The sequence below is a fragment of the Patella vulgata genome, chromosome 9 (assembly GCF_932274485.2).
Source record: "Patella vulgata chromosome 9, xgPatVulg1.2, whole genome shotgun sequence".
NCBI classification, from domain to species: domain Eukaryota; kingdom Metazoa; phylum Mollusca; class Gastropoda; family Patellidae; genus Patella; species Patella vulgata.
Genome location: NC_065887.2, coordinates 41,342,598 through 41,414,686, shown reverse-complemented (window position 1 = coordinate 41,414,686; position 72,089 = coordinate 41,342,598). Strand labels below are relative to the sequence as shown.

At 36.7% G+C, this 72,089-nt stretch overlaps 1 protein-coding gene across 1 annotated transcript; it reads right to left on the bottom strand.

Moving 5' to 3' along the window:
- Positions 1–18,183: 18,183 nt before the first annotated feature.
- On the bottom strand, positions 18,184–48,511 carry LOC126832277 (uncharacterized). The gene is made up of 5 exons (XM_050562997.1): positions 48,377–48,511; positions 29,892–29,919; positions 25,288–25,637; positions 24,989–25,093; positions 18,184–22,513 (listed from the first exon to the last, which is right to left on the bottom strand). Exons 1-5 carry the CDS (start codon positions 48,467–48,469, stop codon positions 21,983–21,985), a joined length of 1,107 nt encoding a protein of 368 aa, XP_050418954.1. The 5' UTR covers positions 48,470–48,511; the 3' UTR covers positions 18,184–21,982.
- Between the last annotated feature and the right edge of the window lie 23,578 nt (positions 48,512–72,089).

Genomic DNA, 72,089 nt, shown 5'->3' with positions numbered 1-72,089 from the left:
ATATGGGTTTGGTGATTGTTGGGTTCAATCTCTATCTAAAAAAACTAATTAAGAATGGTCCAGATGGTGTAAATTTAAAACGACAACCAAAACTGAAACAAAAATAAGGATTTTAGGGTTACTGAATTCAATGTTGGGTTCAAAACTTACATCAAATAGGATTGCCACACACCAAATTTGTGAGTAAGTTAGAAACATCAGGACAAATTAGAGAAAATCTTTTATTATGGTCATTTTTATAAAAGCAAGGAGGGTACCCCACCGGACCTCCAATAGAGTGTGAATCCCTCGCGAGGCCAAAGTCAGGGACCCTTGGTCCCCTAGTGTCCCGTGCTTGTGATAAAATGTACTACTGTGGCAATTACAAGTGTCTGTCGTGAAATGAATAACTGTCGACCTTGTTGTTACAAGGGACGGACCGGGAGTCGAGTTTCTCAAACCACGATGTATCATGTAGTTCGGATAGAGAGTCTAAACAATCATGTACCCTGTAGTTCGGATAGAGTGTCTAAACCATGAAGTACCCTGTACTTCGGTGTACCCCGTAGTTCATATAGTCTCTAAATTATGATGTACCCTCTAGTATCTTAATCATGACGTACCCTGTAGTTCAGATAGAGTTTCTAAACCATGTTTATACTGTAGTTCGTAGTTTTGTAAATAGGAGGTCGATCGTCAAATCAATATGAATTGTACGATATGTTAATCTCGAAATAGCATAGTTTCTCTTAAATGAATATATTGTTAACACGCTTTAAATATCTGGATGTAATAGAGTTGGTATAGAGAGAGAGAGACAGAGAGAGAGAGAGAGAGAGAGAGAGAGATGGGGTATAACGTCCACTCGACACAAACTATGTCATTTCGGGACTAACACATGGTTCAATTTTATTTCAATACTTCGTTTGCGCGTAGCGGTCTTTAGCTGTGGGAGAAAACCGGAGAACCCGGAGAAAACCCACGAGGTTGGAAAGGCGACCCTACGTACAACCGGGGAATCGAAACCCCGCCAGTTGACTCAATCACAGACCGTATGATACAGCGCGCGCGTGCTAACCATTCGGCCATCCAACCCCCCGAGTTGGTGTAGAAAATTCTAGGTATTTCTTGCTATGTCTTGTTTGGAGTTTAGGACGGGATTTATTGGTTTGATTATAATCACAATGTTACACAATAAATTATACCCCTCCCCTACTGAGAATTGTAAGTAAAGAATGTTATGATATCGTAGTTTATATTATGTGCAATCGTATGACACCTTTAATTACGCATTGCTTAGCAGTTTTAATGCCAATAAATCATATAGTTTATACAGCTCGACGTAAGACTTAAAAAATATATAGACACAGTTGGTTTAACTTGAATGTAGATATTAATCATCTATATTGCATGTATATATGCCTGTACAGCGCTTAGAAATAACTATTGCTATAATGTAGCGCTTTAGAAATAAAATTATAATATACTCTTCAAAAAAGTAGGGGATATTCAGAAACAATACAAAACTGCGGAAATGCACTGCTGTTTTTATTAGAGGTAACCAGTGTATGATAATAACAGGCCAATTGCCTACACATGAACATAAACATTTCATATGGGTGGCTTATCTGACGGCCCCATTTCACTCGCAAAGAGATACACTGTCAAAAGTGAAAATGGAAGTTCTTGATTTTTGTCTTAATAATGAGTAATTGCTCCACCAATCCCAAAACATCCAGCAATTCGTTGTGGCATGCTCCTAATCAACCGTCCAATCACGATTTGGGGCAATTTGACCAACTCCTCTTGCAGTGCCACGGCCAATTCTTGCAGTGTTGTCGGTTGACGTTGACGTCGACGAACACGTCTCCCGATCAAATTAAACGTAACACACTAAAGCAATGATACACTACACAGTAAATCTTATGCAAGAACCGATAGGAAAGCAAACATGGATAGGATAAACTAGCACACGGCAGTTTTCATCAACCCTTCCTGCGTGTGCAGCTCAGTGTTTCTATAGGGGCGATAAGTTCTTCATCTGTCAACATACCCCCAAAGCAAGTCAAGTGTCCATGACTATTTATCATATCACAACTTGCAGTTGAATCATGTTATGTTCATATTGTCTTACGTATTTGCCAACGTTAAAGTGCGCTTGTTCTATTGTTCCATTAGCCTATTCAGATTTGCTCAAAAGAACTGAGTACTAAAATGGCATTTTACCAGCGATAATTTCGTAAGATTTGACTTTAACTATGTCCCTGTTTTCAAATTCTAAGTAGATAGACTATTCTTATCGGCTTTTATTAGATGGCTATAGATAAAAAGAAATGGGGTTTAACGTCCTACTGTTCTGTTCCGACTGGGATAATGAAGACTAGCTTACGCCAGTGCACTACGGCACACTCTTATATCGAATTCCAACTAGTCCAGGCAAGATAGCAAAAGTGCGGACAGTTGCTGCAATAGAAATGCCGATCACGATTTGTGGTCGGTTTAGACGTATATTATGACCTATAAAAAGTCCCAGTCCGAAATCCATGCCCAAATGGGTCAAATTGGCCAAAATCCAAAATAGCCACCTCTTTTGGCTTGTAAATTCCAATTTCCACCCAATTATCACAATATGATCGAGTTTGGTATCAAAATATACGTTTTCGGGGTAACTGAATCCATTTCCATACACATTTTTGTGATAAGTGTTACCGCTTAGTCAATATTAGGGGTAATTCAAGATGGTGGTCAGTTTTGGCGGGAAAATTCGAATTTTACATAAGGATCAAGTTTGGTGTCAAAATATATGTTTTCCAGGTAGCTGAACCTATTTTTGTACATATATTAGTGATTAAGTGATTCTCTGTGTCAATATAGGAGAAATTCCTATTTGGGATTTAGATTTCCGATTAGGGATTGGAGATTAATGATACTCCTACCTTAGACCTAATACAATGACTTTCATCCAGTATCATCCAGTATCAGTTAAACAAGATGGTGGCGTAAGACGGGTTGGTATGAAAGAGCTCTGAGATCTCAACTAAAATACGACAATAAATGATAAAGTCTACATCGGAAAACTATATCAAAAGTTCAGTTTGGGGTCATAGAAGCCATCAAAGAACACATATATGAGGTTTACTTGATAGATTCATAGAAATCAAAGAAACATTATAATAAACAATAGTACAGTATTCATCAGGGTGAGCATTTGTTTACATAGTCATTAGTGAACCGTGTTAACGACATAAACACCGTGTTTTGTTCAACTGCTTTTATTAAGACAGTAGATCAACATGTCATCTAAAGCAAGTGATAAAATAGAAAACCCGAAAGGCCCGCTAACAAGACGTTCCACATCTCAGTCAAAAGCAGTGTAGTAGTCAGAATCAGAAAAGAAGTTAATAAGGATATTTAGATATTAAACGAAAAGGTGGTGACACTACAAGAAAATTATGAGGCGGTTTTTGTTCAAAATGAGAATTTGAAAAGAGAAAATGAAAATCTGAAGACCGAAATAAAGGACGCCCATTCAAACACTGAGGTGAGCTATCAAAAGGCAAATGAAGCCATCAAAATGGCTAACTATAATGAACAATACTCTCGTAAGATGAATATTAGAGAACTGGGTCTCACATCAAACGTATCTCTAAACTTGGAAGATAATTTCATTGACACCGTACGGAAGATATCTAGTATAGATGTAACTAAGAGTGACATAATAGTCATTCATGAACTACCATCAAAATATGTTGATAGACCAAAACCGGTTATTGTAAAGATGAAAAATACAGAGTGCAAGTCTAAAATAATGAAAAACCGAAAATTATTTAAAGAACACAATTTTAAATTAGCTGATGATATCACAAAAAAGAACCTTAGTCTAATCAACAGGGCTTACGCTAAACCAATGGTGGACAAATCTTGGTATTTCAATGGTAGTGTATATGCAAAGGCAGCAGGTAGAAAAAGGGGTGAGAATAGACTTATTTGACGACCTAGAAACATTAGTGCTATCGGCAAAAGAAGAATCCCATAGATGAGATGACTCGATATATTGAAATACCATAAAAATTAAATTCAGTACTTTGTAATGTTTTGCACACTATTGCTCTGTATAATTTTATTATCTAAACAATATCAGTATTAAGAGTAAGCTTACGTTAAAATGTTCCCATTCGAAATATATAAACTGTAGCCACAAATGAATTCGCGTTTAACATTAAAACTCAGTAAAAACCCTATATACAACTGTTCCCTAGGCATAATTAGTTCTCCTAAAAATATGGCTTGTGGTCCGCTGTAAGAACATTAGTGTGTTAAACCCCCGTTCACTTCATTTAAGCGACCCTGAATCGCAGTGCATGTATATCGAAAAGCCAATCTGCCCTGAATTAATTTTCTTATATATCACGTAATTGTTGTACATATAAGATATAATATAGTTTATGATGGTGAACTTCTGTGAGTTATTTGCATAAATGAAAGTTAAGTTACAGCCAATATCACTTAACAACGAAGAACTACTTTATTTTATGTAATTGGTATAAATTGATATTTGTTATAAGGAATGTTACTTAGAAGGAAGAAATAGTCCAACATCAAGTCAGTCACTTTAAATCACGAATTAATGTTTAACATTGTATGTCACTTTAGATGTTGAACCCTTTTAAGTGATATGGATTATCACATGAATTTGTCTATGAATTTACTAATATTGCATTATAAGGAATGTCTTTTTAGGGTGTCTAAAACCCCCCAAAAAGCTATCAAATTATTTCTTATATATCACGTAATTGTTGTACATATAAGTTATAATATAGTTTATGATGGCGAACTTCTGTGAGTTATTTGCATAAATGAAAGTTAAGTTACAGCCAATATCACTTAACAACGAAGAACTACTTTATTTTATGTAATTGGTATAATTAATATTTGTTATAAGGAATGTTACTTAGAAGGAAGAAATAGTCCAACATCAAGTCAGTCACTTTAAATCACGAATTAATGTTTAACATGGAATGTCACTTTAGATGTTGAACCCTTTTAAGTGATATTGATTATCACATGAATTTGTCTATGAATTTACTAATATTGTATTATAAGGGATGTCTTTTTAAGGTGTCTAAAAACCCCCAAAAAGCTATCAAATTATTTTAGTTAGCCTATGCGAGCATATCCTTTACAGTCTGTTTCATACAGCAATTATTTGGCTAGTTAAATCAGTCATAATACAGGACATAGACCTTCTCTCTTTCGGCTCAAAAGAGAAACTCTTCAACGTTTTATAAATGGCAAATTTTAGAATGTAACCGTATTTGAAAAATCAATAAGACACTATACGAGTCAAAAACCCAAATGAATGTGAGAAGGTATTCGACTAATATTGGCCATTGATTACGTCACGTGAACAGACATTATGTGGGTCAATCAACTGACAACCAGTCGTGTTGTTATAGGCAAACTTATTTAACTTTTGACGACTGTCAATTAAGCAATCACTAAGCAATCACTGCCTAAGTAAAAACCGAATCAATATCGCCAAAAATGATCTACTTTGTCTACTTTTAATTATGCATAAGGGAATTGTGAGACTCAGAGCTCAACACGCTGTTTCCATTCAGTATTACACAGCTATCTATGAACACTAATTCCACATTTAAACGCATAGTACCAAATGACCTTGTTAGTTTAAACCAATATTTATATATATACAGTGATGTTACCGTTTTTAAAAATGTTTTTTATATCGTTAGAACAATCGTAAGTTTTACTTTATTTAGATTATGCTCATTATACGAATTATGCTTAAACATGAACAAAATTAATATAAATGCAACTATAATACACTGTATCTACATATATCAATGGAAGACTTAAAAATTATATCTTTAAATACTAGAGGTATGCGTAATAAAATCAAACGTAATAAAATATTTGTATGGTTAAAGGAACAAAAAGCAAAAGTTATATTTCTGCAAGAAACACATAGCACAAACTCAGATGAAATCACCTGGCAACTAGAATGGGGAGATCGCATAATATTTGCACACGGAAAGAGCACTGAAAAAACCCTTGTGTTGGATCTCAACACAAGAACTTGTGTTAAAAATATTTAACACATGTTTGTGTTGTATTGCATTGCAATGACACAAGTTTGTGTTCTTTTCAATGTCTTAACACAAACTTGTGTACATTTATAAAATCTTATGTGGTTTTTTTTTCCATATAATTAATTACGTCGACATTAAAGATAACATTTATTATGTTCCTTTATCACATTATGTTTTTTATTTATTGAGAAAATCTGAATGGGATTGGGGAACTAGATTAGGGATCTGGCCTAGCCTATTATGGAAGGGGATCGACGCCACATTAAAAGACATGTAAACACGAGTAGAAGTTACTATGTCAGCATATGAAAGTGTTGTTTTGATGATTTTTCCATGTTCGATTTTACAAAATAGAAAAGTATTGTCCACTAACGAAAAAACACATGTACAAATGTGTATTTTCTACATCTGATCTTTCAACTGTCGTAATTTCTACTAGTGCATAATCGACATATGTAACTTCGACATCGGTATTTTCTTCCAATGTAATTTCTCCACATGTCACATCCATCAAGGCGTGGTTCCGATTTTAGCCGAAGCTTGCGTCATAAAAACAAAACCTCCTTTCAAGTAGTCTCGGTCATCCAGACAATATGGCTCCTCCGCGATAGCTCCCTCGACTAACGGGCTTGGATGACCGAGGCTACCCTTCGAGGAAAGTCATTCCTACTACCAGAAAGTTGCATGGGGAGCATCAATAATTTTTAACGGAAGTTAACACTAACATATTGTTTTATGCTAAATTTTAATACAACTTTTAATAGTTTGCTTTCTTTGTTATTTTTATGTGTCTTGAATTCACCATTTCTGGTGTTCTTGGCGTTAACATAATTTTGAATGCATAGTTATAGTTTCGAATAAAGAACCGCCCCTGTCGGCCCTGTCGTCTGCTACCATCTGACAACCAAAAAAAGAAGAAAGACCTGTGTCACTTATGTAGTATATTTGTACGCTTATGTGCTCTAAGAACAAGTTTTTTGTGGAAGATATTCAAACATAAATATACCTGATTATTATTGTCCATGGCTACGATTGAACGATGTCACCAATGTGGAGCAGACGACAGGGCCGACAGGGGCGGTTCTTTATTCGAAACTATAACTATGCATTCAAAATTATGTTAACGACATGAACACCAGAAATGGTGAATTCAAGACACATAAAAATAACAAAGAAAGCAAACTATTAAAAGGTGTATTAAAATTTAGCATAAAACAATATGTTAGTGTTAACTTCCGTTAAAAATTATTGATGCTCCCCATGCAACTTTCTGGTAGTAGGAATGACTTTCCTCGAAGGGTAGCCTCGTTCATCCAAGCCCGTTAGTCGAGGGAGCTATCGCGGAGGAGCCATATTTTCTGGATGACCGAGACTACTTGAAGGGAGGTTTTGTTTTTATGACGCAAGCTTCGGCTAAAATCGGAACCACGCCTTGATGGATGTGACATGTGGAGAAATTACATTGGAAGAAAATACCGATGTCGAAGTTACATATGTCGATTATGCACTAGTAGAAATTACAACAGTTGAAAGATCAGATGTAGAAAATACAAACGTTACAAGGCGCATTTGTACATGTGTTTTTTCGTTAGTGGACAATACTTTTCTATTTTGTAAAATCGAACATGGAAAAATCATCAAAACAACACTTTCATATGCTGACATAGTAACTTCTACTCGTGTTTACATGTCTTTTAATGTGGCGTCGATCCCCTTCCATAGCCTATATGTAAAACCACTCTTCATGAATTTGAATGTCGAGTAATTCACTTGATTTATTTTTTAATATTTCTAATTATCTAAAAGGATATATTAATTATTACAAACATTAAGTAGAAATCGCAATGCTCTTTTAGCTCTTTTAAAACAACGTATTTTATAACAGTATACTGATATAAGAGATCAAAGTTTTAGTCAATTATTATCTAAATATAAACTATTTATTTAATTAGATATAATAAAAGATTATTCTGATTCTACTCTTTGTTTATTTTCACATCTTGTCTAAGACAATATACAGAGACAAGTTATTACAATGTCTGCATTTGGAAGTGTCTGATTGATATCGCCCCAATAAACTTGACACATCAAAGACAATAACAATTGTGTTATATCTACGTTTTAAAAAAAATGTTTGAATGGGCGTGGAAATAGTCGAGTTAATCTTTTTATTTAATTTAATTGGTTCATTAATCGAAATTGGAAATTTATTCTTACCTGTAAATGACCAATTAAAATGAATTACTCTTAAAACAAAGAAAGAAATATTTATTGAAGTAATTTTGCGGTATTAAACCCTGTGGTACTGCAAATGTTAACTGTATTATTAAGCATTGGTATCGAAAAAAGTGATATTGTTGTGAAAAAAGTTTGTTCAGAAAATAAGAATATCAGTTTTTGTGATTTTGGTATTTTTTAATACAATGTTTTTATAACGCAAATTTTTCGTTTCGGTTAAAACAAAATATACGTCCATTTTAATTGGCCGAAGGATGTGTGACTAATAGAAATGTGGCGGGCGGACAAACTGACCAAACAGTATATTTCGAGGTATTTGAGGTAAGCTAATCTAATATTATATCATAACTGCATGTGCATAATTGTGTTTCTGTTTGATAAAATATTCAAAAAATCATTCTTAGGATACAACCTCGACACCAGTCCGCCCTGAATTGCAATGTTTGTTTTGTGTTCTGGGCGCCATTTTGAATATAATACAATCCAGCGATAGTGTAGTCTAATTCCTTTAAAAGGGAATCCGAATTTGTTAATTTTCTGCAATATCACTTCGGTGGAAGCGGACGTTAAATAAAGCTATTTCACGTACAAAGACCTACAATAAAATCCAGGTGAGTTGGGAAAAATATTCATGTATTTTCTTGATGAAGAGTAGCTATTTCAATTTGTAAATGCCAAGTAATATTAGACAAATAATAATTCCAACTTCAAATCAGTTGTATTTATTCAAATCATACCATGAAGAATTGTATTTTTCCACTTGCATAATAATAAAAACTTGACTTTTATTATTTTATTTCTTCAGGCCAAGAGCATGGAAAATTGGTGATTGCCTTGTATCACTGCTAACGGACTTCAGGTATGTTACTTTTGAATTAATTGAGTATTTGAAAACGATATTATTATTTGATATTATTCACAACTGTCTGGTATTACTCACAATTAGTCTATGTTTTTTTTGTAGACTGCTTACAGCCAGAAAGATGCTGTATATAAGTTTTTTAGAAAAGTCCTTGCCTTGCCATTCCTACCCGCTGAACATATATTGCCAACATTCAATAAATTAGAAGAAAAGGCCACAACCGATCAAATTAAAGTGGTTATGAAATACATAATGGATAATTGGCTGACCAGTAATATATGGACCATCCCAACATGGAGCGTGTTTGGCAGGACAATCCGAACCAATAATGATGTCGAGGGATGGCATAATCGAATCAACCAAAAGGCCAGAAAAGGGAATTTACAGTTTTATCTACTGATATCTTTGTTGTATAAAGAAGCAGCGCAGCTACCGACACAAATGAAAATGGTCTCAGAAGGAAAATTAAGAAGACACCAGAAAAAACAATCACGAACTACACAAAGCAAGTTATTTCAACTTTGGAATTTATATACCAGTCAGGAAATAAGCACCAACCAGCTACTAAAAAGATGTGGGGGGATATATGGACCGAACTGAAGGACAGACTTACGTAATAAATGACTGACTGAACGACAAACTGACAGACTAAATTACTAAATGACTGGCCTAATAAAATGTATTAGTTGATGATATTGTTGAGGTTATAATAAAATGTATTATTTAATAAATTGTTGATGTAATAAATTCATACATAAATGTATTATTTAATAAATTGTTGATGTGATAAATTCATACATAAATGTATAATTTAATAAATTGTCGATGTAATAAATTCATACATAAATGTATAATTTAATAAATTGTTGATGTAATAAATTCATATATTAGTGATTATTTGTGGTATTTATTTGTAACTTGGAATGAGTCGGGTGTTTTAAAAGTTGGGATGAATTGTCTTTTGACTTGGGATGAGTTGTCTTTTGACTTGGGATGAGTTGTCTTTAAAAGTGGGATGAGTTGTCTTTTATTGGGATGAGTTGTCTGGGATGAGTTGTCTTTGGGATGAGTTGTCAGGGAATCCTATAAATCACAGGGAGCCTTGGGCAGAAATGATAATATGGTTCTCAGATATGTTAATGTTCACAGACTGAACAGAAAATATTTATACACTTGCTATTACAGTACTGGCCAAATTAATAGCAATTTTTTCTAAAAACGTTGCAGAAGTAACTCACTAAAATTGAAGTATGAATAAAATCATACACCGTGAATATTTTGAACTGAATATTCTTACACATAACCATAGGCGTACGGGGAAATTTTTGACTGGGGGGCGGTGGTGGTTGGTGCCCCAAAAATGTAGTTAGGTTCTTAATATGTTACATAATAATAATACATTCGCTGTTAAATTGGAAACATTCAAGAACACAATATTTTTTTATACAACTTTTACAAAGTACAATTGTGTGCCCAAATTTTCCCAGCATCTGGTTCCCAGCCCCCCCCCCAGCTCGTACGCCTATGCACATAACCATATTGACATCTACTTCACATTGCATGGTTGGTCGACGCAACGCCGTGTATAGATAAAGTTGCGACAACTGTGAAGCCAGGAATTTCATATGACGTCATGCAAACTTATTATCTATTTATATGACCTATTATATTGTTGGATGTCATAGATTTCAGCGAATAAGTGTATATAGGACATAAAACGTACATTTTTTAAACGAAAAGTATAGCTGAACATACTATTATTAGTATTATATGACAAGAAGCGCACATTATTGTTATATAGCCTTATTCTATAAGAAAAATCAAAATAAAAGATACACTAGATAAAAGTACTATTAAACCAGGGGCGGATCTAGGAATTTTGAAAAGGGGGGGGGGGGCGCTGCAAAATGAAGGCATTGACCGCGGAGACGGGGCTTGCCGCTGAGGGGGGGGGGGGGGGGTCCCCAAGAAAATTATCCGTCATTTCCTTGCATCTGTAGCCATTCCAAGAGCTATTTCCCAGACTGGTGTGTTTGAGTCGATGGTTCGAGTCATTTGGGATCCTTACAACGGGTTGGGAACGGACATATTTGAGTCTGGGAAAAGGCACTTTCAGCCGTAAAAAAGGGCACTGTTGAAAATTGGGGGGGGGGGGGGGCCTCGCGCCCCCCATTGAATCCGCCTCTGATTAAACATATTTAACTTGCATTCGCTTTTAAAGGAGCTAAATCGCTAATATTTGGGAACTAGAAATTGTCACAAATGGGTCGCACTAACCTTGATGTTGACAAATACGTAAGACGATATGAACATCAAGGTGATATATGCATATATGCAGCATAGATAATTAAAACTTCTATTCAAGTTAAACCAACTGTATCTATTTATGTCTTACGTCGAGCTGAATACATTTTATGATTTATTGTCATTAAAACATCTATTGGTGGTTAACAGTGTGTAACTAAAAACTAAAATTGGATCTTATTATTGCCAATGATATAATGTACCTTGAATTTTTTATCACGAAGTCTATCGTATCCAGATCTTTAAAGCGCGTTTACAATATATTCATTTTTTGTATCGTAAAATTCATCTTCATTTGACGAACTACACCCAAACTAAAGTCAGTGTAAACACGGTTTAGAGACTGCATCTGAACTACAGGGTACATCGAACTACAGTGTACATCATGCTTAAGAGACACTATCTAATATCCAACAGGAAAAATGACGATTAATTTAATATCCGCCAATTGGTATTGCTGCTATTTTGTATTTTCAAAATTTATCTTCAAATTTAGAGACATCGAAAACCATATAAAAGACATTGGAAAGGTCATATCTTATGTATCTTAAGAGATGCCCTTTTAGTCTACCAAATTTATGTTTTTTTTGTTAAATTGCCTTATACATGTATTACCAAATTCGGTAGCCCTTTTAAAAGAAATGCCCGGCACCACATGGAAAATACATTTCTTTAATTGATGTTTGTCAAATTCGATTTCCGCACATTTCGCGTACATAACCACGATATAATGGTCGAACATTACGTACATCAGATAAACTATTTTTAAAGCCCAAAACTGTTCAACTAGTCTCTTTTAGTTATCAAACACCTGTTTTATGGGATAATCTACCATTTAGTTTAAGATGTTGTACATCTCTATATTCTTTTAAAAAAACAACTTAAATCACATTTATTTAATGAGGCTTTTAACTGACTCTGTATACAATTGTTAACATGTCCATAATCTTGTTGTTTATTTCTGATTACATTGTCACTTTGTAAAGTGCCCCTGAACATGTTTTATGAAAGGGCGCGCTATAAATATGCTGTAATAATAATAATAATAATAATATTACCAAATTTGGCGGCCATTATGAAAGAAACGCCCGGCACCATATAACAAATACTTCTTTTTTTTAATTTGACGTTTGTCAAATTCGATTTTTCGGCACATTTCGCTTTCATAACCACTCTGTGTTTGAGGAATTTAAAAAGAAATCATTTATAATCCAACGAGTAAATAGTAAAACACACTGATTACGAGATATCGATCTCAGAAAATTCCCCGATTTTGGGTATGATTTTGTTTGATATATTTATCACTGAACCAAACTGCATTGGTTTCTTTTGCATTTTTTTTAGGGTAAAACGTTATATTATCCCTCAACGTCTAATACTGCAAGAAAAAAACAAATTTTGGTATGTAAACCTGTATGAAGCCATGACGTCATAGCTTTTATGGCGTCATAATTGGGACCCAAAATGGCGCCTGGAAATGAGTTGTCGTAACTTTCCCACAGTCTACTCACTCATGTGCTCATCGTTGTATACCAACTATCGTTGAAAAAATCAATTTACGTCGATTTTTGAACATTTTAAAAGCCGTAGTTCGATTCGGCGCCCAAGAAAAGATATAAATATAAACCAAAAACATGGCAATCAATCAAGTTGAAGCGTTTTGGCGTAAAACATCTGTTTAGGCGAGATGACGTGTTTTTGGTGTACATGAGTAAGCAATAATACTACCTGACTAAAATACCCCCCCCCCCCCTCTTTTCAACTCCCCCGCCCCCGCCGCCGCCCCCTGCTCAATGAGTTATTTTACTTTTATTCTGCCATCTAAATAACTCTATACCCATGACTGGTGTACCAAGTTAAATCCACATCAAAACCCCATTTGTCGATAAGTGTATTTATAATAATCACTTGAACATCCTTGGAGAATTATATCTATTTAGTGAATATTAATACCAAAGAAAGAAAACAACTCTAAATTCTGAATATAAAGTCATCAAATTCTCTTACAGATCTTATTGTGGAAACCCAAAAGTTATATGTCACCATTGCCTTTTTAATCACATTTTTGTTTTTAATGTCAAATACCAAACCATCTCTAAAATTGTTTCATTATATAGAATGCAGTGTAATCCTAAACACTAAAGATTTGGCCTGAAAACTTGAAATAATATAGAGGGATCATCAATAACTAATAGTTACATTCGATAATTATAAAAATGTATTATTGTAGGATGAAATCAACCTTTATTTTTAAACATTTAGTGAACATTTCGAATGTTAATGCCTCTTTTTTAATTTTCTCCATTTTGTTTGATTTTTATGCTATATTTATTTTATCTATCTATAATTATTTGCCTGTGCTTTATCTATTAGTTCCCATTCATATACTGTAGAAAATTTTGAATTCCTAATCTGTTAAGGGGACTATTTTTTTTTTTAAAGTATTTCAATTTAGTGCATTATTAATGTCTTTAGTGCTTGGTTTGGTTGATATTAAATTTAGATATATTTAAAATGTATGTTTTGGGACCATGGGGTAGGGATATTGTGAACATATATACTATTCAAAAAAAGTAGGGGATATTTGATTTTTAAGTGTTATTAAAGTCACCTAATGAAACTGACGAAGAAACAAATGACAAAATGAAATGAAGTTCACATTCATCGATTTATTCCAAATGATCGTTAGACTAAGTAAGGCACAGACTGACCATTATAAGGGTAAAATGATACCCGGGGTCAAACAGCAAAGTTACCACAGCATCACAACCAAGTCAGTAACGGGTAAATCCTCCTCTGTTTGCCAAACAATCATTGATCCGACGTGGCATACTCCTAATGAGATGTCTAAGGTCATTTTGGTCCAGATTGTCCCATTCCTGTTGCAACGCAGCAGCAAGTTCTTGGACATTGACAGGACGTTGTTGACGTTGACGTAACCTCTGTCCAAGCATGTCCCAGACATGCTCGATGGGGGAGAGGTCGGGACTCAGTGCTGGCCAAGGTAATGTGGTGATGTTCTGTTGTTGGAGGTAACCTGTAACGATCCTGGCCCTGTGACATCTTGCGTTGTCATCCTGGAAGATGAAACGGCGGCCATGACGTCGTGCGAACGGCACAACATGGACTGCCAAGATGTTGTCCCGGTAGTACTGGCCTGTAACACGCCCTGCAACAACATGTAAAGCCGTTCTTCCAGCAACAGTGATGCCTCCCCACACCATAACACAACCACCCCCAAATCGATCATGTCTGATGACGTTAACGTCTTGGAAGCGCTCGTTTCGACGACGCCACACCCTCCTACGTCTGTCCAAAAAATCAACAGTGAACCTTGACTCATCTGAAAACATCACATTGCTCCAGCGTCGATTATCCCAGTGTTGACGATCCCTACACCAACGACGTCTTGCCTGAATGTGATGATCTCTCAAACAAGGGATCACGCGAGGACGTCGGGCGCGAAGGTGACCCCTATGCAATCGATTCCGAATCGTCTGGCCACTCACTCTCACACCAGTGTCTGTTTGAAGACGAGCGCTGATCTGATTTGCTGTGATGACACGATTTCTCAAGGCCAAGGTACGGATAAATCGATCCTGGGCTTGAGTTGTCGCCCTTGGTCGACCTGAGCGTGGTCTGTCCTGTACAGATTGTGTATCACGGTATCTGAACCATAGCCTGCTTATGACAGACTGAGAAACATTCATCGTCCGCGCCACAACCGCCTGTGTTGTGCCGATCTGTAGCATGCCAAGGGCACGTAACCTTTCATTTTGGGTAAGCCGACGCATATCAAAATTTGTTTTTTGGTCACTAAAACAATTAAACTGATGTTTCCACCCTGGAATTCAATGCCACAATGACTGTAACATTCAAAGTCAGAGTCGTGCAAATCTTGGGTTGGACCCCCATGATGATCCCAAGCATCACCTGCATTCCATGCGGTAGCTATTGGTGCGTTTGGGCGTCACATGTAACTGGAAATGTTTCTTCTGTTAGGTTCTATAGTGACTTTTTTCGTAGTCATTTGCATATTTTAGTATTATGCCCCCAAAATCAAATATCCCCTACTTTTTTTGAATAGTATATATTATATTCTCAGTTCTTTTTAATGTTAATTGTAAAAAAAAATTAAATAGCTTTTTTTGAGGGGTGGGGGGATATTGTTATTATTGAACACAATTTTATTAGTATTGAAATTAACTTTGTTGATTAATATTCCAAATGTCTCGGTGCTTTATTTTTTCAATTTAAATAGCTACTTTTTATTTAATAATTGGGAATGGGGGGGTGGGGGTATTTTTTCATTGTATAACACAATTTTATTAGTATTGGAATTAACTTTGTTTATTAACCTTCGAGATGTCTGTATTGGTATAAATTAGGCATTAATTTTTTTTTTCATATCATTTTTTGAATAAATAATAATTTAACAAACAAAATTATTATGTCATTTATCAATAATTACAGTTTAAACAGAACGAATGGAAGGGGTTGCATTCGAAAGGTTGCTATACTGGATATAAATTGGTAAAATACAACACAAGTTTTTGTTATACACAAGTTTGTACGAAACAACACGAGTTTCAGAAATTTCAACACAAACAAGTTTCAGAAATTTCAACACAAACAAGTTTCAGAAATTTCAACACAAATAATGTGTAGATTTTCACACAAGTTTTGTGTTGTTTCAACATTTAACACAAGTTTTGTGTTGTTTCAACATTTAACACAAGTTTTGTGTTGTTTCAACATTTAACACAAGATTGTGTTGTTAAATAGAGACACCTAACTTGTGTTGAAAATAACACAAGTTTGTGTTGTTTCAACACAAGTTTTTTTTCAGTGAGTAATTCAGCTGGAACTGCCATTTTATTTAATACATCGAGTAATCTAGATATTAAGTCATATACAGCTGATGAAAATGGATACTTTATTATTTTGATTTTAAACTGCTTACAGACTAATTTTTTATTCGTTAATACGTACAGCCCCACGATAGATATTCAGCAAAAGGCCCATTTTCTTAAACTGCAAGATCAGATGCTCAAATCTTTTGAAGTTTACGACGACTTGTCAGTTATCATAGGCGGGGATTTTAACAATGTGATGAACAAAGACTTGGACAGAACGGGTGGAAATTATAAAATAAAAAAACAACAGCAAGGTAGCTATTATAAAAATAATAAAATATTTTAATCTTATCGACATATTTAGAGTTAGAAATCCAGAGTTACGTAGATATACGTGGAAACAGCTTAAGCCTTTAATACAAAGCAGGATAGATTTTTGGTTCATCTCGGCCACTACCCAAGATTTTGTAAAAGAGTGCACCATTATACCAAAAACATTCAGTGATCATCAAGCAATTGCTATTAAAGAGGGCAATAACAATCTGATATTAGATAAAAATTATTACAAATTATTAAAGAACGCCATCAAATTTATGATATAGAAATCCGTGGGGCTATCTTAAGATCTAAAGTGGAGTGGCACGAAAAGGGGGAAAAGAATACAAAATTATTGCTTAGTTTAGAGAAACAAAATAAAATATCAACATCATTAAACAGAATTGAAAGAGATAATAGTGAAATTACTTGCCCAAAGGAAATATCAAGGGAAATTTATAACTATCACTCGAATCTTTATTCAGAGACTACCCATAACAAATCAGGTCTCGAGGATACAATATTCCTCAGGAAACAGTACTTCCAAAAATTAAATGAAAATCAAAGTCAGATGCTGGAACATAAAATTGACAACCGTGAATGTTTGGAAGCATTAAAACTATTTAAAAATAATAAAACCCCAGGCAATGATGGACTGAATATATAATTTTACCGTGAATACTGGCCTCTTATTAATACATTAGTACTAAACTCATTTAACTATAGTTTTGAACACAGGCAATTATCAGAGTCACAAAGACAATCGATTATTAAACTAATACCAAAACCTGGCAAAGATAAATCACTTCTATCTAACTGGCGGCCCATCACACTTATAAATGTAGACGTAAAATTAGCAAGTAAGATTTTATCATTAAGATTAAAATCCTTTCTTCAATATTTAATACATCCAAAACAAACGGCTTATATTTCTGGACGGCATATACAGGAAAATACTCGTATCATTGATGATTGTTTTTACCTCGCAAAAATTAAGAAAATAACTGGTTTTCTTTTAGCCATTGATTTTAAAAAAGCTTTTGATAGCATTATCCATAAATATCTGTTTTCTGTTTTGGACGCTTATATATTAAACGAGTATGACGGACAAATATTACCGGCATGTAATTATAAACATCTTTTTTAAAATTATCACCCTTCTATCAAGAACTTTTCAATAATTGGTTCCATATCTATACCTCAAAAATCGATATGTTAATAAGCCCTCAAAATCAAATCATCTGGAACAATAAGCATATAAAGATTAACAAAAAACCTTTAATAGATAAAGAATTGATGAATGATAATATTTTATATTTGATTGATTGTAGAGAAGACTGTTAATCAATAGGATAATGAATAGTAATAAAATATTAAGAATGAAAAGCGTTTGCTTAGCAGTTAAAGAGTTTTTGGATATAATCGACTACGAACCTACGCCTATAGTAAGAAAACAAAGCGTGTTTGACATTATTAATAACAACTGTATAAATATATATAAAAAAATCACTAGATAAGATTAAAGCAAAAGACATTTATTCAATACGAGTAGATTCTAAATACAGTAAACCATTAGCAATAAGTAAATGGGAAGAAGAGAATAGTTTTATATTTGAAGAACGTGAAACCTCATGTATATTCAATTTGGTCTATAAAACGAGCACTGATACTAGATTACAAAATTTTTAATTTAAATACCTCCATAAAATTATATATACAAACGACCGTTTATTTAAAATCCAATTAAAGGAGTCTTCATTGTGCGATTTTTGTTATTCAAATATAGAAACCCCGGAACACCTTTTTATATACTGCAATTACGCCCAGGTAATATGGAATGATTTACATGAAATCTTCTCAACTAATGACATTTCATTACAATTACAACTTACGAACATTCATTTCGGTTTTCTGAAAGAAACAGTTTTTAAATCATATCTTGAATTCTTATTTGTAAATCATTTAATATTTTTAACAAAATACTACCTCTACAAAGCGAAAATAGAAAATATTAGACCGACAATTATTAATTATCGTAACTACCTAAAAGGTAAACAACAGATAGAAAATGAATTAAACGAAACCTTAGTAAATAAATGGGATTATACCATATGAATATTATGCATACCTCTAGTATTCCATTTCTAGTATTCCAACTCCTTAATACCTGTAGCTATTTTTGTATTTTTTTTTGTTTAGTTTTTTATTAGCTTTTATTTTCTTTGTGAATATATTTGTTCTACTCAATGTAATATAGTATAGCCTTCAACATTAAACCGACGCTATCTGTATGATGCTACACACTGTGATTGTAATATGTGAACTATGTACTATGCTGTTATTGCTTATTAAAAAAAAAAAAAAAGTATCAACTAAATTTCATTTGGAGTATCTCCCAGTTCACTGCAGTAGCGGCATAGGTCGACTGGGGTCACTCTCAGGTCACTGCGGAAGCTGGTCGTGCCTTTTGAAGCACGTGGCACAAAATGATTCAGATGTTGAGACATGCTTGGTTTTTTTTTACTCACAGGTCGTTTAGTTCTTGACTGCAGCTAACTATGTTCATGTTCGGATCTTTGTGACGTAATCATAATCCCTCAACCAAGTGTCAATGTGTGGTATGTCATGGCATATACGTCAAATCGCTTCTACCATGTGCCACAAAACTCAAATTTTCTCCGATCCTACCCTCCCCTCCTAAGTGCCCTAACTTTGGTCTGCCTACCCTCGGAGGCCCTAGCACGCCCTTGGCTTATTGTTGAACTTAGTCATGACTTTACACCAAGTTTTATTCTGTCCTAAATTCTCTGCCATTGAAATTGGTATCTCCGCTCATTATTGAACTTAGGTCAGGGATCTTAATCGGCTGATTATTGTCGGCCTCCAATACCCGTTATCTTTCCGTCATTTTCGGAATGGTTCACTGCATATCTGACAAACAGGCGATATCGTATACATCTGTGTCTCAATATTTCAATCATTTTCTGAAATAAATTCACGACGTGCTTCAATAGGTTTGGCCATCTTGGCTCAATTTTCGTGGTTGGTGATCGAAATCGGACACACCCACGACACTGGCGTCCACAGTGGGCTGCGAGTGACCCCTTTCGTCATGCCTGCTACGCTTCTTCTGTAGTGAACAGTGGTCAACCAGAGCGTCTAAATGAAATTTAGTTGATGCTTGATGAATGACATCGTATTAGATCTGAGGCGGACTCGACCACTCGTAATCCCCAAATCTCCAATGGGATTTCCCATTATTTTGACCCAGGGGAACCAGTTAATTACCAAGATGAAAAAAATGTGTCGAAAATGAGATCAGCTGCCTTCAAAACATACATTTTGACACCAAATGAGGTAATTTTGTAAAATTCGAATTTCCCCGCCAAAACTGGCCGCCATCTGGAATTATTTCCCAATATTGACTCCGCGGTATAACTAATCACCAAAATGTGTATGGGAATGGATCCAGCTACCTCGTTAGGATATATTTTGATACCAAACTCAATCATATTATGGTAAGTGGATAAAAACTGGCATTTTCCAGTCAAAACCGGTGGCCATTTTGGATTTTTGCCAATTTGACCCATTTGGGAATGGATTTAGGATTGGGACTTTTTTTGGGTGATAATATACGTCTAGACCGACCATAAAACGTGGTCGGCATTTCTATTGCAGCAACTGCCCGAAATGGCTTTTCGTGCCATCCGAAGGACTATACGTTGTCCCTTGCCTGGTCTTCTGTCCTGCACCACTGACAAGGGGTACCACGCCGTAAAATCCCAATGAACTTTCTCGGCCAACGCAGGAATCAAACACTGAACCTCCAGGTAAGCAAGCCACCGTGTAGAGTTTCAGTTTGATGAGTTGTACAGCGGTTCCACACTGATCAGCAGTGAATAAGGATGACATCGATGCGACTTAATGAGCCCCAAATATTTAATTTTTTACTCCGACAAATTAAATTCTTAAACATTTTTTTTAAGTATTAGAAAAATAAATAACGACGTTTGAAGTATTTGTAGGTAAATATTATTTCCTATTTAGTGTAAATGGGTATAAAACTGAGTAAAAGGCAGCATTCTTTCCGAAGCAGTAACGTCTTATGTAAACATTGCACGCCCCATTGAGCCAATGATTGACGTCGCGTGACGTCATGTGTTGAAGGCAGTCATCTTGATTCTTTTACAGAGATATAAGAAGACTTTCGTAATCCTCTGTGAAACAGATTGCAGCGGTTCATGGTTCCCAACAGTTTTCCGAGCGTAGTTACAATACAATTGATAATGACGTCACAATGAGAACGACGTAATGCCATCAAAATGACGTTACGACGTCATAATAAGATCGTAGGTTATGTCGGCATTTTTGAACTCGCGAGTATCGATATCCTATAGGCCGTTAATACATTTATTTGCACTAAAGTCAACCGATTCGGAGATTTTCTGGTCCACTGGCGGCCATCTTGGATTTATGTTACTTATGCAAATTTCCCCAAGACCGATAATGGCCGCTTTTGTTATGGAAGTACTAGAGACCATACCTGAACGGTTCCCAAAGAAATGATTTCTGTTGCAGTTTGTTCTAGGTGTATTGTTATCTATACCCACCTATAGTACAAATCTCTTGTCATGGTATTGGAAAATGTGTGCTTCGTGTACATTTAAAATTTACACAATTTATAAATGGTTAATTAAAAATTACTGACATAGAGATTTAACTAGTTTGAGAAATGTTTTAGATAATATTATTAGTTTAAGCTACATCATGAATTAAAAGATATACTATAATAAATAGCAATCATTATATAGCTAGAGATCATGTCAATAAACAATAAACAAAATAGTAGACTATAAAGGAACCGTCGAAAAATGTCAACACTTTAGTCTTAACGAATAACACGCGGATTGATCTCAACCTGCCCATTTGTACCAACAGAGTAAACAATGTGGCCATATTAAATAACTGACATTTAATTTATCATTTAATATTCACGGTCTCGCTCAACCCACCAAAAATGTTCCGCAGGTTATTCGTTTAGGAGCAAGTGTTATTTTACAGAACGTTACTCAGTAATTAAGCTCGAAACGCGGTGAAACAAATAACACACACTTTACAGAATTTAATTTGACACCACAAAGACTATAAACTGCAAGTGTCGTAAGAGTTTATTAAAGGATTAATTTATTATTCACTTAGATCTATCCAATCTAAACCCACAAACACCAAGAAATTTAAAAGGGAAAACGATTTTCCGACCCACAGACCCTATTTTTTGTTACCAAATAACAGTAAACACGGTTATGTTAGTATTTGGCCTAATGTCCAGGTTTGCCGCCGGACTTTGGTTGAATTATTCCCTTTGAAATCTTCTTAAAGTAATTCATTGTATCCCCTCGCTTAGCTGCATATAAATTATTAGGAATAATATGTGATTCGTTTAGAGCCATCATAGAAATAGCAATGCCCAGAACTGACTGATCAAAGCGATGGCAATTATGATATTTGTGATTACATGCGTCTTGACTCTTGGATCCTTTGGGCTCTACACAGTATTTCTGAAGACAACAGGTTAACCATGACCTCATTACAGCGTAGGAATACAAGTTATTTTTCACAACAAGATTAAATCCTCCTCCAGTCTCAAAAAGACCATGAAGTAAACACGGTTCCACATTGAAATATTCAAAAGTTTCGGCATATGTGTTAGTTGTAATGCGATGAGTGCGAGCGCAACGGTGAATGATGCCTAATTCTTTGACTTTGTTGAAAATACTCGTCAGACTTCCATTGTATAATCGTATTGAAGCATCCATATACATTGTAAAGTTGTACTCATTTAATACTTCCTGTATATTAAAATAAAACAAAATATATATAATTATTGTTGTAGAACATTGCATAACTAATCGGGGAGCCGCGGTGTGACCCTGGGCTCGTTACAGGCGTTGACCGTGAGAGTTCCTTAGGCGTTACCGGCGTGGTTCCCCCTTGTCCGTGGTACAGGGCGGAGGACCTGGCATTGTCAGTGTATAGTTGTTCAGGTCCCGTGTGTAGTTCGAATTCAAAATAGGAGTAAGATACAACGCCAAAGTCTGGGCAAAATTTCCCCCGTAACAAACTGTATGGCGTATCATCGTCTTCATTTCCTAATCGGTTGCAGACAAAATTTGGACGTTAAACTCCATTTTATTTCATTTCGCATAACTAATCAAGAATTTATATGGATATTCTAACTCTGCCGTTTTCAACAAAACTGATTAACAATTGTTAATACTACACTTTTCTATCATAATATATACATGTAGTCTAATGAGATACTTCAGACATGATGGACAATAGAGGTATGTTTATATACGTTACCTGTACAGGTGACACGAGTTTAATTATAAAATATATAATACTATCAATGATATTAAATGGGATGGTGTAAGAGCTAAATCTGCCTATAACATGTATTTCTGTTGCATTCAAACGATTTATACATTACTCATTTATTCACATGACAAGAATATAATCAACTTTCTAGATCATTGGACGGCCGTGGTTTTGAATGTATTAAAACACAATCGTGATTTATTAATTGGATGTAAAAATGTATAATCGAGACTTGCTTATTATCGTAGCAATGGTACTTGACAATGGAGACTATTTGTTAAAATCTTAAACACTCATTATTGTCAGGTCAAAATACAGTTTAACCCCCCCTCAAAAATTGCTACAAAGGGTTTCTCAACTGATTATGGCAGGGTTTAGTGTACTGTAATAACATACTAAAGGTTTACCAAAGTAGGACCCCCGGAAAAGGTTGGGGTTTTTTCACATTAGTTTGTATATAGGCCTATTTATCAAAATGCGTACCTTGCAGGTAGTATATTATATTGTATTTATCAAAATGCGTATCTTACAGGTAGTATATATTGTATTTGTTAGATGTGTATGTGTATCTTACAGGTAGTATATATATATTGATTTTTTTTTTACTTTTTAAATAATTTAAAAAAAAAAAGTTTTCTCGGCGCTTCCCAGACCTTGACAATTAGCTGACTATTTGTAATTTATCATCCATTATCAAATAATGTTTTAGATATTTTGTGATATTTATTTAGTATATTATTATACAGTCGTGTGATTTTTTCTCCACGGGGATGTGTAGGTGTAGTTAGTAAATAAAATCTTAATTATTATTATATTGAAAGTAAACAAAAACTTAATTATTTCTATATTCGAGGTCAATAAATAATTATTATTATATTGAAAGTAAATACAGTCTTATTTAGTTTTATATTGGGGTTAAATAAATATTATTACATTGGACGTAAATGAAATCTTTTTTATTATATTGGAAGTAAATAAATAATTATTATTATATTGCAAGTAAAAAAATAATATTATACTGGACAAAAATAAAAATTATTATTATCTTGAAATTATATAGTTAATTAATGTCATATTGGAAGTAAATTATTATTATGTTGTTTATATGTTGTTTATACACTTGATATATATATAAAGGCAAAAGCGACCAACAATTAAACCTTCGAATAGATTTACATAGGTCCCAGATACTCCACCCAGAAAACAGAACAATTCCACTAAGTAGCCATCTAGACATATGTGGTAACGGAAAGTTTAAAGTTGCGCCAATATATAGGTTAAATTTCATAAATGAACAAATATTACAAGCCAAAGAGAACAGACTGATAAGAGTTATTTTCTCCTAAACTGAACCGGCGATTGAAATGAACATTATTTGGATTATAAAATTACCCTTTGATTAGGGCATATTGGAGCTATGTCCCCTTAATGACGTCGCGCTTTTATGTAACTAAGCGACGTTATTGTCTTTTGTACATAGCCCTGAAGATCCTGGCAAATATGTAAATGTAATTAAAATATAGATTTTTCCATCCAAATCTTAGTATTTTTGGTATATAAGCCTGAGAGTTGAATTTAGAAACTTATCAAATTCGATTTTCAATAATGTCCGTGAATACCGTAAAGCAGAAATACAAATTTGCTGAAAGACGCCTGTCACAACGCCTATCATATACTTGGGTTAGTTCATCAATTCGGACTATAGAACATCAACGCGGGAATCATGAACATGTAAGGATGCTGATATCAGCCGTTCTAATAAATCTAATAAAGTGACAATGTTACGGGTAAAGGTCAAATGAACTGACCCTGTTACGTGTAAAGGTCAAATGAACTGACCCTGTTACGTGTAAAGGTCAAATGAACTGACCCTGTTACGGGTAAAGGTCAAATGAACTGACACTGTTACGGGTAAAGGTCAAACAAAGTGAAACGGAATGTATTACCTGTATGATGATGGGTTTCCAGGCACAAGAATGAAGGTATTTTATGTGATCGGGATATTTCGTAATGTCAAACTTTCTCAACTTACATCTTCCATATTTTATTATCTGTAAATATATATATTAATTACATGAAAATAAATAACATTTCAACAAAACATAAGAATAATCCCACGCACTGCCAAGGTGAATCATGTGAACGTGGTTATTTAATGATCTGGTTAGATTATCAAACAGTTGCAATTTCTCGCATGGGTAGTTCAGATTGTTCCATTAAATCTGTATACGCTTTGTTAACTTACTGCTTGTCTTTGTGATTCTGTAAATCCGATATCATATAAAATAACTTTAATATCCGGATAAACTGGTCTTAGAACTGTATCAATATTATGCATCAAGGCTTGCATCTCTGTAAAATGATTACTAGAGGCACCAGCCACAATTACAGGAATCCGTGGAATAGGGATCTTGGGGTCTGGTAAATCCGGTATGTAGACGTCACCGGATGTTGCAAACCTATTTGGATAACCAAGTCTGTGTAGGTGGTATTCAACTTCCGGTGTAGTCTTCATGTTCAATAGACGCTTGATGTTGCTGATTCTGTTAGTGCTAATATACGCCTTGCAATTTTGGTCTTGCCCATAAATTCGACCTAAAAATATACAGCATCGATGCAAAATGAAATGGGGTTTAACGTTCTACTGCTCTGCGCCGTCAGAGCTAATGAAAACGGGCATACGCCATACAGTTTGCTATGAGGCAATATGTGTGCTGCCAAGAGTTCATTACAATCACCCTGTATGTTCAGGAACCGTCCTGTAATAATTTTTTATATACTCTTCAAAAAAGTAGGGGATATTGAAATGATATGATAAATAGTCATGGACACTTGACATGCTTTTAGAGTATGTTCACAGATGAAGACCTTATCGCCCCAACAGAACCACTGAGCTGCATGTGCGACACGCAATAGCGCCATGCACGTGGGAGGATGGGTTCATTGTCAAATTTGACACTTCAAGGAAGGGTTGATGAAAACTGTCGCTTGCTGGTTTATCCTATCAATGTTTGAATTCCTATCGGTCTTGCATAAGATTTACTGTTTAGCGTACCTTTGTTTTAGTGTATTACGTTTAATTTGATCCGGAGACCTGTTCGTCGACGTCAACGTCAACCGACCACACTGCAAGAATTGGCCGTGACGCTGCAAGAGGAGTAGGTCAGATTGCCACAAATCCTGATTGGACGGTTGATTAGGGGCATGCCACGACAAACTGCTGAATGTCTGAGGATTTGTGGAGCAATTACTCATTATTAAGACAAAAATCAAAAACGTTCATTTTCACTTTTGACAATAGAGACTTTTGGCAATCGGAATTTTTCCCATCCGTATCGTTACGTCAATGTAGTTTTAGAGTTTTGGCAGATTTTCGCGTTGCGTAAGTATGCATAGCTGAGCTGATCTTAGTTCTATTACAGCATGGTGGCAGATATCTACCAAGATCACCATCAGTACTAGTCAAGTAAGTTACTCGACAGTCGCTGAGCTATTCAAAAAAAATTAATGTTGAATCTTATTAAAAAATCTTCGACTCGACAGCAATTTTTGGTTTCACTAATGCATCATTTCAGAAAGTTTATACCCCTTTACCATAGAATTAAGTCATTTGCAAAGTTCCACCTCCCTGAATTTAGCATGTAGATAAACCAGCATGCAGACAGACAGACAGGAGAAGTATGAAAATTCCGAGAAAAACCATCAAAAATAATGTTCGTTTACGTTTTCGTTTTCGTATCCTCTAACACTCGGTTTCGCAATCCGACCTACGATAATAACTAGATGGCGTTAATTTCCACTCCATGAACTTCTCGGTCAAGGCAAAGTTTTCAATCAATTTTTGGCAGATGTAAAACAGATCAAGCAGAATATTCCTTGTGAGCACATTCTACGAACGCTACACAATCAACAATATACACAAAGGCTCGAAAAATGGTGAAAAATTCAATATATGAGACAAGAAACATATTCGTTTGCATACCTACGTAAATCCAGCTCCATACGCGTAACGTTTTTCACTGGCCGAACACTCAATACGGATTGACGTCACACACGAATCGATGACGTTTTCGTTTTCGTATTCGTTTTCGTACCGGTGCGAAAGGTCCCTATTGTTAAAATCCCATCAAACATACACCTTCGTGTTCTATGATACACATAGATTCATAAAAACGCTACAACGATACAATTCAGCGTCTACAAGTAGCACAAAAGACGGTAAAAAGGCGAAGATGTTATACGGACCTTTTCCGTATAAAAGCTGTTTGATACGTGCTGCCGTATCACGTATGAGAAATACACACACATTGATGACGTCACACACAAAATCCATACGGATACGCGATACGGACCAGGAATTTACGCTTGCCAAAAGTCTCTAATGTATCTCTTTGCGAGTGAAATGGGGCCGTCAGATAAGCCGCCCATATGAACTGTTTATGTTCATGAGTAGACAATTGGCCTGTTATTAACATACACTAGTTACTTCTAATAAAAACAGCAGTGCATTTCCGCAGTTTTGTATTGTTTCTGAATATCCCCTACTTTTTTTGAAGAGTATAATAATAATTTATTTATAATGCGCCTATTACCAATATGAAATATTGATCAATGGTGCAGTTAACATTTTGTTGACATCACACATAGAAAAATAAAATAAATTAAATTAAATGGATGATCAAAAAAATTAAAATGGCATACGATAGCAATCAAAGTTTATAAAGATTATAATATGACATGTAACAAACAAATTTAAATAGCTAAAAGTAATAAAGAATAAAAAAGAACAGTGCCTAAAACAGAATAAAATGAACTTGGATACCTGCATTAAAAGCCTAGAAGTCAACAAAAAGGTGTGTTTTTAAATTACGTTTAAAACTTTCAATGCTATCAGATAGTTTAATATTGAGAGGTATTCAACAGAGGGTATTCAACAGAAAAGGAGAAGCGTGGGGAAAAAGCGCGTTTACCATAAGATGTGGAAGGATAAAAAGGTGTAAGCAGGTTGCTATTTTGAGATCGGAGTGTACGGGATGGAGTATATAGGGAGATAAGAGATTTAAGGTAATCTGGCGAATTATCTGAATGTAATGTAGAGTAAGTAAGTGTAAGTTTTTTTGAAAGTGATACGGTGTGATATAGGAAGCCAGTGTAGATCATGTAAAACAGGGCTAATGTGATCAGTAGGTTTAGTTCTGGTAATGATTCGTGCTGCTTTATTTGCAGGAAGATTACATAGCAGGGAATTACAGTAGTTCAAAACGAGATGTAACAAGAGTATTCACAAGCATTTTACAAGTTTCATTATCAATGAAGTTTCTTATCCGGCCAATTTTATAGAGTTGAAAATTTGTTGATTTACAGATAGACGATATATGGTTACCCATGTTAAATTTACTGTCAAAATAAACTCCTAAATTTCTAACATTCTTAGCAGGAGACACTTCACAACTACCAACTTGAATTTTATCGATGGACAATTTTTCTAGTTTTTGATTTGATCCAATAATAAGCACTTCAGTTTTATCGTCATTTAGTTTCAGAAAATTGTTTGTCATCCATTCTTTTATTGATAAGATGCAGTTTTCAAGGTTGGAAATATTACCTGATTGAGAGTCTGTGTTGATAGCTAAATATAGTTGTGTATCGTCGGCATAACAGTGATAGTCAAGGTTATCGTTTCTAATAATATTACCTAGAGGTGTAGTGTAGGCTGTAAACAGAAGTGGGCCTAATACCGATCCTTGTGGCACCCCAAACTGTAGATTAACTGGATTTGATTTAGCTTGGTTAATAACAACTTGTTCTAGTATGTAGGTATGACGCGAACCAACGTCACTCGGCCATATAAGACAAAATGAAATTTAAATAAACAGGTAAAACAGAATTGAAATGTTTGAAAAAAATCGATTGTGTTTGGGCTAGGCAAAGCAATAAATGACAGTTTTGCAAAGATTCCAATGTTTCCCCGCCTGCTTACCAAAATTTCGTTTCGCCAGATATGGCCGAGGTACGTAAATTTTTGCGTTACCCTATATTTAGATTTCAATGGCTTTTGCCAAGCTGTTTACAGAAGGGGACGTATTTTCAATGGCATGTTGTGTCCCACAACATTGTACAGGCGTTCACAGGGACTGACGCGCGGCCGTTTAGCAGTGAAAAGTTGCCCAGTAAAATTGACTGGGAAGCGAAAGTTTTTCGACTATGATTCAATATGACGGTTCCTGAACGTACAGGGCAAGTGTAATGAGACCTACGTTCAGAGCTGAACTACCATGACAGCGGCGCTACGGCTACTCTTATATCGAATTCCAACTTCCAAGGGATCTTTTACTTGTACTCAAATGTGTACACGGGACCTTGGTTGTTCGTCCGTCCGAATGACTAGACAACTATCCTTGTCAGACCCTCCGCCCTGCACCACTAACAAGGGGAAACCACACCGAAAACCCGATGGACTTTCTCGGCCAACACCGAAAGAGAAGCCGCGACCTCCAGGTTAGCGACGAGCCAGCGTCTCCCTCACTTGGCCACTGTGCCCCCCCCCCCCCCAATAACTATGCAAAGTAGGTTATGTATATGATTTTATGTTTATTTCATTTTCTGTTTTTCCGGGTTATGTGAAATTTGTTTTGAATAAAATTTTGGAACTAAAAACGTTTGAACAGCACGACCAATAAATTTGTCTTTTTCCCGTAGAGATAAAAAGGACACATTTCCAAAAGAAGAGAAGATCAAATTAGTGTAGCCTTGCGTCTAAACATTTTATTCAAATGGACTTTCTTCGTTATTTGTTTAAAATTTAGATTTTGTTCCATTTTCACAAATTCATGGATTATGTTTACTTACCTTCTTGCAAATATTGTCGGATTGGATTCTGAAAAAAAAAAGATATACCGATTTCAACGAATCAATTTGTGTGACATTTTGCTTGTATGTCATCAACAATGAAATTCAGCCATTTACTTAATGAAACACACAACTGAAACACACACACACACACATACATGTATATGGTGTAAATCGAAGACTTTGATTGGATCCTCCTAATCGAGCCTAGCATGTAGATGAAAAGCACCGTTAGTTATTTCTGAACTCTATTACATCAAACGATTATGAAAAGATATAAATAATACCCCAATTTATTTATTTTATGCATTTGACTTTTTACGGAAGAAATGCGGACACACTGGAGTTTGCAAATGATTAATTAAAATTCCACTGAGTTGAACCCAATACATATATAAGATATAGTATAAAATTCCGTAATTTTGGATTCAATTTTGCCGGTCATTGTGAATTTCTGCCATCAAGGATTCATTTTTGAGATCAGTATTGAACCCGGCAACAGCGACAACCGTGACAACAACATGTTACAAGTAATAAATTAATATCTACCGATTTGTGTTGCTGACATTTTGGATTTTCGAAATTTATCTTTAAATTCAGAGACATCGAAAACCATATATAAAAGACATAGCAAAAGTCATATCTTACGTAACAGTAGGACGTTAAACCCCATTTCATTTCATATCTTACGAGAGTATCGCTGTGCCCTTATATTACCAAATTTATGGGGTATTTTTAAATGGCATTATACTACCATATTTGACAGCCATTTGAAAGAAATGACTGGCACCAAATAAAAAATTCATTTTTTTAAATAGATGTTTGTCAAATTCGATTGTTTGGCACATTTTGGCTGCATAACCACTATATATGATATTATATTATCACATTTGGCACATATGAAAAATACATTTGTCAAATTCGATTTTTTTTTTTTTTTATGGCACATTTCGCTTGCATAACCACTATATGTGATATTATATTACCACACTTGGCAGCCATTTTGAAAGAAATGCCCGGCACCATATGAAAAATGCATTTTTGTAAATTGATGTTTGTCAAATTCGATTTTTCGGCACATGTCGCTTGCTTAACCGCTCTGTGTTTGATGAATTTAAAAAAAAAATTTAATAGAAAGGTGGAGATTCTCTTAACGACATTACATCAATCTAAATGTTAAAAAGACGAGTTTAACTATTATGTATGGAACCATCGAAGGCCTCGGGATAACTGCAAAAAATCTCAAAGCTTGTATTGAAAATCTTTCGATGTTTTCCCGACGGGGAAGCTCGGAGATGCTTCTCTGGAGCTTCCGTAAAATACTTGTTCACCGAGGCATCCCCGATTTAGATACATTATGGGAGTTTAGATAAAGTGCTGGCAGTTTTCGCTATAATAGTTAAAAACTAAACAATGTAAAGGGAATTTGCTGAAAATTTCAGTCAAATTGATCCACTCTGAACCGAGATTTTAGTGATTGAATTTTGGGTCTAGCCTCGATCATCATTACTAACGTCGGTACGATAAAAAAAAATTAGCGTTCAGCAGCAGATGCTTCTCTGGAGCTTCCGTAAAATACTTGTTCACCGAGGCATCCCCGATTTAGATACATTATGGGAGTTTAGATAAAGTGCTGGCAGTTTTCGCTATAATAGTTAAAAACTAAACAATGTAAAGGGAATTTGCTGAAAATTTCAGTCAAATTGATCCACTCTGAACCGAGATTTTAGTGATTGAATTTTGGGTCTAGCCTCGATCATCATTACTAAGGTAGCGTTCAGCAGCAGATAGGATTCTAATCCAGAAAATATCGCAGGTTAGCGATGACATTGAGAGTTGATTATGGTCTGGATAAGTTAATTAATGTCTAATTAAGAATTTAGATAACATTTTAGATAACAGATAAAGAAAGACGTGCAATTGGCAGATTTAGCTCTTGCATAATGTATGTTTAACTATCCTCAATGGTCCTCTGATACTCCCGTGGCCTCTCAATGGGTCCAGATGGCCCGCTATGCTCCAGGAGCCCCCCCCCCCCCCGGGACACCGGGAAACCTGTTCCCGACGCCTCCCGACCCTCATTAATTTCTATCTGTAGTACATCCGCAAGGCAAAAATTGCCCAGTGGCATCTACGCATTATATAAGACAATTGCAACTGGATTAATAAGCCCTAACAAGTGTCACTTCATGAAATTGCGGAACTTATTAATATTTCAATTGTTGATTATTTTTATTATTTTGTCCTTATTATTTCGGCAATAATCTTATATGTTACGCCAGGTAAAGATTTCGAAATTTCAGCCAGAAATAATAGATCGGAGGCTCAGTGCGAGGGGGGGGGGTCCATCAAATGGGAACAAAACCAGACCCAACTTTTCTACAGTAAAATTTTGCGTAGAATATAATACCGAGCGGTAATCAGTCCGCCGTTGGGGCGTTTTCGAGATATTCGGGGTCAAAGGTCAAATGAGGTCATTTGCACTGAAAGTGAATGCGCAGCCATTCTTGTATCACGAAAACATGCTGAAAATGGTCGAAATTTAATACCTTTTCAAAAAAAATGTAAATTTGCTAAATTCACCTTTGTTCTTTGTGACCCCGGAGGTCAAAAAGCCAATTACATGTATAAATTAAAGATCTGTTTCTGATCTTTTTTGTATCTTTGTTACGGTGGTTATAGGATGTTTTGCAGATAAGAGAGAGAGAGAGAGAGAGAGAGAGAGAGAGGGAGAGAGAGAGAGCGAGAGCGGGGAAGAGGAGGGGGTTAACGTCCACTCGACAAATAGGACCTACTAGTTCGTTTCGGGACTAACATGGTTAAATTTCATTTCAATATTTCGCTTGCGAAAAGGGGTCTTTGGCAGTGGAAGGAGCCCGGAAAACTCGTGGGAAACCCACGAGGTTGGAAGGGGACACTACTTGTCAAGTACAAGCGGGGAATTGAAGCCATGCAACTTGATTCAATGACAGATCTTATTAATCCATAATGATACATAATCATTGGTTGTATGATCTCGCTATGTCTACAGCACGCCAAAACTCGTGCAAATTACACTGTTACATGCATTTCAAAAACCGCAATTCTGCTTAGTGCCAGATTTCAATAATAAGGGGCCCTAGGCTATCCCCTTTACGGAGCCCCTTTCCTGTGTGGAAAGTCGAATGTACAGAAAGACTATACCTTATCAGTCGGCCTGTGATAATCAATGATGCTTAAATACAATTATAACATGAAACGAAAACCGAAACAAACAGAACTTTTAAAGGAGTTAAATCCCTATTCTTTGGCACCTGGACATGGACACAAATGGGTCGCAACGCATATAATAATGTAATATGAATGTATATGTAGCCCTCCCGTTGTTATATAATTGCCGACCTGCGGAAGATAACAAAACTTTAATTGAGATTCAATAATGGCAGCCGACAAGCACATGTACTCAATAAAAATTATAATAATAATCCCTAACACAGCACGTGCAAAATAACAATAGGATAGGATATTACATGTATAATGAATAGGTTACATAGCTAAGACTAAAATACAAAGTTCTTAGACTGCTTTTGCGCAATGGATATTTGTCTCAGATGTCAATTCATGCAGGCTACACAAAGCCAAGACACGCTGCACAAATGGAATAAGGCTCTAGGTCAGTGGTTCTCAACCTGTTTTGCCAATGGCACACCTTGGAACGTATGAAAAAATAGCGGCACACCTGGCTAAATATATATGAAAAATATTTGAATTTAGCCAAATAAAAACATGGTAAGTCAGGCGGCACACAACTGTAGACAGAGACTAATCATAGACACATAGAAAGACTCAAATTAAATAAAGAAAAACACCCCTATGAACACCAGTGAATACACAATTGGGATCACGTGGTTTTTCGCAATTTCTTAGTGTGCCGTTCAAAATTTTTCGGCACACTTAGGAAGATCTGGCGGCAAACTGGTTGAGAATCACTACTCTAAGTTATATTGTTATACAAAACAATTAACAAAGTCTGATAGTGGTCAATTCTACATGCAATACCACTGACAGAATATAACGACTTTCCAAATTATTTGAATAAAACAATACAATATATCCTTACAGTCTTAACTCATGTGTAAAAGGAATCAAAGAGTTTCACAAATGTAAACATACTAAAAAGGAAGTTTTAGGCATGTCAACGACAATATGAAATAAAAATTACTTTTAAGGCTTTTTTTCATAAACACAGATAAAAAATACTGATTTTAATAACAAAACCTACTTCCGGCGAAAACCATGAGCGCATGGCCACGTGTAATAGTAATAGGCAGATTTCCGGGATTAGAGCGATAAGATTCTGATGGTCACATATATTCTTGAAATTAGTAATTCGTCCTTTCAAATGTGCTCACCTTAATCTCTGACATCTTATAAACAATAATAAATCAGTTTTTAGCGTGATAATTGAATATTACCTGGGGAAGATAGCAAATTTTAATAAAGTTATATGGTTTTAAACGGGAGGTTGGATGGTCGAATGGTTAGCGCGTGTGCGTTGTATCATAAGGTATACCATTGAGTCAAGTGGTGTAGTTTCGATTCTCCGGTTGTACGTGACAAGGAGTAGGGTCGCCTATCCAACCTCGTGAGGTTTTCTCCGGGTATGTGGATTATTGAAATAAAATTGAAACATGTTAGCCTAGAAATGACCTAGTTTGTGTCAGTGGACGAAGCCTTATCTCTCTCTCTCTCTCTCTCTCTCTCTGGTTTTAAACTTTAATCGAAATTCAAAAATGGCAGCCGCGAAGCACATGTACTGACTTTACCAATCAGATACCGTTTTACAAAATATGCAGCCAAACAGAATTTTCAGAAGGATACAAGAGTTGTGAGGTTGGTTAGGTTGAAATGTTTAGATTGATTCAGTCAGTGACATGTTTAGAGGGTGGGGATACATGTTTTAGTATAGGTCTCTAATATTACGATCAATGCAACTGTTTTGTGATTTTTCTGTTTGCATATTGTCCAAGGTTTCCAAAAATATATTTCATGCCAGTCTGGCTATCTAAAAAGTGGACAATTATTGGTTTTTTGAAAGATGCTACATGGAAATTGACCATTTTGTACATTCTTCATGACATAGCAATAAAAAATTATATTTTTGAAAATAATTCCAGATTATGAGTGTTTTCTATGTAATTTGTTTGTAACTTGTCTAATTTTTTCACAGAACTCAAATACTGCCTTTAATAAGAAATATTTTTAAATTTTAGCACAAAAGGCCCATGGACCTGAGATGCACCGCTGTACGTAAAGCAGCATGTATACTTAAAAGGCCATCATTATTGCAGTTATTCTTTGATTTTGATTTTCTTTCATCGGTATGTTGCAAGAACACATTGGAAGCATATAAAAAGGTCCTTTTGGTGATACCTGAAGTTTCACCCCTATATAGGACACAGCTCCCCAAATATTCCTATTTTTAGTCTTTCTCTACATTGAATGTCAGCGCTCGAAAGCACTCAGACACTCGATTCGCGAGACTTGCCTCCTTTAAGTTATTGTTTCTTAATAATATAAGAGAAATATAATATAGCCCGTAACTAAAATTCAGTTCAGACACCAACCATGTCATCTTTAGCTAATATCTGAATTCAGAATTTAAAGCAATTTCCAATCCTACCCTGTTTTCCTTCTTCTGGGGCATTTTGTAAACCAATGTGAGCATTTTATACAACCTTTTACAGGCACGAGAAGCTGTCTTAACGTAACGAAAGGAGGACAATTTTCTACACTGTCGGTTAGAACGGAGAGAGGTTCGTGATGCGCGGTATTATCACTCGGCAAACTTCAACAGATTCCAGTACCCTACATCTAATCTCGGCTGTATGACAAAGTCCGCCATTAGAACTACTTTCAAGTTCCCGGATTACAATGGCGTTGTCCATGACAACCAATGACGCCATTGATGACGACGTATTTGAAGAATGTTTTATCTTACAAAATTTTCAAAGTTTGAAGCTGTTTTTCTTTCAAGTTTATCTGATTTTCTTTAGACAAGGACAGATTTGCACTGAAAATTCTACACACTCTTCGAACGACGCTATTTTGAGAACTTCTTTCTAAACGCGGACAAGTTTCCCTTATGAGTAAACCGGTGCCGCATCGCAAATGTATAGGCGTAGGTACATCCCACATAACAATATGATGTTAATTTTACGTTACATTTACGTAAAAATGGTCAGTCAGTTTACCATCATTTTGCTCATCTTTTTAACGATAATTTTACGTCAGGAAATGACGTTAATCTAACGTAAACTTTACGTCATTTTTACGTTATATTAACGTCATTTTCTGACGTAAATCTAACGTAAACTTTACGTCATTTTCTGACGTAAATCTAACGTAAAATTTGCGTAAAGTTTACGTCATTTTCGTTAGATTTACGTCAGAAAATGACGTAAACTTTACGTTAGATTTACGTCAGAAAATGATGTAAATATAACGTAAAAATGACGTAAACTTTACGCTAGATTAACGTCATTTCCTGACGTTAAATTGTCGTTAAAAGGATGAGCAAAATGATGGATATCTAACCGACCATTATAACGTAAATCTAACATTAAATTAACATCATTTACGGATGCAATTCTAATGTCAAATTTTGATGAGCAAAGTTACGAAAATATAACCAACCATTAAAACCTTCAAAATTATTCATTATTTGCGGCAGTAAATGGGAAGTACATTCAACCAATAATCAAATTTTCCTGACCCGTGGGTGAGGCTAAAAGTTGAGTGGTCCAACGTGTGCGCTTTAGATCATAAGGTCTTTCATTGAGACAAGTGGTTTGTTTCCACACCCAACTTGAACATGGGTTTTCTCTGGGTCCTCCTACTACTAAAGATTCCTGGTGCGGATGAATTATTCAACTTGAATTGAATCACTTAGTCCCAAAGGACAGTTTATGTCTATTGCATGTTTTACCCCATTGCTCTCTATCTACCCATAACCAGTCAGAATTCTAAATGTATTGCACAGAAAAGTTAAAAATCTAGCAGAATTATATGACAAAATATACTACAAGTATGTATACATATACTTTATTTAAAAGACAAAAATATAATGTTATAAAATACAAAATACACATTTAAATATTAACAGTTTTTATCCACAGCTGTTTGAGAAATGAAGACGGGCATATGCCACACTGTGTGCAGAGCTATGGCGTACTCTTATATAAAATTCCAACTGCCAAGGGATCTTTCACACACACACACACACTTGAGTTTACACTGTACCTTGGTTTTTTTGTCCCTTCCATATGACTAGTCAGCCATCCATGTCAGGTCCTCTGTCCGGCATCACTGACAAGGGAAAATGTTCAAGAAAAAGGTCTACATTAGTGCTATGAAAGTGTTGATATGCATATAAGAAAGAAAAAACTGGGATATTGACCAAATTGCGCCAAAACCTATAGCCTCTATCTTATTTACTCAAGGTATTGATGGAATAGGAGTTAACTTTGGAATGAGTGAAATGAAATGGGGTTTAATGTCCTATTCCGACAGGGCTAATGACATGGAAATATGCTATACAGTGTCCTATTATGGAATTTTATCCAGACAGCGGCGCTAAAGCCTACTCTTATATCGAATTCAAACTGCCAAGGGATCTTTCACGTGCACACCAATGTGTGCACAGGACCTTGGTCATTCGTACCATCCAAACAACTAGACAGCTGTCCCTCCTTGTCAGGCCCTCTGTCCTGCACCTCTGACAAGGGGAGGAAACCAAGTCTGGAAATCACGAAGAACTTTCTCGGCCGACACTGGAATGGAATGTTGTGGAATGCTGAATATTGATAGGTTTCGTCCTCTCGTGATTCCAGTGTGTAACACAAATTTAAAAAAGATCAATTAAGAATAAACACAGCATCTATTGCATTTGAAAAAGGGAGAATTAACCAAGGAAGGCAAAGTCCTGAAAAGCTGTATATTGATAATGCTTGTCCTCTCACAATCGGAATGATTCACATTTCACACCCAGTGTACGGACAAACAGGGCCAAAATTGATATGTGGGTGTATAAACAAAGATATATACTACACCAATATTACATGTGTTGCAGAATTGGTTTAACACATTTCAAATATAATTGTAACACGGATATTTGCAATGGTTGATCCATGACAAAAGATTTGATATATTTTGAAGAGACGCAAAAGGTTACGCAATACAGTCTGCTATGAGGGAAATTTTGCCCGGGCAGCAGCGCTATGGCCTACTCTTGTATCTGCCAGGGATCTTTTATGTGCACGCCAATGTGTACACTGGACCTTGTTTTTTTTTTTGTCCCATCCAAACGACTAGACAGCTGTCCTCGTCAGGCCCTCCGTCCTGCATCACTGACAATGGGAAACCACACCGGAAAATCAGGATGAACTTTCTCGGCCAATGCAGGGATCGAACACCCGACCTCAAGGCTAGCGAGTCAGCGTCTTACCCACTTAGCCACATGACCCCCCCTTGGCCTATGTACATGTAGAGATGAATTTTGAGCTACCTTTATATATATATTTCTATTTTTAAAACCCGCGTCAAGTATATTTATATCAAGGATGTAACCCTCTATCAGTTAATCCGTCACGGAGTGGTTGCATTGGTGAACCAGTTCAAAATATTCGTTTCATATCATACCTGACCTTCAAATCCAGGAATTGTAGTCACAACGGGTATCACGTTGGCTAAGTCGGTAAGACACTGGCTATCTAGTCTGGAGGTCGGGTTTCGATCCCTGCATTGGTCGAGAAAGTTACTCCGGATTTTCCGGCGTGGTTCTCCCTTGTCAGTGATGCAGGACAGAGGGCTAGACAAGACAGCTTTCTAGTCATTAAAATGGGACAAAAAAATGAGGTCCCATGTACACGTTGGCGTGCACGTACAAGAGCCCTTGAAGTTAGAATTCGATATAAGAGAAGGCCGTAGTGCCACTGTCCGGGCAAAATTTCCCACATAGCACACTGTATGGCGTATGCCCATCTTCATTAGCCCAGTTCAGAGCAAAACAGTAGGACGTTAAACTTTCATTTCACTAGCCACAGCTCTGTTTTCTTTCACCAAAGGGGGGGGGGGGATGGCTGAATGGTTAGCGTGCGCGCGCTGTATCATAAAGTCTGTCATTGAGTCGACTGGTGTGGTTTCGAATCCCCGGTTGTACGTGGCAAGGAGTAGGGTCGCCTGTCCAACCTCGTGGGTTTTCTCCGGGTCCCCCGGTTTCCTCCCACTGCTAAAGACCCCTACGCGCAAGCGAATTATGTAAATAAAAAATTAAACCATATGTTAGTCCCGAAATGGCCTAGTTTGTGTCGAGTGGACGGTAAACCCCATTTCTCTCTCTCTTTCACCAAAGGGGGGTATCAAGTGGCTAAGTGGGTAAGACGCTGGCTCGCTAGCCTGGAGATCGGGTGTTCGATCCCTGTATTGGCCGAGAAAGTTCATCCTGATTTTCCGGCGTGGTTTCCCTTGTCAGTGATGCAGGATGGAGGGACTGACAAGGACAGCTGTCTAGTCGTTATGGGACGAAAAACCGAGGTCCTGTGTAGACATTGGCGTGCACGTAAAAGATCCCTTGGCAGTTGGAATTCGATATAAGAGTAGGCCGTAGCCCCAATGCCCAGGCAAAATTTCCCTCATAGCACACTGTATGGCATATGCTCGTCTTCATTAGCCCAGGTTAGGAGCAGAACAGTGGGACGTTAAACCCCATTTCATTTCATTTCATTTCTTTCACCAAAGACCACATAAATACTTCATTTAGCACTTGTCATTTGAAACAGTTATAGCCTATGTCTTGTCTGGAAGAGGGGGCATCATCACATTACCATACAGGGTATAAGTCGATGTTGAGTATAAGTCAAATTGCCAAATTTTACATTTTTCCGACCTACATCCATAATTAAGTAGAGTCGGTATATAAGAATAATGTTTTTCAACTCCACGAGTCTCGGGACTGTTATCCTAGTCTAATACCGTGCCGGTGTACTCCGAAGAAAAGTTGGGCCATATAAATAATGAGGGTCTGGGACAGTTGTCAATAACACTTGCATTTATAAACAAACATGAATCGTGATGACGAATTAGGATTCAATAGGATTCATGGCCCATGAAGAGAGAAATTTTACAATAAAAAAAAATTAAGAGTGTTGGATATTGAACTGACAATGCAATCAAATGGATTTTCGGAAATGGCATTCTTATATAAATTTCATGGGCGTCAACATCTTGTTTTAGGACTAGTTACCTCCCGTAGACTTTGTTTATGATAATGTAAAAGACTGGATAATCTAGCCTATGACCGATTATTCTCAAATGTTGACAACGCAACCACACTAATATCCGTAGAATATAGAATATTTTTTTCTAGATGATAGAGACTAATAATATGCCAACATTGAAATGTGTGCATAAATATGGTATATACTTAACTACACCAATATTATACCTATGTCATAGAATTTTTTACACACATTACAAATATAATCTTAATAGAGATCTTTGCTATGGTTGATCTATCAGTAAAAATTTAAAGATTTGTAAGGAACGCAAAAGGTTATTGTTTACTGGCTGCAGCAGGGAGCAATAACAGGAACACAGATGATTTTCAACTCACTGATACAACTCAGTTTAAACTTTAAGCCAAAGAGCTGTTATATAATACTGTGACAGGATATCTGCTCTAAACTAACTAGTCATCAAAGAATTAACTGTCAAAAGTTCAGACAGAAAGTATTTTAGGCCTACAATGCTTGTAAAGCTTTGGCCTACATTCTGATGATATTTGTGCTACCATAGATACATATATATCATTACATTATGTGACAAGTAGTAGTGTTTGGCAAGTAGTAGTGTTGTCTAACTTTCATTATAAAGCCCATATAAATCTTTTTAGAACTTCTTTGTCATTACTGCCACCAAGGGTGCTCAAATATACATGTAGGATCTGTAAAAAAAATAAAATAATAAAAAGCAACTTTATACTCCCAAAAAAAAACGTAATTGGGTTAAACGGCCTACTGTTCAGCTCCAACTGGACTGACAGCCAACCTACTGTGGATCTGTAATGAAATGGGGTTCAACATCATACTGTTCTGCTCAAACTGGGCTAAAGAAGTTGGACAAATGCTTGAAAGTGTGCTGTGATGAAAATTTTGACTGGACCGTGTGTACAAAAGAGCTTGGTTTTTTGTCCTATCCGAACAACTGTACATTAGCCCTTACCAGCCCCTCTGTCTTGCACCAGTTAAAAGAGGAACCATGCCAGAAAATCCTGATGAACTTTCTTGGCCACCACAAGAAAAAATAAGCAGGGGAGTAGGACTGAAACCTTTATGTACAAGTATGTACGGGCAAACTTGTTATTTAATGTTATATCATATAAATAGGCCTATGTATATAAGCTTAAAGTCTTGATTATCCATTTTTCAATTAAATTAAATCATTAACATTAACCGCCAGTGTTTGAATCTGTGAACATCTCGAGCACCCGATGGCATTGAGACTTGATTATAGACTTAGCAAGTTAATACACTAAAATGTCTTATAAAAAAATTTAACATTTACAGTCTCAAGAAATACCTACTTAACCTACGTACAATATATAGATTTAGCTCTTGCATTATGCATTATTAAATTTGCAAAAATATCAGTACAATAACAACAAAAGAAACCAACCTGAAACACCCATAAAAATGTTTAGAAAATACTACATGTACTTATATTATAATTAGCACAGCCTGAATTTTACATCATTAATAAATTCGTTATGTGTTTGATAATTTTTGGATCCAGATTTTTTAAAAACAATTTTGGAACCAGTATTACTTTCGATAACTTAAAGCAATGTTGATTTTGTTTATGAATAGTATGGTTTACGGACAATATAACTGCATCGTGTTAAAAACAAATACTGACTGTCTGATATACAAAGTTGCGTGCAAACTTTTTCCACGGCCAGATTATTTTTTTATCAACATTAGATCTATCGGTATACTGTCAACGGAAGTTCGCATAAAAAGTGCACTTACCTTCAACTTTACTTTGCTGAATCCAAAATCGTGTGTGTATGTGTGGAATAGCTATATTTAACTTTAAATCACGGCATCATTTCTTCTTTGGGAAAAATAATAACCTATGCCGCCATTTTAAATCCCAGAATTCCGTACGTTCCGGTCAAACGAACAAACAAAAAATATTTAATAAATAATTGAAGCAATTTAGATAAATAACAACAATAACCGTAACCTATAAAAAAAATATTGTAATGTGGATAGAAATAATATGATATAAACCGATTTAAACACAATCATCAACCGTGAACAGATCGTGACCTTGACCTTGCCCGAGACGATAAAAATATATTTGTACATCTATGTAGGTCTAAAAATGGCGGCTGTTCGTTTGAAAGGCCTGTAATATTTCTGATAATGAATCTATTCATATAATTTGTTTGTATACGCTCTAACATATTTTATATGAGGTTACATAATTACGTTATATTAAAAGAATAATCAAATCGGGGAATTTTAATTTTCAGAGATAGGTCTTTTATCAAGAGACGATAAATATATGGACTCATATAGCTAGAGTAGATCTCTATGTTAACTGACTGGGTCATTATTATCTATTTTTCAGATTCATAACTTTAAAAAATGGAACTAGTCTTGGTCCAACCTTTATTTTTATATGGTTTTACAACTTATATATTTAAGTGTTGAAATTTTAAATTCGAAATAAAAAAACGGCAACAATCGACTCATGACCTATTTTATATATTGTATATGTAGACAGCCGCCATTTTGAATGACATTAACAACACACATTGATTTAAGCAATATTTTATTTAGATAGTTTCATATTAAGAACTAAATTTTCAAAAATTTAAGGATTCATGAAAAAGGCCAAAGGCTATTATAATTGATCTCCATATTGTTAATGGTAATACAATTCCAAGAATGTACACTTGTACAAACATACATGAAGGCCTTATATAAATAATGATCATGAATTTTATATTTACTGGTGCAAGGATCATTAATTTTATATTTACTGGTGTAAGGTTGATGAAGGCCTTATATAAATAATTATCATGAATATTATATTTACTGGTCCAAGGATCATTAAGTTTATATTTACTGGTGCAAGGATCATTAATTTTATATTTACTGGTGAAAGGACCATTAATTTTATATTTACTGGTGCAAGGTACTATATTCAATAAATTTAATTATAAAAACACTTCATGCATAGTCGGCCTAGGTGTGGACTACTCCGAACATTTGGACAGTGATAACCTTTTAGTAGAGAACAACTCTGCTTTATGAAACAGTTTCCGACAATCAATCATTATTTGTTTTGTCAAATATTTGGGTATCAAAATTGAGAGAGAGAGAAATGGGATTTAACTTCACTTGACTCGATGATACAACAAAAAACACAATTACTATTTTAATTAAAGCGACGTTTCGTTGAGGGTTCTCTCAACGTTTTCAAGTAAATGATGCTCAATAGTCAACGGGTGCACTCGTCCGCTTGCCAGCCTATCTTTAGGAAAATTAAATGAGATTAAACATCGTACTGTTTTGCTCTGAGTGAGCTAATGAAGACAGGCATACACTATATACAGAGTACTATGACAGAAACTTTGCACGGATAGCGGCACTATGGCCTACTCTGATATTGAATTACAACTGTTGGATTGTCTTTTACGTGCATGCCAATATGTACATGAGGACTTGATTTTTCGTATGACCCGAACAACTATACCTTATCCCTTGCCAGATCCTCCGCCCTGCCACAGTCCATAGAAAATTTCCGTCATAGCACTCTGCATTGCGTATGACTATCTTCAATAGTCCGATTGGTGCAGAAAAGTATGAAAATGAATTTTAAATGGGGTTTGAACATCCTACTATTTTGTTCCAAGTGGGCTAATGAAGAAGGGCATATGCTATAATGGTTAAAATGTTGTGATTTCGGGTTAAAATGCCGTGATGATAGGTTATCGCCTTACGAAGGGTGATATCAGTCACCATATCTACTGGGTTTCTTTAATACTCATATTTATAGTATTTTATAGAGTCAGACTAGTGGACTAGTGAATGCACGGATTAGTACACCCACGGACTAGTGAACCCGTAGACTAGTAATTGGTAATGATGGAAAAGTGTGTAAAGACCTCTTTTACAGGTTGGCGTGCACTTAGGACTATTGGTAATGACTATATGCGGAAATGCTGCTCTCCAGGCAAAATGTCTTTCCTAGCACATCTTCATTAGTAAGTGCGGTAATGCTGCTGTCCAGGCAAAATTTCTGTCATAGCACATCTTCATTACTAATTTTGATAAAGCCACGGTGGCTAAGTGCGTAAGATGCTGGCTCGGTAATCCGGAGGGCACGTGTTCGATCCCTGCATTGGTGGAGAAAGTTCAACAGGATTTTCCGACATGGTTTCCCCTTGTCAGAGGTGCAGGAACAAGGACAGTAGTCTAGTCACTCAGATGGGACAAAAAACCGAGGTACCATGTATACATTGGCTTGCACAAAACGATCCCTTGGCAGTTGGATTCGATATTAGTAGGCCATAGTGCCGCTGCTGGGGCAAAATTTCCCTCATAGCACATTGTATGGTATGTACCTGTCTTCATTAGCCCAGTCGGAGCAGGAACGGTAGGACAATAAACCGATTTCATCAGGACAAACCTACATGAGGAAAAACCTACATTTCACAAACTTAGTAATTAGTAACGGGGGGGGGGGGGTGGATGGCTGAATGGTTAGCGTGCGGGCGCTGTATCATAAAGTCTGTCATTGAGTTGACTGGCGTGGTTTCGAATCCCCGGTTGTACGTGACAAGGAGTAGGGTCGCCTGTCCAACCTCCGGTTTTCTCCCACTGCTAAAGACCCCTACGCGCAAGCGAATTATGTAAATAAAAATTAAACCATATGTTAGTCCCGAAATGACCTAGTTTGTGTCGAGTAGACGTTAAACCCCATTTCTCTCTCTCTCTAGTAATTAGTAACACACTGGCTAGCAAATGAGGGGTTCAATTTCCGTGTTGGTCGAGAAAAATGAAATGAAATCGGGTTTAACGTCCTACTGTTCTGCTTCTAAACTGAGCTAATGAAGACGAGCATACGCCATACAGTATGCTATGAAGGAAATTTTGCCCAGGCAGCGGCGCTATGGCCTACTCTTATATCAAGTTCCAACTACCAAGGGATCTTTCATGTGCACTCCTGTGTGTACACGTGACCTCAGTTTTTCATCCCTGACTAGACAGCTGTTCTTGTTGGGCCCTCCGTCCTGTATCACTGACAAGGGGAAAACATGCAGGAAAATCTGGATGAACTTTCTCAGCCAATGCAGGGATCGAACACCCGACCTCCAGGCTAGCGAGTCAGCGTCTTACCCACTTAGCCAACGTGATCCCCATGTTGGTCGAGAAAGTTCCCTTTGTTAGTAGTGGTGTAGGACAGAGGACCTCAAAAAAACAGTGTCTAGTCCATCACGTGGCTGTGCACGTAAAAGAACCCTTGACATTTGGAATTTGAAATGAGAGTAGATCATTCATTCATTCGTTTTCTCTTTGTGTGTCACCTACAGACCGCAACTATTAAAGGAGCTAGGTCTCTATTCTTGGGCACTTAGAATGGATACAAAATTTCCCTCATAGCACATTGTATGGTATGTACCTGTCTTCATTAGCCCAGTCGGAGCAGGAACGGTAGGACAATAAACCGATTTCATCAGGACAAACCTACATGAGGAAAAACCTACATTTCACAAACTTAGTAATTAGTAACGGGGGGGTTGGATGGCTGAATGGTTAGCGTGCGGGCGCTGTATCATAAAGTCTGTCATTGAGTTGACTGGCGTGGTTTCGAATCCCCGGTTGTACGTGACAAGGAGTAGGGTCGCCAGTCCAACCTCCGGTTTTCTCCCACTGCTAAAGACCCCTACGCGCAAGCGAATTATGTAAATAAAAATTAAACCATATGTTAGTCCCGAAATGACCTAGTTTGTGTCGAGTAGACGTTAAACCCCATTTCTCTCTCTCTCTAGTAATTAGTAACACACTGGCTAGCAAATGAGGGGTTCAATTTCCGTGTTGGTAGAGAAAACTGAAATGAAATCGGGTTTAACTTCCTACTGTTCTGCTCCTAAACTGAGCTAATGAAGACGAGCATACGCCATACAGTATGCTATGAAGGAAATTTTGCCCAGGCAGCGGCGCTATGGTCTACTCTTATATCAAGTTCCAACTACCAAGGGATCTTTCATGTGCACTCCTGTGTGTACACGTGACCTCAGTTTTTCATCCCTGACTAGACAGCTGTTCTTGTCGGGCCCTCCGTCCTGTATCACTGACAAGGGGAAAACATGCAGGAAAATCTGGATGAACTTTCTCAGCCAATGCAGGGATCGAACACCCGACCTCCAGGCTAGCGAGTCAGCGTCTTACCCACTTAGCCAACGTGATCCCCATGTTGGTCGAGAAAGTTCCCTTTGTTAGTAGTGGTGTAGGACAGAGGACCTAAAAAAAACAGTGTCTAGTCCATCACGTGGCTGTTCACCTACAGACCGCAACTATTAAAGGAGCTAGGTCTCTATTCTTGGGCACTTAGAAATGGATACAAAATGTAATGAAATGAAATGGGGTTTAACGTCCATCTGTTCTGCTCCGAACTGGTCTAATGAAGATGGCCATACACCATACAGTGTGTTATGAGGGAAATTTTGCCCCGACAGTGGCACTACGGCCTACTCTTATATCGAATTCCAACTGTCAAGGGATCTTTTACATGCATGCCAATGTGTACACGGGACCTCGGTTTTTTTATCCCATCTGAACAACTAGACAGCTGTCCTTGTCAGGCTCTCCGTTCTGCATCACTGACAAGCGGAAACCACGCCGGAAATCTAGATGAACTTTCTCGGCCAATGCAGGGATCGAACAGGCTAGCGAGCCAGGGTCTTACCCAATTTTGTCCCATTTTAATGACTAGACAGCTGTCTTGTCAGGCCCTTAATTGTTAGTATCATGACATTAAACTGACATTTGTTTTACGTTTTACAACTAATATCAGGCTTATGTTAGAAAACTAACGTTAGATTTATGTTAGAAAACTAAAGTTAGATTTATGTTATAAAATTAACATTAGATTTACGTTAGAAAACTAACGTTAAATTAACGGTTAAAATTATGACATAAAACTAACATTACAATAACGTTAGAAAACTAATATTATATTAACGTTAGAAAACTAACGTTAGATTTACGTCAGAAAACTAACGTTAGATTTACGTCAGAAAACTAACGTTAGATTTACGTCAGAAAACTAACCATAAACTAACGGTTAGAAACCTGATGTAAAATTTACGTTAGATTAACGTTAGAATTATAACCAATAATACATATGTAATTATTATGTCTGAATTCCGACTATATATCAATTGTTAGAATGTGCACACACTTGTAATGTTATTTAATCAAGAAGTATTCAAAAGGAAAAAAATTGGTTAGTAACCCGTCATAATGTTTACGTTACATTTACGTCATTTTCTGACGTAAAAGTAACCATAACCATTATGACGTAAAAGTAACGTAAATTTAACCAAAGAATTTTACCATTATTGGACGCTAACCAAAATCTAACCATAATGACGTAAACTTTACGTAAATCTAACCATCAATGTTAACTGGGATATCACTTACTGTCATACAGCCGAGGCTAGATGTAGGCTACCGGAATCTGCCGAGGTTTGCCGAGTGGTGGTATTATGTAAATAATAAGTAGCCTGAGTAAAGTCAAAAAGTCAAATTGTATTTGTCCGATTTGGGCGATGTTTTTGCTTCGGTCGTAGGCAGCTGCCTACCCTGCCTACATAGACATCCTCCTCTGCTTATGACAGTGTCAAAAATATTAAGACCTTAGCTACCCACTCAAATCTTGCTATTTATAAGGACAGACGAATAGTTGTCTGGAGTAAGTTCATTCGGAACGGCCATTTAATAAATAGATTGAATAAAAAAACATGTACTCTAAACATCAAATGTTTAATTGTTTTACATGTACTTAACTTTAATTGGTCTTATTCTGCTACATCCATGATATTTATTAATCCAATTTAATCCATAGAAAATGCACGTGTGTTCAGTATATCAACCATTTCGTCTACAGCTACCACATACATGTACACCATTATCATTGTTGGTGATGATGAGGTTCACTTTTTGATAGACTCTTATAACAATTCTTTGGACAACAATCGATATATAAACACGACATATTATCAAGCTTACAAATTGGGAAAGAATGTTTGATAACATCCAGTGAACTCTTGTCGAAACATCGTGTGTATATAATATAGTGATTGTTATCCATAGAACTGTGTTAATGACATTTAAAGATTTTTAAAAATCTTAATTAAATACAAATCTTACCAAAGTTGGAGTATCATATAATGTAACCATGCAGAGTGTGATGGATACCAATACGCCCATTGATAAAACGAACTGGCCTTTTCTAGACAACATTTTGTAAAATAGATGTGTGTAAGTCAGCCAACAAAAAACTGTGAGCGGATTAAAAACACTCGACTGATTAGGTCAAGGGTAACTATATATATCATACGCTATGTCACTGATTGTACCAATATTATTATCTCATCCTTATATTTTTGTTTCAAATTCGTAAACAAATCAATTGGATAGGCTAATGTGTTCAATAAATGTTATCCATAGAACTGTGTTAATGACATTTAAAGATTTTTAAAAATCTTAATTAAATACAAATCTTACCAAAGTTGGAGTATCATATAATGTAACCATGCAGAGTGTGATGGATACCAATACGCCCATTGATAAAACGAACTGGCCTTTTCTAGACAACATTTTGTAAAATAGATGTGTGTAAGTCAGCCAACAAAAAACTGTGAGCGGATTAAAAACACTCGACTGATTAGGTCAAGGGTAACTATATATATCATACGCTATGTCACTGATTGTACCAATATTATTATCTCATCCTTATATTTTTGTTTCAAATTCGTAAACAAATCAATTGGATAGGCTAATGTGTTCAATAAATGTCCAGACACTCTTGTGATGTTGTAGGTGTGATATTGTAGTATAGCGTAATGATTAATTTAATGGATTTTAAACACTCTCAAAATATTGTCATTTCGTCCTGTGTTTGAAAATCAATCAGCGTTATCTGTTTTATAGAATATGATCATTTAATAACGGTCCTTGGTTGAAAATCTTCGAAATGGCGAATTTGAAACGGATATAGCAATATGCGTGCACTGTTAAGAATAATAAGGTAGTTTACACCAATTCAGGTGGAAATTAGTTGCCACCTAAGCAGGGGTAACTCCAAGCCTTTAATGGACTCAGACTAGCAATTATTTGCCCATTGACTTCAATGTTAAATGACTGTAACATTACAGGCTGTAGCTTTTTGCTCAACATTCCGTTGGTTCCAATCTTTATAGGCACAATGGGGACAACATTTGGCAATCTCCTCATCATAATTTTGTAGGGGGTTGGCCGTTTAGATTTTTTGCTACACGGATTTGAAGTTGACAGGGGTGAAAATCTCACTTCCGACACAATGATTGCTCTGCAGAAAGACACTTTACACCCCCTATCCCTCCGCTGTAATATCATCAGTATTACCCAAAACTGCTATGAAATTGCAAATTTGATCCCTTTTCTCCAATTCTAGACCAAAAAGTCAACCCAAAAATGCAGGAAGAGGGGAGACAAAAATTAAGGGAAAAATTGTCTATTTATAACTCGCACTACATTCGTCAATCATGAAATAAGGGGAAATAATTACTAGTCTTAGTCCTAATGGTTTAAACTGATAACACCCAACTAGTGTAGAACATTACACCAATTCAGGTCACTCGGCAAACCTCGGCAGATTCCGGAACCCTACATCTCGGCTGTATGACAGTAAGTGATATGCACCTACGCCTATACATTTGCGATGCGGCACCGGTTTACTTATAAGGGAAACTTGCCCGCGTTTAGAAAGAAGTTCTCAAAATTGCGTCGTTCGACGAGTGTAGAATTTTCAGTGCAAATTTGTCCTTGTCTAAAGAAAATCGGATAAACTTGAAAGAAAAACAGCTTAAAACTTTGAAAATTTTGTATGATAAAACATTCTTCAAATACGTCGTCATCAATGACGTCATTAGTCGTCATGGACAACGCCATTGTAATCCGGGAACTTGAAAGTAGTTCTAATGGCGGACTTGGTCATACAGCCGAGATTAGATGTAGGGTACTGGAATCTGTTGAGGTTTGCCGAGTGTAATTCAGGTGGAAACTAGTTGCCACTTCCAGTAGTGTAACCTGCCTTATACGCCACATTCGGATGAGTGTTGCACCCAGACAGTGTAATGTTACACTTAAATGGTGTAGATTAAGCATTACCCCTCAAGGATGTTTTGTCAATTACACTTCCATTTTAATAACTACACCAACGCCAATCTCCCAAACAGAGTTGTCTTCCCTTGCAGTTCACACTAACCTCTGCTAACGGCTCATTTGACTACGCCACCAAGATTCTTGGTGATGATAGACAATGATAAAAGATACGATGAATACCAAATAACTAATAATATATTTGGTACCATCACTATATTAAAATAGAAATGGGGTCATATTTATTGCAAAATAATAAAGTATTTACAAATATACAGGGAACTCTTTCGCGTAAGATTACGGGGTTCAATGGTCGTAAAAACGAACTGCGCATGTCGCCGTGCTAATTTTAGAATATAATACACGTGGATCCGTTTACCTTTATAACGCGATCGTATAAGGCCTAATACATTTACATACGAAACATGCAATTAGACTGTTTTCTTTCGGAGGCGTAGTATTTAATGACAAAATAGAGTAAAACTCATCAAGTGTTTATAACGAGAGGAACTTTTCTGACAGATGCCATTTTCATCATGTAGTTAATCACGTGACCAATGACCTCTAGGTCAACTGGTGTAGTGCGCGAGCCGACGGCAGAGTCGAATGCTGGATAGCGAGACTTGTGTGGAGAATGCACCAACGCAGGTGTAATTTGTTTTGTTGGATATTTATTTTAAGCCAACGATTTCTAAGTTTAGAAAACTTAAAATTGGCTATATGCCTCTATGATAATTATTAATAAGGCGTTTAGCCTGACCCAGATTACATATAGAACGTCGACTATTTCGCTTCATTTTACAACGATATTAAATTGACAAATATCCATTAGACTGATTCAAATTCAACTGCTGTTGGGCAATTAGACAATCTGTATCAATTTACAATGAATATCCTTACACATATCCTTACAACTTAGCTGAATGATGTGGTTTATTCATATTAAGATATAGTACTTGGTAATATTTTGTAACATTTACACGTCTTTAAGTGTATACAAGCTAAAATAATATATACTCGAGGCCTTATGAAATATCATTCAGATTATTATATATGATAATATTCTGGAAGACTTATATTCGTTATGAAATGAAATGAAATGAAATGGGGTTTAACGTCCTACTGTTCTGCTCCTATGCTGGGCTAATGAAGACGGGCATACGCCATACAGTGTGCTATGAGGGAAATTTTGCCCGGGCAGCGGCGCTATCGCCTACTCTTATATCGAATTCCAACTGCCAAGGGATCTTTTACGTGCATTCTAATGTATACACGGGCCTTCGTTTTTTTCGTCTCATCCGAAGGACTAGACAGCTGTCCTTGTCAGGCCCTCCGTCCTGCATCACTGACAAGGGGGAACCACGCCGGAAAATCTGGATGAACTTTCTCGGCCAATGCAGGGATCGAACACCCGACCTCCAGGCTAGCGAGCCAGCGTCTTACCCACTTAGCCACGTCACCGTTAATAATTTTGTTGAAAATATGTGAATATTCCATAAACCCTTTTTTTAAAAGCATATTATTTCTAATGAATTTCTAATAAAGCATTTTTTTTCTCAATTTGGCTACTTTTTTTTTTTAAAAAATGAAAAAGATACGTTTAGTTACCTAGTTTACTCTTAGATGAATTATTATGCATTATTTTCTAATTTTAGTCTGTATGTGTACTGTAGAAAGGCATCAATGAATCCATAAAAATAAGTATCTTCTTATGAAAGAAAGCTGGAAATATTCTGTCATGAAATATATATCCACAAATTACGTCGCATGAGTACTGACTGGCACTAGCATCAAATTGTCAGACAAACGTAACATCAAATTTATGTTAATTGTGAGATTGACTTTACAGGAAGGACATGTTGTCCTGAATCAAAATTATTTACAAATTGAAACAACATAATGACATTCTTTTAACACTATTCTAATAGCTTGAATTTCCAGTTTATAGAACTGTAAAAAAAAGTCATTAAAATGCTTAACTAAATACTAAATGTTGAAAACCGAGTTAAACAGTTAAAACTAAACCATGTACATACGATTTTTCATAATAATTGTCCATTATACCTTAAATCAAAATTCAAATGTGTTCAAGATACTCATTAATACGGCACAAGATCTAGTTTATACAATTTCGCTGTTCCAAAATGCGCGGGTACAGATCAGTTCGCATCATTTTATTATATATACCGCCATAAGTATCTGGAATGGTTTACCGAATGATATTAAGTCTATCGATTCACTATACAGCTTTAAAGTTGCAGCCAAGAAGTATTTATTGTCGAAACAATAGTGTAACATGGAGGGGAAATCTTCCTTTGTTTTTTTCGTTGAATAAGCAGATTGTATTCCCTCTAGTAGATTGGGTGAAGCTTAACCGTGCAATAATTAGACATGTTCAATGTTATTGCACACTTTTGCTGGTTTACACTAGTTTTAGTAGAAATCATATAGAGAAGTGGGGTGGGTTTTCAGTGCAATAACAATAAGTATGTTGAGCAGTTGTCAGTGTTACTACAAGTCATTTATAGCACGCTTCATTCGTTAACAGGTTTAACCCCTCGTCCTTTGCTTTGGCCTCTGGTTAAACCTGTTAACTCATGAAAGCCGTGCTATAAATATAACTTAATCTGTGATAGGCCTACATGCCTGTTTATTTACTATTAATCAAATTGGCTGATGTATAAAATGTAGATATAAATATATTTAATTATTTGTGATATTTTGCAGGGATTGGCATATTTATTAAGTTTTGTCTCCTAATGATGACCTGACGCGACCTTGACAAGTTTGAACCACAATGGAGATAAGCCACGGATGTTATATACGTCCGGCTTTATGGGCTATCCTAAGTAAAGGTCTCCTCGTGACACCATATCTATCATACTTCTCTATTCTCATCTCATGTCACTTTCCCAATCATCCCAATAAGCACATAGTTCTTATTTCATATATATATTTATTGTTGTCACTTTCCCAATCATACCGGAGGGCCTGACAAGGACAGCTGTCTAGTCCTTCGGATGAGACGAAAAACCGAGGTCTCGTGTATACATTGGAATGCACGTAAAAGATCCCTTGGCAGTTGGAATTCGATATAAGAGTAGGCGATAGTGCCGCTGCCCGGGCAAAATTTCCCTCATAGCACACTGAATGGCGTATGCCCGTCTTCATTAGCCCAGCATAGGAGCAGAACAGTAGGACGTTAAACCCCATTTCATTTCATTTCATTTCCCAATCATACGATGCAGTACATAGGGTTTTTATATATATATATTTATTGTTGTCATGTTGTAACCTTTACTTGAAGAATAAATAAATAAATAAAATAAACTATTACATGGCTGAAATTAGTAGAATATATTGCGCTTTGAATAAATGATTATGACAACGAATAACAAGGCCGGCGGAAGCAATTCTTGATATGAGGGGGGGGGGGGGGTACTATCCTACCATTAAAAGCATATAATACCCAGGTTGTTGGCCAGAGGTTCGAATTTTCATCCAATTTTGAAATATCCTAAATGCCCGGGTTCCATTCCATTCACAAAATATTACGTTTTTAGCTTGTGGACCCTCCAGAGGTCATCATTTTTATCTTATTTCCAAAACCGTTCAAATGTATCACTGTTACAACATAATTATGAATTTCCAGAAAATCGGACGGAAACTTTCAGTCAAATGGTCATGACTCTGCTTTGCGCAAATAGTATAAAAGCATGTAATACCAAGGTTTTGGACCATCTAGAGGTAAGATGAACTTAAAACGAGTATCACTAGCTCTTGGTTGACTTCAATTTTGGTGCATATTGGCCCCCTGCCTTTTAAGCAAAATGTGAAATATGAATGAAGTTTGTGGACCTTCCTGTGGCTACAATTCTTGTCCGATTCATGAGATGAAACTTAAACTATGCAAAGGGAGGTGCCCTCTAACTTTCGGGCAGACAGGTAAGTGAAAACAAAAATTAATGTTTCATTTAGTTGGCAAACTAAAGTGCCCGAAATCTAATAACACACTAATTTTACTTTGCTTTTAATTGAATACTGAATTAACTATATATTGTCTGGAGTCACTCTACTTTGTGCGACATTTTGCGGGCATCGATTATGTTTTGTGAATGTAGCTGCAACAGTCTGATTGGATGGTTGTAATTCGAGTCGGCATAGAGTAGGAATAGATTTCGGTTGAAAACCGATTGGAAACTTTGAAGTTGCTTAATTCACGGGATAGAAAAGCAGAAAAACACATTTGCGGCGGTTAAATTTTCAAAATTTTCTCGGGGAGTGCGAGGCCCCATACCCCGCGACGATTGTTTGGTTGTTTGGGATTTGGGATTTAGGTAAGTCATCTTAAGGTAGGCTATATTGGACCACATTGAAGTATCTGTATTCACGGGATGGTCTAGCAGAAAAACGCGTTTGCTGCAGATACATTTTCAAACTTTCATCGAGCTCGTACGCTTATGCATCACGGGATCATTTTATGTATAGATTTATGAAACACCCTTCATAAAAGGCTTCTGGTCATTAGTTTTATAACGACTTTCCGTTTACACTTTTTAGTGTTCCAAACTTATGCCAGAAAGACTTTATGGACCTTCATAAAAACACGGGAGTTCCCATGACGGGATTGTGAATACGCTAGTACCTGCATATAATGTTAATGAATACAATAAATGAACAAAACTACGCCAAGAATGATTTTCTCGAAGGGTGTCCTTGTATTTCTTTGGGGTGCCTGGCTGAATGGTTAGTGCGTGCACGTTGTATCATAAGGTCTATCATTGAGTCAACTGACGTGGTTTCGATTCCCCGGTTGTACGTGACAAGGAGTAGGGTCGCCCATTCAACCTCGTGGGGTTTTTCCGGGTCCTCCGGTTTCCTCCCTTTGCTAAAGACCCCTACGCGCAACCGAATTATTGAAATAAAATTGAACCTTAAGTATGTTTGTATCGAAATGACCTGCTTTGTGTCGAGTGGACGTTAACGCCACCCACCCACCCACCCACACACACACACCATACATGTTTATGGTGTAAATCGAGGACTTTGACTGGATGCTTTTAATCGAGGTCTTGATAAACTTAAAAAACACAGTTATGTCTGATCTCTAGTACATCAAACGATTTGAAAAATATATAAATAATACCTCAATTTATATATTTTCTGTATTTGACGTTTTACAGAAGAAATGCAGACACACAGGATGTTGCAAATAATTGAGGAAATACGACCGACCGAGTCCCTATGATATTTACGCCTAATCGAGGACACGCATGGTGTATGTTGGAACGCCGCCAAACGGGGTCATCTGCTCTATAATATCATACTGTTATTATTATTATTACTATTATTACAGCATATTTATAGTGCACCCTTTCATATAACATGTTGGGAAAGAACTTATATAGGCTTTGCCTGTTGTTCAATCCTTTTCAAATGAATAAAATATTGTTTAAACTATATAACATGTTCAGTTTGACCACACATGGGAAATAAAGACAATATAACTGTTTACCAGCGGCTGCCAGGCAGGATACGCCCACATTTTCAAGAGATGGATAGAGAACAAGCTAAAAACAAACACGAGTTTTTGTACAATCAGGGGCAATAATCCAGAAAGTTATGGCCTGAAATGTGGAAATATCAAAAGGGACTGAGATCTCTGGGATATAAAGATATGTTTTAAGTTTCATCAAAATCGGATAAAAATTGTGACCTCTAGAGGGTCCACAACCTTCGTATTACACACTTCTACACAATTTGCGTACAAAGAACGGCCATTTTCCCGAAATTCGAATTCAAATTCATTATGGTGGAATGGTGATGTATTTAAACGATTTTTAAAATCGGAAAAAATTGTGACCTAGAGAATCCGCAAGCTAAAAATGCGATTTTTCGAACAATCAAGGGACATAATCCAGGAAGTTAAGTTCGGGTATCCACGATTATCAAAAGGAACCAAGACCTTAGTGTGTAATGGTGATATATTCACACGTTTTTTTGAAATCGGATAAAAATTGTGACCTCTACAGGGACCACAAGCTAAAAACGTGATTTTTTGTTCAATCAAGGGCCATAATTCAGGATGTTACACTCCGATATGCGTAAATATCTAAGGAACCAATATCTTTGAGTTATAAACATGTATTTCAAGTTTCTACCAAATCGGATCAAAATCGTGACCTCTAGAGGGTCCACAACCTTGATTTACCAGATGTTTACATTATTTGCGTGCGAGGGGCGGCCATTGTGTCGGACAGTTTTGGCCCGATTTCTAAGAAATTCGAACTCAACCATTCTTAGGGTGTAACGGTGATATATTCAAACGGTTTTTTTTTTAAATCGGATAATAATTTTGACCTCTAGAGGGACCACAAGCTAAAAACACGATTTTACGTACAATCAGGGGCCATAATTCATAAAGTTAGTATTCGATATGTAGGAAAATCGAAAGGAACCAAGATATTTGGGTTATAAACATGCATTTCAAGTTTCATCAAAATCAGATGAAAATTGTGACCTCTTGATACACAATATTTTGACACTATTTGCGGACGAGGGGCGGCCATTTTGTCCGTCAGTTTCGGTCCGATTTTTACGAAATTCGAACTCAACCATCATTAGGGTGTAACGGTGATATATTCAAACGGTTTTTTCTAAATCGGATAAAAATTGTGACCTCTATAGGGTCTACAAGCTAAAAACGCGATTTTTCGTACACTAAGGGGCTCTAATTCAGGAAGTGATGGTCCGATATGCGCGAATATCGAAAGGAGCCGAGATCTGTGTGTTATAAACATACATTTCAAGTTTAAACCAAATCGGATAAAAATTGTGTCCTCTACAGTGTTCACAAGCTAAAAACGTGATTTTTCCTACATTCAGGGGCCATAATCCATGAAGTTACGGTCCGATACATGCCAATATCGAAAGGAGCCGAGATCTTTGGGTGATAAACCTATATTTCATGTTTCATTGAAATCGGATAAAAATTGTGACCTCTAGAGTGTTCACAGACAATTGTGGACGGACGGACAGACAGGGGCAACAACAATATACGTCCACATGAAAATGTGGGCGTATAAAAATAGATGTATGGTACAATATCGCGATAATGTAATCAGCCGAGGAGGCATATTATGTTTCAATACCGACACATGGGGACTTTGTGTTTGGTGAACGCCAACAATCTAGTACATACACTCTCACATCCGAGGACGTTACAAGTGTATATCAATAATATAAATTGAGTGGTTTCAACATTATATCCCAGAACAGGCCCCCTTTGATCACAGGAGCAGTCCATTGAAAGAACATTTTTTTTTTACTGATTCAGCCACTTAAAGTTCTAATTTTCTGAACCAATCTAACTGAGGTCTTACCTCGTGGACTTGACACTCATTGTGGTCTTTAACCTGTAAATAACTACGCCCCCCCCCCCCCTATAGTTTGACCGCACATGGGATAAAACAATATAACAGTTTATAACTGATGTGTGGTACAATATCGCGATAGAACAGTCATTTATTAATGTGATCAACCTAGAACGCACATTATGTTTTAATACCGACAAATGGAGACTTTGTGTATGGTGAATGCCAACAACCTAGTACATACACACCTACATCCGAGGACGTTACAAGTGTATATCAATAATATAAATTGAGTGGGATCAACATTATATCCGCGAACAGACCCCCTTTGACCACATTAGCAGCCCATTGAAAAAATAGTTTTGTATTGATTCAGCCACTTAAACTTCTAATTTTTAAAACCAATTCTACTGAGGTCTTACAGCCTGTATGTAAACAATGGATGCCTCAAGCGATACCAACTCCCCCCCCCCCCCCCCGCTTACATAACTTTTGTTTCGTCAAGTAAATTTGTGCGTTACCCTATATTTAGATTTCAGTGGATTCTGCCAAGCTGTTTAGCATAAGGGGTCGCGCATATACTGACTCGAGCGAGCTAAGCAAGATCTTATTTTCTAACTAAAATTTTCCTTTACATTGTACAGGCGTTCACATTGACTGACACGCGGCCGTTTACAGTATAAAGTTGCCCAGTAACTTTTACGTACAATCAGGGGCCATAATTCATAAAGTTAGTATTCGATATGTACGAAAATCGAAAGGAACCAAGATATTTGGGTTATAAACATGCATTTCAAGTTTCATCAAAATCAGATGAAAATTGTGACCTCTTGAAACACAATATTTTGACACTATTTGCGGACGAGGGGCGGCCATTTTGTCCGTCAGTTTCGGTCCGATTTTTACGAAATTCGAACTCAACCATCATTAGGGTGTAACGGTGATATATTCAAACGGTTTTTTCTAAATCGGATAAAAATTGTGACCTCTATAGGGTCTACAAGCTAAAAACGCGATTTTTCGTACACTAAGGGGCTCTAATTCAGGAAGTGATGGTCCGATATGCGCGAATATCGAAAGGAGCCGAGATCTGTGGGTTATAAACATACATTTCAAGTTTAAACCAAATCGGATAAAAATTGTGTCCTCTACAGTATTCACAAGCTAAAAACGTGATTTTTCCTACATTCAGGGGCCATAATCCATGAAGTTACGGTCCGATACATGCCAATATCGAAAGGAGCCGAGATCTTGGGGTGATAAACCTATATTTCATGTTTCATTGAAATCGGATAAAAATTGTGACCTCTAGAGTGTTCACAGACAATTGTGGATGGACGGACAGACAGGGGCAACAACAATATACGTCCACATGAAAATGTGGGCGTATAAAAATAGATGTATGGTACAATATCGCGATAATGTAATCAGCCGAGGAGGCATATTATGTTTCAATACCGACACATGGGGACTTTGTGTTTGGTGAACGCCAACAATCTAGTACATACACTCTCACATCCGAGGACGTTACAAGTGTATATCAATAATATAAATTGAGTGGTTTCAACATTATATCCCAGAACAGGCCCCCTTTGATCACAGGAGCAGTCCATTGAAAGAACATTTTTTTTTTACTGATTCAGCCACTTAAAGTTCTAATTTTCTGAACCAATCTAACTGAGGTCTTACCTCGTGGACTTGACACTCATTGTGGTCTTTAACCTGTAAATAACTACGCCCCCCCCCCCCCCTATAGTTTGACCGCACATGGGATAAAACAATATAACAGTTTATAACTGATGTGTGGTACAATATCGCGATAGAACAGTCATTTATTAATGTGATCAACCTAGAACGCACATTATGTTTTAATACCGACAAATGGAGACTTTGTGTATGGTGAATGCCAACAACCTAGTACATACACACCTACATCCGAGGACGTTACAAGTGTATATCAATAATATAAATTGAGTGGAATCAACATTATATCCGCGAACAGACCCCCTTTGACCACATTAGCAGCCCATTGAAAAAATAGTTTTGTATTGATTCAGCCACTTAAACTTCTAATTTTTAAAACCAATTCTACTGAGGTCTTACAGCCTGTATGTAAACAATGGATGCCTCAAGCGATACCAACCCCCCCCCCCCCCCCCGCTTACATAACTTTTGTTTCGTCAAGTAAATTTGTGCGTTGCCCTATATTTAGATTTCAGTGGATTCTGCCAAGCTGTTTAGCATAAGGGGTCGCGCATATACTGACTCGAGCGAGCTAAGCAAGATCTTATTTTCTAACTAAAATTTTCCTTTACATTGTACAGGCGTTCACATTGACTGACACGCGGCCGTTTACAGTAAAAAGTTGCCCAGTAAATTTGACTGGGGTTCGAACGTTTTTCGACAAGGATTAAATATGGAAGTTGTGGGAAGAATTGCGTTTTCCCCGTGGGTAACGCGACAATGAATAACAATGGCGGTTTAAGCTATCACGGCATTATCCACGTATTTATAGTTTGGTGGTTTTCTATAATCTATAATTGACTGGAATATTTATAGAATGGAAAGTGAATTTTTTTTATAAAGCAAGATCTTCGGATTTGTAGTTTTCTAGCGTGGGCGAATTTGTGATTTGAATCCATGCAACGAGGACAGTAAACAATTCGGTTATATTGTGAAAAAACTTTATAGGGTATTAAGTAGGCCCTATTTATATTACATTAGCTTCTCGTCACAAATCTATATTATGATACTGCTTTTGAACTATACATATATAAGCCTCCGTATTTTCCATAGGGGGAAACGATAGGGGGGGGGGGGCGTAGTTATTTACAGGTTAAAGACCACAATGAGTGTCCACGAGGTAAGACCTCAGTTAGATTGGTTCAGAAAATTAGAACTTTAAGTGGCTGAATCAGTAAAAAAAAAATGTTCTTTCAATGGACTGCTCCTGTGGTCAAAGGGGGCCTGTTCTGGGATATAATGTTGAAACCAATCAATTTATAATATTGATAACACTTGTAACGTCCTCGGATGTGAGAGTGTATGTACTAGATTGTTGGCGTTCACCAAACACAAAGTCCCCATGTCAAAACTCGGCGCAAAGATAGTTTATAATAATTTGTATTTGAAAAATATATTATACAAAAGATAATTATTTAGGTACATATTATATCTTAAAAAAATATATCCTTTCTTTTCGGAAAAAAACAATGCCTTTCCAAGTTACTGCTTTGGAAAAGATCATTTGATAATTTAGGTGATCAGCTCTCAACACCCCTTTTCTATGTTATCTCTTCTGAATGAATGGGGTGGGGAGTATACTTAATTCGGCGATTGGGTTGTAGGTTATAACGGCTCCACACCTTTAACGAAAAAGACGAAAGAGAGAGGAGGATTATAGCTAGCGAAATGGTGTAATTTTGTTTCTTGCAGACATACGAGTAAGGTGCCAATACATTTATACCAATCATACTATAATAGCCACATCTACTATATCGTATGCTCGCTCGAATACAGTATTACTTGGAGGGTAAACCTTTAATTGGGTAAATATTTGTTTGTCTTGATTTGAAATTGGATAGCCACAGTGGCTCAGTGAGTCAGACGCAAGCTCGCGCATCAACGCATGGTGGTCTAGATGGGACGAAAAAAACACGCCCCGTGTATACTTTGGCGAGCACGTAAAATATACCGTGTCAGTTGGAATTCAATATAAGAGTAGGCTGTAGAGCCGCTGTCGGGGCAATATTTCCCTCATGGGCACTGTATGGCGTATGGGGAGCCACGGTGGCTAAGTAAGTAAGACACTGGCTCGCTAGTCTGGAGGTCGCGAGTTCGATCCCGGTGTTGGCCGAGAAAGTTCATCCAGATTTTCCGGCGAGGTTACCCCTTGTCAGTGGTGCAGGACGGAGGGCCTGACAAGGACAGGGCCTGTCTAGTAGTTCAGATGGTACGAAAAACCGAGGTTCCGTTTACACGTTGCCGTGCACATAAAAGATCCCTCGGCAGTTGGAAATCGATATAAGAGTAGGTCGTAGCGCCGCTGTCCGGGTAAAATTTCACTCATAGCACACTGTATGGCGTATGCCCAACTTCATTAGCCCAGTCGGAGCAGAACAGTAGGACGTTACACCCCATTTCATTTCATTTGTATGACGTATGCCTGTCTTCACTGGTCCTGTCGATGAAGAACAGTGAAACGTTAAACACCATTTAATTGCAATTGTCGAAGGCGACAAATCGACAAAATGAAGGCGGCGATTGTCGATTAGATTTTGTCGACTTGTCACATGCAATTATTTCGGCTTGTCGTGTCGAGAATATAGAATGGCCGCTAACAACCACCATAATGAAGATCTACTCAGAAAGAAATGTCAACACTGGTTTGTTTGTCATTAAACACCAAAACCTTCAAAATTATTCCACGATTTCTACTCGAAAAGCCGACGGATAGGAATTATGTAACAAACAAAATCGCGCTATACGTGGATATAGAGGGGATCTGTCCCTGCTTTCCTATTGGCAATTTCTTTTCCTTTTTTGGTTGGAGGGGGGGGGGGGGCTCTCAGATCAATAACCGAAATTCTGTATAAAATTGCAATATTGCTATTGTTTAGTTAGCTTTCCGCTTTATGGGTTCTCTTCCGGCGTGGTTTCCTCTTGTCGGTGATGCAGGATGGAGGGCCTGACAAGGACAGCTGTCTAGTCGTTCGGATGGGACGGAAAGCCGAGGTCACGTGTACACATTGGCGTGCACATAAAAGATCCCTTGGCAGTTGGAATTCGATATAAGAGTAGGCCGTAGCGCCGCTGCCCGGGCAAAATTTCCCTCATAACACACTGTATGGCGTATGCCCGTCTTATTAGCCCAGAGGAGCAGAACAGTAGGACGTTAAACTCCATTTCATTTCATTTATGGGTTGTCATAATACTACACGTTCCCACGATTATAAATCAGACTCGAGGCCTACCCTGACTAGTTGAAAATTTTTAAATATAACTGTTATTTTTAAGAATGTTTTGGATATCGTTTCGCCCAGCTGGTCGTCATTGTTTAGAAACAATAAATGTGCAATTTGTGTACAACTGAGTGTCATTTATATAAACTGTCATAAGGTGCACTGAGTATATTAATAATTAAAATAACCATTAATATATAAAAACGTAATAAAAGTTTGCATTTTACCCAGTTTCAAATAGCTAAAAGAAATTTATTTTGTTCGTTCTGCACGACTGTCTTTCATTTCTTGCACCAAATTGCCCGGGTTTTTTATCTGTCTAAAAATCACTACCAGCTAAAAGAAATTTATTTTGTTCGTTCTGCACGACTGTCTTTCATTTCTTGCTTCTCTTTCTCTGAAATATTGCACCAAATTGCCCGGGGTTTTTATTTGTCTAAAAATCACTACCTTTTTAAAAAAAAAAGTCCCCAAATATGTTGTCCTCGATTCGCTTCATAAAGCCGCGTAATACCGACACTGGTAAGGTATATGAAAGCATGTCATTTATTATATAAAAACGTGAAAAGTATATTTGCATAGACCAAGCTATAGAAAATGTTGTATGCACATATGAAACTGAAGCAAAGAATGTAACAAACTCTTTTAAGAGCGTTGAATATGATAAAATGCCCATTTTAAAGCTAGCGCTGTAAGATATGATATGACATATTTTGTTATTTTGGGTGATAAAACACGTATCAATCACCAAGAAAATAACATTTTTTTACCAACTGTTCAGAAAATGGAAGAAAACTTAATTTAGAGTGATCCTTTATTTGTAGGTGGTTTTTTTTTCAATTCGGTCTAGATTTGTCAAGACAAATAATTCCTGGTAATCTCACCAATTGATAAGCATCTTGTGGCGAGGAGATTTAGGTTGTTGATTAGGTAATCAAGTTTAGTTTGTTGATCATCATGGACGCAGCCGCACGATCATAATATTAATCAGATTGGTGTACAATTGGCTAAAGTATATATAATATATACGGGGATCACGTGGCTAAGTGAGTAAGACGCTGGCTCGCTAGCCTAGAGGTCGGGTGTTCGATTCCTGCATTGGCCGAGAAAGAGGGCAATTACGACGACCATTTCCTAACTCTGTATCATTAACTGACAAGCATAACTGGCTTATATAATCCAGATATCCCTTGCAATGTAATGTGAAATGCGATATGAAATCCTTGGCTATTATATTTCTCTACCTATAGAGAGAATAAAAACTGAAATACTACAGAAGAAACTAGTCCAGTTGGTTTTGCGATTTGAACCCATATAAGAATTTGCTACTTTGGAAACAAACTTTGATGAGTGAAACTTGTTCAACAATATGCCACTGAATTTATGGAAAATACGAAGGCTTATACGTGTATATAAGCAGTATGATAATTCAGATTTGTGACGAAATGTTAATATAAATAAAGCCTACATTTAACAGTTACTTAATACCCACTAAAAGAGGACCATTGTGTAATCGAATTGTTTACTGTCTTCGTTACATAACCAATAAATAGCTCGAACAGGTCAGAACATAGAAAGCCACCAAATGCGATGGCCAATAATTAAAAAAAAACTACCCACATACTACACCCCCGCCATGTTACATTGTTGTACTTTGTTTGTTTCGCTTGATGTCAATATTTCGATGGGCAGAATTTAAACTATAGTTTAATGTACACAAGTAACGACAAATACATTCTGAAAATGGGCACTCTCTCAATTAAGTTACGTAACAAACATGGCTTTTAAAATTAGATTTTTACATCTTGGGGTCCTTCCTCCCGAATACAATGTTTTGAGAGGGATATGAAACAAATTTTTGATAGATTAATTTGATGTTAGATTGAATTTTCAAGATACTAACTTGAATTTTTAAAACACTAACATGAACTTTCAAGATATTAACTTGCATTTTCAAGATATTTACTTGAAACGAAAGGCTCAAGTCTGTAGTGCGCAAAGGGCATGTATGTTGTTGTTGTTTGTTAGTTGTATTTTACGTCCGCTTCCACCGTGGTGTATGGGGACCTATTCTTATTTAAGATGTGTGGATCAAAATGTTAATAACAAAACCTAGTCTTTTATATTGAGTTCTTTTGTACAATTTGGAAAATAGCTGATCACTAACGTTTGACGAACTAATGCCTAGGTCCCACTGGGGGAAAATCATCGGCGATATGGAAATAAAACAAATTTTTCCCCAAACAACGGAGTAGTCCCGTGAGAAATGGAAGTTAAGCATTCGGGGTTGTCCGGGAGAACTGCGAAAAATTTCAAAGCTTGCATTGGAATTTTTACCGATGTGTTCCCTACTTATCGTCGGGAAAACTGGCCGTGGAGGCATTCCTGGCGCTTTCCAGATGGATCCGCATGGATCCGATGCCCAGTGGGACCTAGGCATTATATAAAACTAGGCTTAACAGTAACACGCGCTAACAAGTGTCACTACTTGAACTTACGCAACTTATTAATATTTCAATTGTTGATTACTTATTATTTTATCCTTATTATTTCGGCAATAATGTTTTACGTTACGCCAGGTAAAAACTTCGAAAATTCATTCAGAAGTGATATAATGACTAGATGGCTTGATTTTTTAACATCGAACGGCTTTCCTGTACAGGTCATCTGGTGTTTTGTCAAAGGTATGATGATGATAATAGTAAAACTTGCTTTCATTATCGTTGAAATAACAACTTATTTCTCCCATGTGACCATATTATGATGTGTATGGTAGACGTAGATCAACCGAGGACTTGATACGCTAGTTGTCCAATAAACACTAACCGAGGATTTGATACACAAAATCATACTTTTCATTTTTCAGATCACACACTCGAAAGATACACCCTAACTGTAGAATACCGCCTAACGCGGAGCACCTCAGATCGACCCGACATTCAAATGAGATATTAAATCCGGGCTTCTGAACATCGTTATAGTCTTGGATTTAGTTTAAAAAAAAGTCCTCGGTTCAACCGAGGACGTACTCGGTTGACACAGGTCCACGATTAGAAGGTGTGTATTCAGATGTGTGTCCTCGATATACACCATATACAAACGCACCCACACACACACACACTCACCCACACACTAGTGAACCCACAGACTAGTAATTGGTAATGATGGAAAAGTGTGTAAAGACCTCTTTTACAGGTTGGCGTGCACTTAGAACTATTGGTAATGACTCTATGCGGAAATGCTGCTCTCCAGGCAAAATGTCTTTACTAGCACATCTTCATTAGTAAGTGCGGTAATGCTGCTGTCCAGGCAAAATTTCTGTCATAGCACATCTTCATTACTAATTTTGATCAAGCCACGGTGGCTAAGTGCGTAAGATGCTGGCTCGATGGCTGAATGGTTAGCGTGCGGGCGCTGTATCATAAAGTCTGTCATTGAGTTGACTGGCGTGGTTTCGAATCCCCGGTTGTACGTGACAAGGAGTAGGGTCACCTGTCCAACCTCCGGTTTTCTCCCACTGCTAAAGACCCCTACGCGCAAGCGAATTATGTAAATAAAAATTAAACCATATGTTAGTCCCGAAATGACCTAGTTTGTGTCGAGTAGACGTTAAACCCCATTTCTCTCTCTCTCTCTCTAGTAATTAGTAACACACTGGCTAGCAAATGAGGGGTTCAATTTCCGTGTTGGTCGAGAAAAATGAAATGAAATCGGGTTTAACGTCCTACTGTTCTGCTCCTAAACTGAGCTAATGAAGACGAGCATACGCCATACAGTATGCTATGAAGGAAATTTTGCCCAGGCAGCGGCGCTATGGCCTACTCTTATATCAAGTTCCAACTACCAAGGGATCTTTCATGTGCACTCCTGTGTGTACACGTGACCTCAGTTTTTCATCCCTGACTAGACAGCTGTTCTTGTCAGGCCCACCGTCCTGTATCACTGACAAGGGGGAAACACGCAGGAAAATCTGGATGAACTTTCTCAGCCAATGCAGGGATCGAACACCCGACCTCCAGGCTAGCGAGTCAGCGTCTTACCCACTTAGCCAACGTGATCCCCATGTTGGTCGAGAAAGTTCCCTTTGTTAGTAGTGGTGTAGGACAGAGGACCTCAAAAAAACAGTGTCTAGTCTATCACGTGGGTGTGCACGTAAAAGAACCCTTGACATTTGGAATTTGAAATGAGAGTAGATCATTCATTCATTCAGTTTCTCTTTATGTGTCACCTACAGACCGCAACTATTAAAGGAGCTAGATCTCTACTCTTTGGCACTTAGAAATGGATACAAAATGTAATGAAATGAAATGGGGTTTAACGTCCAACTGTTCTGCTCCGAACTGGGCTAATGAAGATAGCCATACACCATACAGTGTGTTATGAGGGAAATTTTGCCCTGACAGTGGCACTACGGCCTACTCTTATATCGAATTCCAACTGTCAAGGGATCTTTTACATGCATGCCAATGTGTACACGGGACCTCAGTTTTTTATCCCATCTGAACAACTAGACAGCTGTCCTTGTCAGGCTCTCCGTCCTGCATCACTGACAAGGGGAAACCACGCCGGAAATCTGGATGAACTTTCTCAGCCAATGCAGGGATCGAACACCCGACCTCCAGGCTAGCGAGCCAGGGTCTTACCCATTTTAATGACTAGACAGCTGTCTTGTCAGGCCCTTTATTGTTAGTATCATGACATTAAACTGACATTTGTTTTACGTTTTACAACTAATATCAGGTTTATTTTAGAAAACTAACGTTAGATTTATGTTAGAAAACTAAAGTTAGATTTATGTTATAAAATTAACATTAGATTTACGTTAGAAAACTAACGTTAAATTAACGGTTAAAATTATGACATAAAACTAACACTAACGTTAGATTTACGTCAGAAAACTAACGTTAGATTTACGTCAGAAAACTAACGTTAGATTTACGTCAGAAAACTAACCATAAACTAACGGTTAGAAACCTGATGTAAAATTTACGTTAGATTAACGTTAGAATTATAACCAATAATACATATATAATTATTATGTCTGAATTCCGACTATATATCAATTGTTAGAATGTGCACACACTTGTAATGTTATTTAATCAAGAAGTATTCAAAGGGAAAAAAATTGGTTAGTAATCCGTCATAAAGTTTACGTTACATTTACGTCATTTTCTGACGTAAAAGTAACCATAACCATTATGACGTAAAAGTAACGTAAATTTAACCAAAGAATTTTACCATTATTGGACGCTAACCAAAATCTAACCATAATGACGTAAACTTTACGTAAATCTAACCATCAATTTTAACTGGGATACGGTCTGCCTAATGCCCAAATCATATATATATATATATATATATATATGTATATGTGCAACTATAGAAGTATTACGAATGAGCTAATACAGTTTTTATCATAGGCTACTAAAGGTAGGCTATATTGATGCAAAAATCTAATGCAATTGTTAACATGTCTTGCTAACACTGTTATATAGATATCGGAAATACATTTCTAGAAATGTCGACAGTCACTTCTGCAAGTTTTAGCAGATCAGTTTTCTTTTAGGCTATTACTTATCAATGACTTAGTTTTTTCCGTATAATTGGCTCTATTAACATTTTCTGATGTTCACATTTCCTAGTTTTTTTTATAGGATTTTGGGTTTTAATATTTAATCACCCCCTGTTTTATCAGTACAATATACAACAATATCCCCATCTGAGATTGAAGGAAAGGAAGCCTAAAAACTGTTTATTTTAATCACCTCCACTCTGTTACCATGGAAACGTAGCTGCGATGTCATCAATTATGACGTCATATCAGCTATGACATCATAGTCAGAGAGATGGATTCCCTCACTTACAATGTTCTTGCTCTAAACAAGTCAGATACGATGATCTTGCTCTCACCAATATGATATTTATGCATACGACATTTTGGGGGAAGCCATATCTCCGAGAAAAATTGATAAATTCATTCTTTCATACCCCAAAAAGGTGGATATAGGTATTCGTACTCCAAAACAATCAAAAAACAGTTTTCGTAAAATTTGTCACTTACGATGTTTTTGCTCTGACCCAGCGATATATAGTGCGTGGCCATTTTGTATTTTCGCCGCCAGATTGGATCAACCGTTTGGGGGATTAACTTGAAATTATCAAAACTGAGTCCGACGATCAACAAAAGTCATAAAATAACTTATTACTCTGGTCTTTTCGTCAACAGTGTTTGTAAATCTCTATTTAGGTCATTTCTGTCCGCCATCTTGGAGTTTTATGGGCACTCCCGATGTAAGCCAGCAGTTTTCAGATGTAGCTAACTACATATATTTTATCTAGAGTCCCTTCTATCATTAATCATTATCAAACCCAATCTCTTTCACAGAGGATTACGAAGGTCTTCTAATATCTCTGTAAAAGATGACTACCTTCACCACGTGACGTCTCATCACGCGGCATCAATTATTATTGGCTCAATGGCGCGTGCATTGTTTACATAAGTCGTTCTAGTTCGGGCAGAATAGAGTCTTTTACTCATATTAATACCCATTTACACTAAATAGGAAATAATTTTTACCTACAAATACGTCAAATGTCTTTATTGATTTTTTTTTTCTTCTAATACATAAAAAAAAGGGGATCACGTGGCTAAGTGGGTAAGACGCTAGCTCGCTAGCCTGGAGGTCGGGTGTTCGATCCCTGCATTGGCCGAGAAAGTTCATCCAGATTTTCCGGCGTGGTTCTCCCTTGTCAGTGATGCAGGACGGAGGGACTGACAAGGAAAGCTGTCTAGTCGTTCGGATGGGACGAAAAACCGAGGTCCCGTGTACACATTGGCGTGCACGTAAAAGATCCCTTGGCAGTTGGAATTCGATATAAGAGTAGGCCGTAGTGCCGCTGTCCGGGCAAAATTTCCCTCATAGCACACTGTATGGCGTATGCCCGTCTTCATTAGCCCAGGTTAGGAGCAGAACAGTAGGACGTTAAACCCCATTTCATTTCATTTACATAAAAAAAATGTTTTTGGAATTTAATTTGTCGGAGGAAGAAAAAGTCGCATCGATGTCATCCTTATCAGTGATTGTAGCGATTGTTCGCCGGGACATGGTCGCGGATGTGGGGGTTGTACCCTTACTATATACATGATTTTACTTATATAAAGCGCATTTCCCACCCCTAAAAAGTGCCTATATAAGTTCCGTGTTACAGTACCGACTCCCTGCACGTACATCAAACTATCAAAGAGGTAGCTCCTTCTCGAACAAATCACACAAAATATAAAATTCACTACTATTTTAAAGAGGCCCTTTTGAGGGTATAAAAAAAATTCTCTATGTAGGAATACTTATGTAATTCTCTCGAAATTACGAGTCCAAACTCTCTAGTTGTACCATATATCTATTTCAGTAACGGGCACATGCTCGGCATGGCATAATATAACGTGGTGATTAAACACTATCTACAGTTGTTAGAGCAATTTCTCAAAAATAAAAATATTCCAGCATATACAATTGAATTAACTTTTCAGCTGGCAAGGCCATTTTTCTTTTGTCTTCCAAGGAGTGGATGTTATAACTTTAGAACATAGAGCAAATAAAAGAGTGCACTAAGCTCAACAACAAAGACAGAACGGAAAAAGAGAGAGATGGGGTTTAACGTCCACTCGACACAACTAGGTCATTTCGGCACTAACATGGTTTAATTTTTTTTCAATAATTCGCTTGCGCATAGGGGTCTTTAGCAGTGGGAGGAAACAGGAGGACCCGGAGAAAACCCACGAGGTTGGACAGGCGACGGAAAAAGAGAGAGAAAGAAATGGGGTTTAACTCCACTCGACACAAACTAGGTCATTTCGGGACTAATATATTGTTTAATTTTTTTATTTCAATAATTCGCTTGCGCGTAGGGTCTTTAGCAGTGGGAGGAAACCGGAGGACCCGGAGAAAACCCACGAGGTTGGACAGGTGACCCTACTCCTCATCACTACAACCGGGGATTCGGCCAGAGATAGAACAGTGGATATCAGAGAGACAAAAATACTAACACAGTGAATGAAAAATGAGATTAATTTTAAACTGATTTGAAAATGGGTTTACTTACAGACAGTATCACAGATTTTTTTATAAATGTATATTCATACATAATATTAATATTAAATACACTTAATGTACAATTATTATAAAAGTTTGAAATCCTCCAATATTGATGTGAATTGGTCGACACACAAATAGAGTTTGGCTGTAAATTGGACACTTATAGACAGACTTCTACATACAACATTTTATTGTAAAACAATTCATATAGGCTGTGATGTATACTATTAATGTAATACAGCTAGATTTCTATATACAACAGCTTGTGGGGGGGAAACCATTGATATATGTTGTTACACAGTTAATTTCTATATACAACTGGGTGTGGAAAAACTATTGGTAATAACTGTTAAATATGCATTACGTAAGATTTAGAAAAATAGCAGGCCGTTCTTGCTATTACAGTTATATTGAAGATGCATTATGTAAGATTTAGATTAAGAGCTATTATAGTTACAAAATAGAAAATTCAAAAAAAAAAACAAATGGAAAATTTCATTCAAATTACTTTATTCTAAGAGAGAGAGAGAGAGAGAGAGAGAAATGGGGTTTAACGTCCACTCGACACAAACTAGGTCATTTCGGGACTAACATATGGTTTAATTTTATTTCAATAATTAGCTTGCGCGTAGGGGTCTTTAGCAGTGGGAGGAAACCAAAGGACCCAGAGTAAACCCACGAGGTTGGACAGGTGACCCTACTCCTTGCCACGTACAACTGGGGATTCGAAACCACGCCAGTCGACTCAATGACAGACTTTATGATACAGCACGCTCACTCTAACCATTCAGCCATCCAACACCCCCTTTATTCTAAGGAATGTTATCACGTCTTGACATAGATTGTTTATTATCGTAGCAACCTTACTTATTAATCGAGACCCAGCCTCGTTTATCCAGTTTTTAATTTAAATCATTAAATGACCATTATATTTATGTGAATAAATGTTGAAATAAAATTTGAAGCCAAACTAAAAACCTGTCATAGATAGTTTAGCTCTTACATAATGCATCTTTCAAGCGGTAGATTTGTAAATACATCATGATCTGGTATTGGTATATGTTGTTAACCCATCATCACATGGTAATACCATTGAGATATATTGTTAAACTGTTAGATTTCTAAATACAAGAGGTTGTGGTAGAACCATTGGTATAAGTTGTGGATCATATAGAGGTGCTGTATTGGTAGAAACCTTTGGTGTACTATCAACAGCTATGTGTCTTCCACTGAATGCCTTAAAAATACAAATAAAATAATGTTTTCATATCTTCTGTGACTGTTTGTATACTCT

What these genes read in the sequence shown, in the direction of transcription:
- LOC126832277 (XM_050562997.1), bottom strand. Translation starts at nt 48,469, where the DNA reads ATGTTGTCTAGAAAAGGCCAGTTCGTTTTATCAATGGGCGTATTGGTA. An exon ending in TATATGATACTCCAACTTTG is followed by an intron (nt 29,920 to 48,376) that starts GTAAGATTTGTA and finishes TTTTTTTTTCAG; the next exon opens with AATCCAATCCGACAATATTT. An exon ending in CAGAATCACAAAGACAAGCA is followed by an intron (nt 25,094 to 25,287) that starts GTAAGTTAACAA and finishes ATATATTTACAG; the next exon opens with ATAATAAAATATGGAAGATG.